This window comes from Pristis pectinata, chromosome 12, assembly GCF_009764475.1.
Source record: "Pristis pectinata isolate sPriPec2 chromosome 12, sPriPec2.1.pri, whole genome shotgun sequence".
NCBI lineage: Eukaryota > Metazoa > Chordata > Chondrichthyes > Rhinopristiformes > Pristidae > Pristis > Pristis pectinata.
The window spans coordinates 6556127-6628215 of NC_067416.1; the positions used below are offsets into that span (position 1 = coordinate 6556127).

Sequence of the window (72089 nt, forward strand, 5' to 3'; positions counted from 1 at the left end):
CCAACCACTTTCTGGGTAAAAAAAACCAGATGGGTCCACAGATGGAGCCCCGTTCTGCTAAGTATTTTCTGTTTTTATTTCCTGCACTCCAAGAGCAGTTATTTCAACCTTTGAGCTCCTTTTACACACACACACACACACACACACACACACACACACACACACACACACACACACACACACACACACACACACACACAAAGATGTATTCCAACCTCAGAAATAGAAGGACAAAAGCAATAGGACTCAACCCAGTCCCCACCCCTGGGTGAAATTACCTCTTCATGAACCATGGTGAAGCATTCACAGGTTGTACAGGTTCACAGCCAGGCTATTTGAATGCATTAATGCTAGGTGTCAAATAAAGAGAAACAAAAGTACGAAAAGGGATGTGGGACGTGCTGGTACCTTGTAAACGTTTCGTTCAGGGTTCATGCTCGGTACACTCATATATCTCAGGACACCTTCTACTGTTAATTGGCTTGACCCGTGTCTGGCAAGGAGTAGCCTACTCCACTAACACAGGGTCAGAAACAAACAGTAACCTGTAGGAGATTAGAGTCATAGAGTTGTACAGCAGAGAAACTTTGGCCCACCATATCCACACTGACCTTTTTGTCCATCTACCCATTTGCCCGTATTAGGTCTGTATCTTTCTATGCCTGTCTAAATGTCTCTTAAACAAAGTGATTGTATCTGACTCCACCACCTCCTCTGGTAGCGAGTTCCAAAGATCAATCACTCTCTGTGGAAAAAACTCAAATCCCCTTTAAAATTCCTTCCTCTTAAATCCTCTTGTATGTGATACCCCTCCCATGGGAAAAAGATTCTAATCTAGCCTACCTGTGCCTCTTATAATTTTATATACCTCTATCCCTCGCTCCAGAGAGAACAAACCCAGCCTATGAATCTCTCCCCATAACTAAAGTCTTCCAATCCAGGTTACTCTCCTGGTGACTCTCCTCTGCACCCTCTCCAGTGTAACCACACCCTTCCTATAGTGTGGTGACCAGAACTGAACGCAATACTCCAAGTGCAGTCTAACCAGTGTTTCGTAAAATTGCAACATCCCAACTTTTATATTCTGTGCTCTGCCTGATGAAGACAAGCATGCTATACGCCTTCTTCACAACACTATCTGGCTGTGTTGCCACTTTCAGGGCACTATGGACTTTAACCCTGAGGTCCCTCTGTTCATCAACATCCCTTGGTGCCCTGCCATTTCCTGTAATATGTCCTATCTCTATTTGACTTCCCAAAATGTATCACCTCCCATTTGTTGGAATTAAATTCCATCTGCCAGCGTTCTGCCCAACTTTCCGTCTGATCTATATCCTGCTGTAGACTCTGACAACCTTCCTCGCTATCCACAACAGCACCAATTTACCTGTCATCTGCAAACATAACTAATCATACCTCCTACATTCACATCCAAACCATTAGTGTATATCACAAACAATAAGGTTCCCACCACGGATCCCTGTGGTACACCACTGGTCACAGACTTCCAATCGAACAAGCATCCTTCCACCACTACCCTCTGGCTCCTATCACCAAGCCAATTTTGGATCTAATTGGCCAGCCTACCATGTGGAACCTTGTTAAGCCCACATATACAGCATCTACTGCCTTCAGCAATCTTCTTAGTTACCTTAGCTGTGTTAGAAAATCTGTTACATTAATATGGTACTTATATTATTGGAATGAGTCAAATTACTTTCTGATTTGCCATTAATGATTGCCGTGAAATTAAAGACAGCAACAAGTGGCGGAACGAACTCGATGGGCTGAATGGTCGACTATGTTCTGTTCTGGGCCAACAGCAATGAACCAAGTCACCAGTTAATTCTGCTTCATCTGGATTTTGGATAAAGGGCCAAGGGCAGCCAGAATCACAACAGAAATTTCCAATGGAAGCAAGATTTGTCTCATTCTGGCTGTGCTGAGCAAACCAAGCTATTGCCACACTGTTGCTTATTCCTCCCTATGTATGTACACATTTATCCATTTTTTTCTCTAAAGATGCAATTGGTAACTGTTTTATTATTGTCACATATACTGGGATACAGTGAAAAACTTTGTTTTGCATGCCATCCATACAGATCATTCCAAAACATAAGTACATCGAGGTAGTACAAGGGAAATGCAGTAACAGAATGCAGAATATAGTGTTACAGTTACAGAGAAAGTGCAGTGCAGGCAGACAATAATGTTCAAAAGCCATGACGAGGTAGATTGTGAGGTCAAGAGTTCATCCTTATCATACAAGAGGTCCATTCAAGTCTTATATCAGCAGGATAGACTCTGGTGGTGTGTGTTTTCAAGCTTTTGTACCTTCTGCCTGATGGAGGGGAGGAGGGGGCAGGAAAGAGATGCAATAGTTTTTCAATTATTCACTGTGGTGAAGGACTTAATGCTCCTCTAACCCCAAGCACTTTCACAATGATAACTTATGATTTACTGACCTTTGAATGCTCTCCAATTAACTCTGCAATGAACAGATATATTTAACTAATATCTGAAGGAACATTGAATTATTGGCGGAGCCATTTTTCAGATGAGCCTTCACATAAGAGACCTGTTTGCCTTCTTAGATGCCGAACTACTTGGTCATTCTGAAATTGCTGTTTGTGAGAGGTCTGGGCAAACTGGTTCACATTTCTACATTAGAGAAGTGATTACATTGTTTTGAAAAAGGGTACTTTATTGGCTATGAAACAGTGAAAAACAACAGATGTCACAAAAGGCATGATGATTTTAATTTATATATATATATATCTCTATATAAAAACACAAAACACTGCGGATACTTGGCAAGTCAGGCAAGATCAGTGTGGAAAAGGGAGTTGACACCTCAGGCAGATTTCCAGCATGTGCAACTTTTCGTTTGCTTTTATTTCTTGTAAAAGCAGAGATGATTGGGTAGTTCACCAATCAAGCTTGGTGACCACTGCTATAAGTAAATGAGACTGATTTTATGCACATAATGTCTCTGCACCCATCCTCCATTTCTTTTTCTGGAGCCACTGCCTTACTTTTATTGGAAGAAATTGTTGAGATTTTGTTTCATTCCACTCTTTGGTTTTCTGACTAAATTGACCCAATTCAACTCAATGGCTGACACCATGTTGTCAATAGAGTAAAGCACGGAAGCAGACCTTTCATCCATCAGGTCTGCACCAACTATCACTCATTCACATGAATCCAATTCTTATATTCTCCCCTCATTGGTTTATTATTGTCACATGTACCAAAATACAGTGAAAGGATTTTGTTCTGTGTATCATCCAGACAGATCCTAGTAAAAAGAAAACAGAACACAGAATATGGTGTTACAGTTACAAAGAAAGCAGTGCAGGTAGACAAAGTGCAAGGGCCACGATGAGGTAGATTGGGAGATCATCTTTTAGCATATGAGAGATCCATTCAAGAGCCTGATAACAGCGGGATAGAAGTGGATTGTGAGGTCAGGAATTCATCTTTATTGTACAAGAGGACTGTTCAATAGTCCTATAACAGTGGGATAGAAGCTTCCCTTGAGTCCAGTGGTTCGTACTCTCAGGCTTTTGTATCTTCTGCTGAATGGGAGAGGGGAGAAGAGAGAATGACCGGCATTGATTATGTTGGCTGCTTTCCCAAGGCAATGGGAAGTGTAGACAGAGTCAATGGAGGGGAGGGTGTGTGATGGACTCACCAACTCTCCCCTACATTCTACCATTCTCACCCATATGCTATAGGGCACTTTACAATGGCAAATTAACCTGCCAACTCACACACACCTTTGAGATGTGGGAGGGAACCAAAGCACCCAGGGGGAATTCACACATTCACAGGGAGAACATGCAAACAACATCAGAGGTCAGGATTGAACCTGGGTCTCCAGTGCTGTGGGAAAATGGCACTACCACTGCGCCACCTACATGTTGGCATACTATTCTGTGACATCACAATATTACATTTAAATGATAGACTAAACAATCTGCAAAAGTGTTCACATTTTTGGTAAAGGTTTCACATAATGGGAACTTGCATTTAAACCCAGCCTCGTCTTTGCCTGATAGCAGCACACATTTCCTTCCCGGCAGGGATAACCAGTTGTTTATCAGGAACAGGAAACCCAATATCTTTACTTTCTGCGATACTGCCATCTGGAGATTGGATGGTGAAATCTACCACCTCAGTCTCTACATGGTTTGGTATTAATAACAAAAACCCTTCTGACAAAGAGTTTTCGATCTGAAATATTAACACTGCTTCTCTTCCCACAGAGGCAGCCTGACCTGCTGAGTATTTACAGCATTTTCTGTTTTAACTTTAGATCGTCAGCAAATGCAGGTCCTCCCCCCTCCTCCCCCCTCCTCCCCCCTCCTCCCCCCTCCTCCCCCCTCCTCCCTCCTCCTCCCTCCTCCCTCCTCCCCCACATTTACTGGTTTGGTACTATAATGAGAACAGCACTTGTGAAATGAACCACTCAGGAATGGGAATAAGAAGTGTTTTTATGTATGATACAATCCATTTTTTAGCTGGTTAAACTCACTGGCAACTTATATACTGGCCATTCAACTACAAATACTTTTCTCGGTGATCAGTGGGGAGCTCTAAGTGTCTCAATAATTCCAAAGGCATTTTTTTTTGATAAAGTTACAGTACATGGGCACTGCAGACAATATTTAAAGCTTATCCCTATTTCCTCTTGGAAGATGGTGACAAATCATTTTCTTGAAATGCTACTAAGTGTAGCAGCTTTTTATTACTGTGCAGATTATTAAACTGGTTCAGTGGGCAGTTAAAAACCATGATGGTATGTATCTGGCGTCTTACATAGCCTATAGTGGATAAGGGAAGCAGATTTCATTCTCTATGGGATATTAATAATCATACAGCACAAAAACAGATCCTTCAGCCCTCCATGTGCATGGCAACCATCAAGTACCCTTCCATACTAACCCCATTCACCAGCACTTGGTCTGTACCTTTGCCTTTGCAATTCAAATGCTCTTCTAGATATTTAAATTTTGAGAAAGTATCTGGCTTCATTACGCACTCAGCCAGTGCATTCCAGATTCCAACTGCCCTCAGGATGAAACAGTTTTTCCTCAGGTCCCCTCTCAATCCCTTACCCTAAATCTATGCCTCTAGTTTAAGATACCACTGCTATGGGAAAAAGGTTTCCTACCCTCTCTGTGCCTCTCAATTTCGTATCCTATTCATTGGGAGACCTGATAGAGGTATAAGACACTAAGTCAAAACCCTGCTCCCTCCTTGTTGCAGTGTTGAAGGTGGATGTTGAAGATCACGTCACATTAAATTATCAGTAGGTAGTTTTAAGTGTCTGGACTAACAATCCCCTTCAACCTATTCCTACTGAAACAGATACTAAACCTTGTGGGATCCTGCTCTGCAATAAGAGGATAAATTCAACGTAGTTGCACAGGAGTAAAATGATAAGCATTTTATCAATACAGATATCTGCTCTGGATTGGTGCTTAGATCACATTGATATTGATCAAAGATGTTTTCAAGTAATCTTAGCACCTCCTTGAAACAAACAAGGTTCAATATTGAAGTGAGGACCCTACACCTACTCCTGCTGCTCTGGATTCCCAAGCAAAAGTTCAGAGGAGACTTGATGGAGAAATACAAGATTATGACAGGTTTAGATGAGGTGTAAAGAGGGAGCCTGTTCCCATTATCAGATGGTTTCAAGACCAGGGGGGACAGATTTAAAATTTTAGGCAAAGATTTTAGGATGTTAGGAAAAACTTATGCAAAGGATAGTTATGATTGGAACATTGCTTGTAAAGGTGTTGGAAACACAAAATTAGATATGCACTAGACAGGAAATATTCTGTTGGGCTATGAGAAAAGAGTTAAGGAATGGGAGTGACTACATGTCGACAAGAGCTTGGCATAGAGTCAAGGAGCTGAGTGGCCCCTGTGTTATAACAGTTCTATAAATGTACAAAGAGTGAGGTACAGACCATGGAATGTACTGAGTATTGGGTATACAGTGCGAATTGATAAGTGGTAACCTTTGTTCCATCAAAGTGTCAGGTAATGACTATTTCTAAAACGAGAGTCTAATCATCTACCCTTGACACTCAATAGCACAACAATTACCATGTCCTCCACTATCAATATCCTAGGATCATCTCTGATCAGAAACTCAACTAAGCCAACCCATAAATACCATAAGAACATAAGAAATAGGAGCAGGAGGCGGCCATCTGGCCCATCGAGCCTGCTCCGCCATTCAATAAAACCATGGCTGATCTGGCTGTGGACTCAGATCCACCTATCTGCCTTTTCCCCATAACCCTTAATTCCCTGACTATGCAAAAATCTAACTGTATCTTAAATATATTTAATGAAGTCGCCTCTACCGCTGCCCTGGGCAGAGAATGCCACAGATTCACTACTCTCTGGGAAAAGCAGTTTCTCCTCATCTCCATCCTAAATCTATTCCCCTGAATCTTGAGGCTATGTCCCTTAGTTCTCGTCTCACCTACCAGTGAAAATGGCTTCAACAATAACAAGATTGGGTATCCTACAAAGATAGACGCACCTCCTGATATCTCAAGGCCTTTTCACCATCTACTAAACACAAATCAGGAACATGACAGAATACCCTCCATTTGTCTGGTTGAATGCAGCACCAGCAGCTCTAAAGAAGCTCAACACCTTCCAGGATAAAGCAGCTGTTTGATTGGCTCCCTGTCAACCGCACCAAATATTCATTCCCTCCACCACCACCACACAGTGGATGCAGCATGTAACATCTACAAAGTGCACTCCACTCACCCAAGCTGCTCTCACAGCACCTTCAAAACCCGTAGCTCCACCACCAAGAAGGGCGAGGGCAGTAGCTGTAGGTTCCCTCCAAGTTGTATTCAGTATTGATTTGAAAATATATGTTGGTCTGTCGCTGTTGCTGGGTCTAAATCACTAAACTCCCTACCCAAGTGGAGTACCTTCACTAGATCTTCAATTCAAGGCGGCAGCTCACCACCACATTCAAGGGCAATTAGAAAGGCAATACATTTTGGCCTTGCTAGCAACACCAAAATCCTGAGAATGAATGAAAAAAGTTATGCTTGCCCCCGCTTCCCCCCCAGACAGCACAAAATGAATCTGGTGCAAATGCTAAGGCCGATGTTGTGCCTGAGAATGCACGTCTTCCTTTCCTTTGTCACTGACTGCAATTCAAGCTGCACAGTGATGAAGGAAAGCAGAAGAATCAAACAGTACAGACAAGATGAAAATGTGTCTCCAACATCCAGTGTCTGCTGCACGTCCAACTCTGCACTGAAGGAGGGCTGTCAGTGCTCAGTAATGAGCAGTATTCATTCCCAGCTTATTTTTCGACTGAGGCCAGAGGTTACACATGCACCTGTACCAGAGACCAAACAACGCCACGCTGTCAATAGAGATCAATCAAACAAGTTGAAAGCGAAGCACTCGACAACAAGGCCAAATGCCCATAAACATGCTTTAAAGTACTTTGCTTGCAGCACCAAGCACAAATATTCCTTTTGAAATCATTCTCTGGCGATCCAGCCAGCTGGCTCTCAACTTCGCCTTTTCTAACACCCAGTCGAGGTTTACTTTCTTCAACAACCTGACAAGCAAGGCGAGACTCCTCTCATTACACCATCCTCGTCACCATTGTAAGGTATCTGCAATGTGTAAGCGCCATCTCCTGTCTGATGGCCTCATGTGCTTTTGAGTCAAATTAGATGAGGCTTGATACCCAGGTAAAGTATGAAACTGGACCAATGAGATCTCCATTTCCCTTTTCCCTCTGTAATATCCAAGGAGCTTGCATAGTAAAGATTTTAAAAGGGGCACAAAAAATGAAGTGATGTTTCCTGGTAACACTTGCTGTGTACGTTGCACCTTCACCTCCCCCCTTCAGACACCAGCAAAATACCTCCCCCCTTCAGAGACCAGCAACATACCTCCCCCCTTCAGAGACCAGCAACATACCTCCCCTACAGATATTAAGGTCTTAAACTCCCAAAGTAAAAGTTCCAATGAAACAATACTGACAGAATTTTTCAAGATGTCCTGCTCAATATTTATACCTTAAAAATTCCTTTTTTTCCTGATATTATTTGTTGTCCTTATTCTGCAAATTGTCTTGCAGTGACATTTTAAAAGATGGCATGAAATGCTTTGTAATGCTTGGAGATTGTTAAAGGAGATATGCCCTTTTTCTTTAAATTTTATTGCACGCCAAATTTGAAACTGGATATAAAGAGCTGGCTGAGGCTCTTCAGAGACAATACAATTGGCACTTGAGGAGGTGTAACAGAGAAATACACGATAAAAAGACACACAGAGGTACAGAGGCATTGGGAAATTTATGCCCATAGATCCTTAAAGGTAGGACAAGTCAAAAAGAAGACACTCGTATATGGGCATATTTTCCTTTACTAGTTGAAATAGAGTATAAGAGCAGGGATCTTGTGCGAGACATACGCAATGCTAGACAGCATGCAGCTTGTGTACTTTATGTAGTTTGGGTCACATTAAAGGAAAAATGTTATTTCACTGGAAAGGGTACAGAGGTGGTTAGGGACAGTGCCGGCAGGACTGGACAATTCCGGCAATGAGGAAACATTTAATTAGCAGGGGTTGCTTTCTGAGGAGAGATTAAATGGAGGTGTACAACGTTATAAGGGGTCCAGAAACAGGAAATAGGAAGGAGCCATTTCCTTTAGCTGAGGGTTCAAAAACCAGGGGGCAAAAGTAGGTTGTAGGATCAGAGGGAAAACGTTTTCATCCGAAGGGCAGTGGTGTTATGGAACTCATTGTCTAACAGGGTAGGAGAAACAAATACATTTTTTTAAACATTTAAGAGATAGTATGATGTACATTTGAACAACTATAACCTGCAGGACTACAGAGTTAGGGCTCCAAGGCAGGGATCTGGCTAGTTAACACCTTTCTTGGCCAGCAAGAGCACAAGCCAAATGGCTTCATTTTGTGTTGTAAATTTTCAATGATTTTTCATGGAGTGCAAGGGGAGGAAGAAGAACTACTTGCCCCAAAATGGAGACACAAGAGATTCTGCAGATGCTGGAATCCAGAGCAATACACACAAAATGCTGGAGGAACTCAGTAAGTCAGGCAACATCTATGAAGAGAACAGTTGATGTTTCGGGTTGAGACCCTTCCTCAGTCCTGATAGAATTTCACGTGGTATTGAACGTTAAGTAACCATGGGTGAACAGTGCTGCCTGGCAAAACTCCTACAAGAATTAACTGGGGCTGAGATAATTGAGCTTCAACAATCACATCAGTCTTCTGTTTCCTGATTATGAATCCAGCTGGATGAGGAATTTCCCTTTAGCAACTTTAATTTTAGTAAGGCTCCTGGATGCTACTTTCAATGAGATGTTGTCTTGACATCAAGGGCAGTCACTTTCACTTCATCTCTGAAACGCAGGTCATTTGACCAGGGACGGACTACAGCTAACAGCGAGAGCAGGATCAAAGTGGCACCAGTAACAATCAACAGCTCTCAATATTTTGTCAATGATCAAGAGCTGACTGATGGAATAGTTTTATTGAACTTGATTTTTGTGGACAGAAAGGGCCTGAAAAACTTGCCATAAATCGCTGTATACAGAGAGTGACTGGCAAGAGAGGTAACATGACAATCTTAAGTACTAGATTCTATTTTCTTGAGTTGCAGTCCATAATTAAGTAATTATGGTAACAAGACAGAATCTGTAGAGTGAAACAACTAAGATTTCAAGTCAAAGACCTTTTATCAGAACTGGAAAGACAAAATTTTTTAAGGTAGAAAGGGTGCAGTGCAAGGAGAGAAAGTCAGGAATGAAGTCATTAAATGATGAAAGGGTTGATGATACATTTCCTTTAGTCAATCAACTCGACTTGTTGCAGCTAGTGGAGCTACAGTCTCATTGCTCCAGTGTCCCAGGTTCAGTGACCTGCAATGGCATGTGTAGAGTTTGCATGTTCTCCCTGTGAATGCATTTCTTCTGAGTGCTCCAATTTTCTTTGAAATTTTAAGTGCATGTTGGTAGGTAGACTGGCCTCCATAAATTACTCGTAGCGTGCAGAGGAGCATTAGATTCTGGGGAGTTGATGAGAATGTGGGGAGAATTTAAAAAAGGGTTAAGTGTAGCGTTAGTGCATGAGCACTTCAATAGTTGGCATGGACAGAGGTTTCTGTACTCTTTGATTAAATTATAACCTAAAGATTTCAAGCTTCCCTAATTATAAACAAGTATAGGCTGTCAATCTGTTACAGCAGTGTGGGATAACCACATTATTCCAGGTGAGATTAAAATCAATAACTCATGCTCAAAAATGGAGTTAAAAGGGGAAAAACCAAATTTTAAAAAGTCAGTTTAACTGAAATACAATGAAACAGACTGCAGAAACGTTTTTGCCATTTGTCAGGATGTGAAATGTCAGGCAGAGAAAATGTATTGTTCATTCTTAAGTTGGAAGAGAAGGACTTTCTATAGGTTTACTTCAACTGAAAAGCTTGTTAGCTCACTTCCATGATAGCAAGTCAACTACACTGTATGGAGTAGGGTGTCACATGTAGGCAAGACCAGAAAGGGGTAGAATGTTACTTTCCCTAAATAGCATTAGTGAGCCAATTGTATTGTCAGTGACCATCCAAAAAATGTTACTTTTTTCTTCCACAATACTCACCAACAAATATTAAGATCAAGTAGAAATTTCATGATGGGATTTTAATTTACAATCACTGCAATGCTTTGGGAAAAAAGTGGGACATAAAATCCCAACTTTGTCCAAATGTTATTAACAGAAATTCCTATTTCATGCATCAAAACAGAAACGGAACAAATTCTTCCTTCAGTCAGGTTTGAGTAGGCTATTTGAGCCACTGCACTCATTCCTGATAAACTAGTCGTGAAGCTATGGACTCAGATGACTAATCAAAAAAAAAACTTACCTTCTTCCACTCCTTTCCAAGAAATCTAAATGCAACGGAGACCTGAATAAGGTGGTGCTTAGGTAAGCCAATTGGAAAGTGGATGGCTTAATCCATTCCAAGAGAATTCATATAACCAGAACCTAGTGGTGGTGTCTTCAGTCCATTCAGTTTTCCTAATCTTTATGTTTCCTCTCATCATAGCCCTTCTACCTTTTTTAAAATATCTACATGGCCAAAAATTATAAATCAAACAAAGCCAATTCCCCCTAATCAGAAATCAGCACTGTGTTATCTGGCCAGAATTTACTGAACATTGTTTCCCAAAACAAAAAAGTATCTAATCAAAGGAACATTTAACTGATGAAGGGTTCCTAGGATTTTGTCATCCTACAAGCATGCAAAATCTAAGCTTAACTTTCATCTTAGCACCACACTTTTTTTTAAATCTCCTGTCACACATTCAGCAGTCACGACCGTGTTATACAATACGAACTGTGGATTTTCTTCTGAACTTCAATTTAACAGCCTAAGTATACTTCACTACTGGCAAAACTCTGGTAACCCTGATGGTGGTGCCAGATCTGCACATTTTCCAGATTATTGGACATTTTTCTCCTGAATATCCCAACGAACTTTTAATTCATGTTGCACTATATCATAATACATTTTCCTGTGAACCCAGTGGGTTTCAGGGTAGTAGGGCAACCAGGCCCTGCTGAGCCAGATGCTGATCAGGATTTCCAAACAGCATATTATCACAATTTACTATATTTAAAAATCACCTTTTGGATCAAATCTTTCAACTGCCTTGATTTATGGAAGAGTTCCAAAAAGTTGAAAAGGAATTCTTGGCACTGTTCCTGCATCATTAAGATGCAGTGCATATTGGTAAATAGAGTCCACAAATCGAGGCACCAAATGGCTGAATGTGCAAGGGGACTTCTTCAATCAAAAATGTGACAACTCCATGATAGACAAATTCACAAAAGGAAACTTAACACTCCAAAACTAATGAGAAATGACAACACTGCAATGTTTGTCTTATTGTTTAATCATCTTCCTTGTGAAAACTCTTCTCTACAACAGCAAAGAACTTTGCTGGTTAAAATAACTCCAGAATAATATTCCAGTGAATATAAAGGGCTCCATTTCAGTTCTTATTTAGGTGTGTTGCTGATGCAAATGTAGGCATGAAAAAGCTTGATGTAGTACAAAGAGTGCAGTGAAATACAGTTTAAAAACAGTATTTGCCTTCTATGCTAAGCATTTTAATGCCTACCTTGACAGTAGTTAAGTACTCTGAACTACTTTGATGATACAGTACACCTATATTGGTGCAACAGTTGACACTTGGCTAAACATGTAAACCTGTATGTGCTTTTTTTTAAAAAACATCTTTTACACCAGCCCAGTAAACTGGAGAAGGGAAAAAAGTACCCAAAAGGAAAAATCTTAAAACAATGGCCAAGACACGCATTTTCTGCCAGCAGCAAATACCTGTGCGTTTTACTTATTGACAACAGCCATGTCTACCTGGCTTTTTAGATGTTACAACAAATACACAAACTTTGGTTTGACATTATTTGTCAGGAGACATGGTAAATATTTTACTCAATTAACGAGTGCAACTTGGATCAGATTTACTGCCAGTTTCCCTCATTAGAAATGATGCAACAGTGGAAAGATAGTAGTATTGCAGTCCAAATAGGTTTTTGTGGCATCAGTGCTGGCTTATTCCACTTCAGTAAGTTGACCTCCTTTCACGGTGATGTTTGCTAATGAAGTACTTGAAGAACTCATACACAGACCAGGCAATAGCTGTAGATGGCATCTGATAGATAACTCTGGCCTGAACTCCCTTAAAGTACGCTGGGATACCACCCAGTCGGTAAACCGTCCTGAAGGCATTTGCCATGCCAGAAAGATGTCCGCTGATGTTGAGGGAGTTTAAAGCCAAGGATTCCTGTGTGTTTAGTAGTGTTTTGCAAACGTCCAGTGGTGTTGTTACTGCTGCTGAAACAGCACCTGCCATAGCGCCAGAGAGAACGTGCGAGGAAGGGTTGTATTGTCTGTGAGGATTCAACTTTTCCTGCAAGAACTCGTAAGTCATGAAATGAACAGCTTGGAAGGGGATGTTCATAGTCAGTTGGGTAGTGTAGCTCCGATAGAATGCTCCAGCCCCTTCGTTTTTCCACACTGTCCTCATACAGTCTAACACGTGCTTGTAGGGAGAGTTGTACATCTGCATCCTTTGCTTCACCACTATGAAGTTCAACAGCAGGTTAACACAGAAGGTTCCAGTCCGAAGAAAAGGGAAGTTGAGACAGGGTTTCCAGACCATCCCAGGTCACAAGCGCAGGTCATGTCAAAGAGAGATGGGTTAGAGCAACAAAAACAAAACATTAAAAGGGAGAGAACAGGAAACAAGTTAGTGAAACAGTTGGCAACTCTTCCCAACCCACATGCCAGCAGAATGAAATGTTTTTGTCTCCAAAGCGCAGAGGCCTAATTTTGTTTTAGCCAAAAGCAATACATTATTACTCTGGCAATCCACAATAGATATTCCAAATAAGCAGTGTAAATTGCTCCAAAAGCTCACAAATTCTGACCAACTACTTTAAAAACTCTACTTAACAGGTACAGGTTTGTATACAATTTCCTAAAAGCTGAGTCGCAACAAAGTTTGATCAAAGAAAATATTTGTCAAGAGTGAAAACCTGCACTGTTCTTAACTACCCTTGTTAAATTTTGCACCAAACTTGTTTCCTAATCTGAAAACACATCTTGCATCCTTCTTTCAAATTAAAACAGAAATTCTTTTCAATCTCTATCTTCCCTGCCATATATAACCACAGGTTTCGATACTAGAGAGAGTGCCATCTATACAGTTGTAGTTAACCCATTATCATTCTTAACTTGAGCCTTTATGCAGGCTTCAGATAACTGCAAGAAATTTTCCAGTTCATAAAATGACAAGCAAAATTTCTACAGCTTTAGTCAGAGTGGAAAAAGTTTCAAAAGGAAAATTGGCCAATCATGCTTGGTTGACAAAAGGATCATTTGTTTACAATTTTAAATAAGGTACAAAGTGACATTGGGCTAGTAAATAGTAGTTATTTACTGAAAAAATTCTCCCACTAGAAAGAGAGATTAAGCATTGAATTCAACCCAATGTCGGGTTGTTTAAAAATGTGACAATGGAAAGATGCTCTGGTCCATTTTAGTCAAAAGTCTGAAAGATTAGCTTATGGATTTAGAGAATGAACACAATCTTAAGGAACTGAACAGATGCTCCTACACATTTCTAAAAAAAACTGGTCAAGTAGTAGAGTTATGATGTGGCTCAAATTGGCAAAAAAAAAGGGCAGCTTGTCATCACTCTCCACCCTATACAGCTGAAATGGATAAAAAGAAACTCTTAAAGACATCTCAAAACATAAAGTTAGCTGAAATACCACAGAAAAAAGTTCTGCAGAATTAAGTGAGAAGATACAGAAGGGCAGCCAGGGCAAAGATCTCAAACCTCTGCAAAAATCCAAATGAAGCTGAACCATTTTCTGAAAAATATTCCAGGAATTGCAGATGGAATTACAGCTCTCCATACAAAGGAGATTACTGCACTTAAAAGGCAATAGTTATTCACTCATAGTTGAGCCTCTAAATTAGTCCTTTCAGCTACTATTGAGAAGCATTTACACAATTACTTTTTTTTTAAACATTAAATGCATAGAACACCAATCAATCTAAAAGTATTGCAAAATTCTAACATTTGCCTCAACACAAGGTTGGCCAAGCGGTATGTTGCCACAGGATTCATAAGCCTAACAGGCAACTTCCAGATGACAGTGTATTTATGAACAATTTCACCTATAGGCTTCCCAGCAAAATCCAAAAGTTGGTCTTACTCATTATTTGACAATTTCAAATGGGCCACTTTAAAAACAAATCAGATCATTCCCACCCCCTCCCCCCCACCTTACACACTTATTTTGTCAAACTGAGGCCACTTACAATGCTCCAATTAAAAACTGAGTTAGCTACATAAATACTTGTATCAAGGCTGGAAAGTATGAGTAGTAATGTGACAAAAAGCAACTAGCCTACTTTATTTCCCCATTGAGCATGTTAGCAATTTCAGTACAATTCTATTTTAAAATGTAAAGTTCTAGTCAAAATTTATTTTAGAAACTATAGCATATCCAAAGCAAAGTTTAAAACATTTTAGAATACTTAAATGCATGTTCTTGTTAAATCTGATTAACATCTGAATGGCTTCCATTTGTTTACATGCTTCAATACCCACCTGGCTGGATTACAAATGTAAAGCTGATTGACAACCTGCCAGGCACCCTTAAGTCTACAAAACAGCATACGGCACCTGCTCCAAAGCCAAATGCAATTATTTGCATGTCATTAGAAAATGCTGGAGTTTTGGGGGGGAAAAATTAATAAGTAATATTTAGCCTTTTATTAAAAGGGTTGATATTTTAAGAAGATGGAAATTCAGTAAGAAAATTACAGCCAAGTTTCTTTGCCCAACCACCCCCCTTCTTACAGCACTCTTCCTTGCAGCCACAGGCGATGCAGCGCATGTCCTTTCACCTCTTCCCATCCCACCATCCAGGGACCCAAACAGTCCTTCCAGGTGAAGCAAATCGTTTACACTTCTTCGAATCTAGTGTATGCCAGTGTTCACAATATGGTCTCTCAAACGCAGACTGGATGATCGCTTTGCGTTCAGTCAACAGGGAAAAGCCTGAGCTTCCTGTCTCTTTAATTCTCCATCCCACTCTGACCTATCGGTCTGTGGCCTCCTGCACTGTTACAATGAGGCCCAATGCAAGCTTCGGGAACAACACCTCGCTCTCCATCTGGGCATATTGCAGCGTTCTGAACTTAATATTGAATTCCACAACTTCAGGTAACTTTATTTCTCTCCATCAGTCATCCATCTCTGATATTAGGTCAGGTTGCTGGGCTTTTCTTTGACCTGAAACTTCAACTATTTCTCTTCCCATCGATGCAGCTTGACCTGCTGAGTACTTCCAGCAGTTTCTGTTTTTAATATTGTATTCTTATAAACAAAGTAAAATCAGTTCATTAAACATGTAATACAGAGTATTAATAATTTACCTCAAATTCCTCAAAGAAAGCTTTACCCTGTTCAACACACTCAGACTCTTTATAAATGCAATGAGAACCACCAATCTTTCAATGGATTTGCTTTTCAAAATAGAAGTGCTTCATTTACAATTTGGGGATATCATTAGCAAAGCCAAACTCAAATATCCTCAAGGTGGTGGTGATCTGCCTTCTTGTTTTGCTTCAGTCGTTCTGGTGAAATTATTCCAGTGCCGTTGGCTGGGATTTTCCAGGATTTAGACCCAATAATGAAGGACTGGTGTGCGACTCCAAGGGGAACCTCCAGTTGGCCTTGTCCACTCTTGTCGTAAAGATTGAGGCGTTTCTTTTTTAAGGTGCTATTGAAGCAGCCTAGGTGACTGCAGTATGCAATACAGCCAGGGCTCCTGTCAAATGTGAGCGTTGAAGGTGCACTCATCCAAACAAGAGCTCCATCATATTCCTGCCTGACTTGTGCCTTATGGATAAGAGCAGAAGCAGGGGCAGGCCATGTTGCCCCTTGTGCCTGCTCTGTCATTCAATACAATCATGTCTGATCTTTTACCCTGCACTAACACCATATCCATTGATCTCCTTATAACTAAAGTCTGCCTTGAATGTGCTCAGCAAATAAGCCTCCACGGCCCTGTTGGGTTGAGAATTCCAAAGATTTATTACCTTCTGGGTGAAGTAATTTCTTTTCCTCAGTTCGGAATGGCCGATCCCTTTGACATTGTGACCTCTGGCTCCAGATTGCTCTGCGAGTCTACATTCTTCTGAAACCTTTCTGTAACCTCTTAACAGCCCATACTGCCACCTGGCTTCATATCATGGCCAAGCATGGATATATTACACTTCAATCCTTCAACCCGATCCCTGGTATAGACTGAACAGATGGGAAGCAGCACAGATACTTACAGCACTTCATTCGTCACTGTCTCCCAACCTGAAAGTGACCCACTCCTACTTCTATACTGTATTGCGTCTGTTAACCAATCCTCATTCCACACCAGTACGTTGAATCCACCCCCATCCACACATTGTATGTTCTAACTTTAATAATTTTTGGCACCTTATGAAAAACTTTCTGAAGTCCAGAAACACCACATCCACTGGTTCACCCTTATTTCTCAAAATTCCAAAGTTGTCAAACATACTTTCCCTTCCATAAATTTACATTGACTCTGCCCAAACCCATGTCTCTTCCCCTGCTTTGCGTCTAATTTCAGGTCTACTCTTATTGTTGTACATGCTTCCTGACAAACTCTGCTCATCATTCCTCAATTTGTCACCCTACACCATGGTCATGTCCTTTTTCAAACTTTCTAAAATTCCCATCACCAAAACTGGTTCCCCTACTATTTAGTTTGAAGCCTTATCCATAGCCCTGGTTATTAGAATCTTATGTTTCTAACAAACAGTGACTCTCAGGACTATGGTAGGGAATGGGGCAATGGTAATGCCAATGAATTTCAAGGTAGGAGATTCTATACCTCCCTCTGATCGCTCTCTGCCTGACCTTTGTGGCACAAATGTTGCTTGCCACTTACATGCCCATGCCCCACTGTCTCATGTTGCTGCATGCAGGCAGAGGCTGCTTCATTGGCTGGGGCATTGGAAATGAATGAGCACTGTGCAATCAGAAATCATCTCCATTTATGATCCTTTGTGCCTAAATATTTTACATGACAAGGACAGGGGCTAAAGAAATAAATGTTTTGGAGCAGCAAAGTTGCTCATCTCCACTGGCAAAAATGCCACTTACATTGCACTTTGCAACTTAATAGCCCAGCAGTTTGCAGTGTCTAGCCTCACACATGAAGATGTGCCTCTTGGATAAGATACCTGAAGACTTCATCTCCTCAACTTATAGTCAACAGGTGAGTAGCTAATGTATGGTTGAGGGCAATGTTTGGGGGGATGGGGGTGGGGGCCTTGAGGGGAGGGGCAAGCAGAAGAAATATGGGAAAAGGTACAGAAGGAAAAAGGTAACAAAAAAGTGGACAGAAACCAAAAGCAATGCATGCAGCCGAGATGTCATTAATGACACTCACCACTTGAAACAGCAGCTGCAACGCATTCTGTTTACATATTGAGAATGTTGCTGGTAAATATGTGGAAAAGCTTGTTATTTTGTGGAAATGAACGCAAAACACTGAATATAAAATATATAGACCTTGGGCAAATTATCAACACTCACTGCACCTGCTGGATACCAAGAACTTGCCTTCCTCATTCTGCAAACCAATGGTTTAAATCCCCTTGTACTCATCACCTTGCTTTCCCCAGCTGTATATTTCCTTCACAAGATGACACTAATTAAGCTATTAAAAACTTGATGTTTTCGTTTTTTTTAGCAAGCTCCAACCTTCTGCTACTTATCAATCAACACGAATTTCACTGTCATTTGCACAGCATATGGTTATTTCCTTGAACTTTTACATTTCAACATTTTGAACCCAAACAAATATATTCATTTAAGAATTTGAAAAACTGAAGTCTGCAATCCAGTGATGATCCAAGATGCTCACACTGAAATTACTGGAGTCAGGTCAAAAGTGCTGGCTGTTAGAATACAACTACTCACATCAGATAATTTATCAGTTTTTATTTCGACTTCAAAATGGACCACTGAATTGCAAAGAAGCAGTGCATCAAGCAGCCAGTCAGACCAACAGCAGTCGTACAAAATCCATTAACTAAACTCTCCTGGCACAGGGTCAGAAACTTAAACCATTTGTCAATTTGCTTGGATCAGCTTAACATTAAAAAAAGTGCAAAGCAAGCACAACTCAGCATACAAACTCCAATGATGTACATGTATCATCTGCCTACCCCACAGGAAATTACCAATTCCCATGCACTTAGTCTCACTTTTAGTTCAAAGACCGACAATCAAGTTGTTGTTAAGCCTTAACACTCACACTTTAAAATCTGCAGTGGCACGCACACAATAACTCCTTTTTTGAATGAGTGTACACGTGATTACGCTATGCTGCACAAAATCTGCTTTCAATTTTTTGGTATCACAACTTACAAGTAGGACACAACCAGATTTAATAAAGTCCATTACTTCAGGAAAAAATCAGAGGCATTAATGTTTTTTTTAAAGAAAGCTCCAACACAATTGGTACAGGAATGCAGGATCTACAAAATACAATTAGTCAATCCTCTTCCTAAAACACTATCCAGATTACAAGGTAAAATTTACCTCAGTCTATTGATTCATCAGGGGAAGAAGAAGAGGAAGAGGGAAGGGGAGGAATAGAACACAGCCTCTTCCAGCTTTGGAAGTCAATATTCCTCACTAAAACACAGGCTTTGCATCCAAATTAGCAAAGGGCAAAACTGAGATAGCCCTATGTTAAGGAACACCATTACATGGAGTAGCCAATAAGCATTAACAAGTACATTTTTACAATACTTACTCTATGTTTGATGATAAAAGCTAAAATACAAATATTTGAACCTCAGGCTGCTGAAACAAAAACTTGGGTTACAGTCGCTGCAAACATCAAGGAGCAATGCAATTCATTGTGTGAAACATTCATCCCTTTTCTACTCTACACCAAGAATGGGCAAAAATTCAAAAAGCCAAGTTATTTCTTTTTTTTTTAAAAAGTGTACAGCAAATTCTTCATATTTCTTAAAAGCTGTACTGAAGAATCCATTAGCATGGTTCATAATGGAAAAACCAGAAGATGTACATAATTTGATTAGCATAGATTAAAATTTCATAAAATGACAGTCTTCACAGAACACAGAAATGATAAAGCACGATACCTAAGAATGATCAAAGGCATGTTTAATTCAATGGGATGCTAACCAAAATTCGCAGTGCTTGGAACTGTAAATTATGTGCCCCCACCATAGGGCAGATTGGGGAGGGTTGTTAGGGAGTCAAAATAAAATACTCTCAGGAAAGAACAATTCAATTCACATACATTATGCAGAGCTTCATTAGTGGAAGTCTAAGAGCAATCATTTTTATATGGCTAGGGAATGGAGGGATGGACAGAATGGAGAACAAAAACAGAAAATGCTGGAAAGAGAAACAGTCAACGTTTCACGTCTGAGACCCTTCACCAGAACTGAAAAGGAGACAAAGTTGCAGGGAGGGATGCCTCAAGGTAAAACCAGGGTGACCATGGGGATAAGCTGTAATCAAAGTTATCTGGTTAATGAATGGGAGCAGTTAGAGGGTGAAAACACAGACAAAAGAACCACGACAAAAAATATAGGAGCTGCAAAATGCAGACCAGGAGGACAAGCCCAGCAACTCAGGCTGGGCATGTCCTCCACTCAGAGGAAAGAACCAGCTTCTCCCCCTGGTTGCCACATTTTTACCCTTTCAGAAACACCCCCTGCCCCAGTCTCATAAGAACATAAGAAATAGGGCAGGAGGCAGCCATCTGGCCCATTGAGCCTGCTCTGCCATTCAATAAAATCATGGCTGATCTGGCTGTGGACTCAGATTCGCCTACCTGCCTTTTCCCCCATAACCCTTAATTCCCCAACTTTGCAAAAATCTAACTATATCTTAAATATATTAAATGAGGTTGCCTCTACTGCTGCCCTGGGCAAAGAATTCCACAGATTCACTAGTCTCTGGGAAAAGCAGTTTCTCCTCATCTCCATCCTAAATCTATTCCCCCAAAACTTGAGGCTATGTCCCCTAGTTCTAGTCTCACCTACCAGTGGAAACAACCTTCCGGCCTCTATCCTATCTACCCCTTTCATAATTTTATACGTTTCTATAAGATCTCCTCTCATTCTTCTGAATTCCAGCGAGTATAGTCCAAGGCAACTCAATCTCTCCTCATAGGCTAACCTCCCCATCTCCAGAATCAACCTGGTGAACCTCCTCTGCACCGCCTCCAAAGCCAGTAAATCCCTCAAGTAAGGAGACCAGAACTGCACGCAGTACTCCAGGTGTGGCCTGTACAGTTGCGGCATAACCTCCCTGCTCTTAAATTCAATTCCTCTAGCAATGGTCAACATTCCATTTGCCTTCTTGCAGCTTTACAAGCTTCTTTTGTCTCTTTCAGTTCTGACAAAGGGTCTCTGACCTGAAATGTTAATTCTTACTCTTCCCACAGATGTAACCTGAGCTGCTATTTCTAGCATTGTCTGTTTTAGATTTCCAGCTTCTGCAGTTTTTTGATTTTCAGGAATAAGGACAAGATTACAAATAGAAACCTAAACCAGCATCTTTAATAAGTGAATAAGTGTGTACTGCACATTATTGATTTTAATGGTTTGCCACAGAAGGGAGTGGAAAGTGAGAGAAATAAAAAGACATGCTTTTTAATCCTGATACCAACCCCAAGAGTTTTTATATGTGTAAATCATTACAGAAGTAGACAGTGCTAAAGCATGCATTCCCAGAGACAACACATCACTCTTTTTGAAAACCCACATAAATTGCAAAAGGGGACATCAATATCTAGATTCCTTTACAATCAGTTACAAATGTGGACAATGTGCTTTGTTTTCCTTCACTTTTTTTAAAAAAATAAACCTATCAGTCCCTTGGATCAGAGTCTTTCACAGAATATATTCAACTGAGGGCAATATCATACACAATTGCTTCAATACGGTCATCATAAAAGCTTAAAGATTAAAATTAGTCCATTTCTGATCAAAAATTCAATTTAGGAAGGAATTACATGTCAATAACAAGTCTTCCATTTATATACCTTTCGTTTATGACATCCCCAGCATTTTTCTGATAATGATTTCAAAGTGCAATCTCTTCTGCAGAGAATGCATTAAACCAATTCTGCTAACATTCTTTAAACCAATTACATGGTCATTGTTATGTCGCTCCCACAAACAATGACCAGGTAATTGGTTTTAAGCATGTTAGCGGAGAGATAAAAATTGCCAGGACACTGGGGTAACCCATTTTCATTGAGGAATGCCAGTTTGGTTTAATGTTTCATCCGGAAACAGCATCCCAGTCAAGTACTACCTCATTAGCAGTGAAGTGTCAACAGATGACAATGGCTTTAAGGAAAATACAGAACGAAAAAAGAGATAGCTGCAATATGGAAACATCAAGAACTTGGTGGAACAAACCCCAATAACATTTCTCCAATTTGGGAAAGGTACAGTCAAGTAAGCCAGAAACCTTTGGGACCACATTATGCTCTTCGAAAGAGCAAAGCAATTGCTCAGACAACTGGTTCCAGATCTGTTTTTACAGATGGAAATGTTTATTAAAATTTTAGTCACCGATTTGCTTGCAACATATTTTCAAACCAAAAGCAATTATAAATAGGGCAACATTTGCAGTTAGATTCTTAACACAGTTAACATTACCTTCAGCAGGGTTCATGGCTGCATCATGAAATAAAGTCGCCACACATCCTGCTGCACCTGCAAAAGAAACTCCACACATGAATATAGGTAACAATTACTCAGAGCTACCAATGCTACTGGGGAAATTGTATCCCCAAAGTCAAGAGTTCAAAAATATCTATAGCATCATCAACTGCAAGGATGCCAATGGCAGAGCAATTTAGTCAATGCAGATAGCCTGAATTGGTATTATTTTGATCACTGACTGGCTGTATTGTTTCATTTTTGGTAACCATCCATACAAGAGGGCCGTGTACAAATGCATTTCTGAGTCGTTCCACACATCCATCTTTGATGGAGGAAAATAGGTGGAATAGAAGGCAAGAAAAAATGGTTAAAAAGTTGCCTTCATTGTTACATCTACTGAACTGCTCAATCACCTTTAGTATTCAACTCACATTTAATAGTTTTTTTCTTCTTGCCTTCCACACAAACTATTGTCAATGCCACTCTGATCAACCACTAGTAATTCAGGCAAGCTGCTGCTAATTTCTTTCTCCTCCTGAAATACTGCACCTAATTTCTGTAGAATGCCCTGCTGAGAGAAAGGGGGAAAAAAGACATTCATCCTGCCAACCAAAGCAACGGGAACTGTGGCTCACCACAGACCTGTGAGATTAGTTGAACACAAGGACTAGGTAGAGCTAAGCCCAAACTGAGTATTTTAAAAAACATGAAGATGTCAAATTTGATCACCAGGCTCAGCTATCAGCTGTTTTCACCCAAGTGCTAACCTGCAATGTTTGAGGGTTGGTGGGTTGGCTTGGATGTACAAAAGAGATGAGAATGGACTCCATCACTACTTAGCCACTTGTTGGGCAGGTGAATTAAGTGTGAACAGGATCAGGCTTACCTTGCACATGAAAAATAGCCACAAATGAGTCAGTCAAGTGTTGACAAAAGAGAGAAAAACAACATCTGTACTCATAGTTTAAAAGATTTAGTATTGTGTTTGGATTTGCAAAATAAATGTTCCAATGCTTTGGTACACTTTATGTTAGAAATTTTTCTTCCAACGTAGATTTCAACCCAGATGATTCACTCTCCCACACTCGTTAGTGGTTCTCAATTGCAGCAAATTCTGCTAACCCGAGTTCCCACCTAACAAATGCATCACAAGAAATTCAAGTCTTGTCAGTAATTCAGCAACCATCGAATGTGCTGAACCAAAAGGATCGGAGTGGTTCATTTATTTTTAAGTTAAAAATTCAACGCATCAAATTAGTAATCTATTTTAACAATACGTAGAGCAAAATCATGACAAGATTGTGTCTAAAATTAAAACACCTTATTTCAATCCTTTCAACCTAACATTTCGGAGAAAATATTGTTGAATTTAATCCACTGGACCACAATTTGAAATCACAGGCAAGGTAAAAACATACCAGTATCTTACTTACCAAGCTTCACAACCTGCAAAATGAAACACGGACTAGGAGTAGGGGTTAGAGGAGAAACAGCAACCAAACTGAAAATGCCAAGACTGCAGTTACCAGCTTTTAAGCAAATAATACTGTGTATTAATGCAAAGCACGATAACACAAGGTCAATTTCAAGATACAAGATTACGAACTTCCTAAATTTTGCAGATTCATCATTAGAATTAATAATTCAAAGTCATATATGCAATGTGGACAGCAAGAATTAAACTGAATCATGATATTTTAAGTGAAAAGTTTGGAAAATAAAGTCAATTAGATTGCACATTAGAAAGCAATGAGAAATATCAGGAGAAAATGTTATCATTTGGATAACATATTCAATAAGTCTTTATCAAGTGACTATTTATCAAGTCACAATTTTCATACACATCTTGCACCTATCCCTCCTCTATATTGTTAACATGTGAAACTCTTGTACTGTACTATGGTATATATACTTGGGTGCTGCAAAACGGGGCCTAGGGAGGGAAAGAATAAACATACCAAAGAGATACAGGGCAAGATCACACTAAACACACAGGGCGAAACAAGCAGAAACAGCCTAGCTGAATGAATAGTGTCAAACAAAAACTCAGAAGCCCACTAAGTGGCAGTCACAAGACAAAAATCTAAACAATAGAAAAGGTCAAATATCACTGGAAGGAAGCGCCACTAGATGGAGCACAGCACACAGGAAAAGAAGATTCAGAGAACTGGCTCCAACTCAGAAAAAATGCCAGTACAATCAGGAAATAAAAGCACAATGAATAAAACATAACAGCAGAAGTGGGAGTGAGAAAGCTTAACAAGTCAAGTATCTGCAGATTGTGATTGAATACTACAAATTAATTTAATTTAATCACGTTTAATTGGAAGTCAAAGTAATATTTGTATTTTTTTAAGTTTATAGTTAAAATATTAGAAAATAATAAAATACTAAGGTAGTAAGAATGAAAGCCAACTCATAGCTAACTATATTTAATGAAATGACAACTGTGGAATTCAACAAACATGGGTTAAAAGGATTGTGAAACAGCTATGGATCATTAAAGCTGAACCATTTACAGACTGGAATGGAAGGAGCACACACCACTTGGATTTTCTAATCCTGTGTTATTTGTTATTAAACTCCCATTCAAAGTTTAGTGCCAATTCTTTTATGTTAAAAAAGTGGTATCAAACTTCGAACTCCAGAAACTAATGTAAAGTCCACAAATTAAGCCTATTAAATTTTTTTTTAATTTTCAGCAAAAATTACCAAGGTAATACTGATTTTCTGAAAATGCACTATGTTGGAAACCATTGAGACATTTAAATTCATTTGACACAAATCCCTGACAAGGCTAGCATTTATTTGGCATTCCCAATTGCTCTACAGAAAGTGGTACATCTGAATAGTATGTTAAGCGACTTCAGAGAGCAGCTAAGAATCAAACACTTCACTGTGAGCCTGGATTCATTAATACAGTCCTTTGGGTTCCTAGTCCAGTAATATAATTGCTATGTTACTACATCCATACATACACCACACATGAACTTGAGATGCAAAGAGACTTTTAAGTACCATGTCAACAATTACAATTAAACCAACTTGCAGGAGATTTTCAACACTTTTTGCTAAACAGGTCTATGCACTGATTATGCTCCACAGAAATTCATCTCACCCAATAAATGTTTTCTGTTCTTTCTCTGGCATGCACTTATCTTTCTTCCCCTTCAATATATCTTTGCTTTATGCCTCAACCACTTTAGTAGCAAGTTCAATATCACTGTGCACATTTTCCAAAAAATATTCTAAAAATTGGATGCCAGTGGGGGAAAAAAATCCATACAAGTTTCTTAAAGCTAATGTAGGGCAATAGGTGTCCAGTGCATCTTCCTACTTAATTAAACTTATTAAGTGTAAATAAGTACTATTTATACCTATGGTGAACAGAAAACAAGCATAAAGATTTAGGCCTTCCAGAGATATGGAGTGAGTGTTGACAACTCAGAGTTTAAATAAAAATCAGCCATTCTTCCCAAGTCTAGCATCCCACCAAACAGCTCATAATTGACCAAGTGCTTTATTTGGTTGAGTTAGGTCCCTATTCATTCCTAGTAGGCGTTCGCTAGTTAAAAACACAAAGCGCAAACTTAAGTTACATCACAGCAACGAATGAAAAAAAAAGTCAAGGCTAGAAAAAGACCAACATGCTTACAGGAAGGCAGATTAGTAGGTTTTAAAACCAGGACAGCACAAGTAGTTTTCAGCATGAGGTGATCATTCCTGTCAAGGTACCTGTACAGAGCATTAAAAGACTACATGAAAGCAACAAATGGGAAGATGAGGTACAAGGGTGAAAACTGAGGAAGAATCACTGAAGAAGGAATTAATACCATTAGCTATGTGACTATTACCACCCGGATGGATGGTATCACTCAATGTCTTTTTAATCTTTTCATAGCACGCAAAATAGAGGGCATGTGCTGGCCCGGCACCAGTGGCAGTCACATTTAATCCCCTCATTGGCCTCCAAAAACCTTCAGTACGGACAATCCTCTTCAGGGCATCCATTACATTCCTGTACCGGGCAGCAGGGTCTGGCTGCAGGCTCTGCATTCGTGTCTGAAATCAAAGAACAGGAAAACCATTTAAAGCAGGTACAAAAAACAAAGGTTTACAGCACACCTCTTCATCGGAATTTGCACAGAATCATAATTGAGCATTAGGTCCATTTACTATCCTTGATGAAGTGAGATACCACCACACTACAGCTAGTGAATGAACAGAATTCAGACTTGGGACAATATATCGTACCAGAATCCACAACCTTTTGGAGAAGGAAACTGGTCATTCTTAAAATACATAACCACCATCTGGATTAAATTTGACCATACACTTCGATACCCAAGCTCATCTGCATAATCAAGTTTCATTTTAAATCTCACCCAGAGATTTTCATTTCATCATTCCCCAATCACTACTACAAAAAATTTAAACTTAAATTTTAACAACTGACATCTTTCACCAACTAACACAATATTTACAGATCTCTTCAAACTACTTTTGCAAGATACTGCCTGCTTCAAACTTCAGTAATTAGTCTAGCTTTTCATTCCTCCTCATGTCCCGAACTTAAGGGTTTGAAATAAGCTTTTCCTGCTCACTGAAAATCATTCAATACAATAACTCAATTCAAATGCAAACATCAAAAAGAAACTTTAAAAAGCTTCCAGTATATTCATTTATGTAATTTTACTAAGCCTGTTAGTCTTTCTAACCACAATATTTCAAATGATAGATTTAACGCTGATAACTGAAGCCCATCTTCCCTGAGATTTCACAATTTACATTGTAACATTTGACCACAAATAAAAACACAGTTGTGGTTTAATCTGTGCAGATCACTTTATTGATGGAGACATATCCTTGTGATACACAGCTGGTAGCTATGCAAGTGGCTAATCATCGCTGCAATATTTAAATACTATGTGAGCATACATCAAATTGAAAATCCAGTATTTTCCATACTAAATGGTTGTTTCATGTCTTCAAAGAGATAGTTAATTGCCCTAAATAGTCTTCCTCAAGCAAGGAAACTGACATCAGCCTGCTACAATGGATTCACAGAGCATAAATTTTCTCAAACCCTGACTGCAATCCTAATCTTTGTCCCACCCTTCTGGGGCACTGTCATTTGTTTCCAGACTTTTAGGAGAGAAATTCGTCACTGATCATCAACACCAGACGAGAGTGTTATTAACTGATAGTTGTATTTACCTCTACATGTTCAGAACCAAATGTGCAGAGGAGACTACAACTGCCAGCTGACACCTCCTTAGAGTTTACAAACAAAGTTGAATTTCTCCTTGTTACCCAAACTGAAAGGCTATTTTTCCATATGTGAACCAGGCAGCCAAGTGCTGGCAAGCTTTTGAGCTGAGAACATTATATCACTGCAGCTCAGCAGGTGAGGAGGTAAGGGAGAAAGAGGAGGAAATCCCAACAGTCAAGCACCTCCCCTTCAAACAGAGATAACCAAATAGCAATCAGAAGTGAACCTGGGACACAGAACAATTACTGTGCTGTAGAAATATGCTTTCCCCAGTACTAATCTGCAAAAACTATCCTTGTAAATATACAGATTTAATTACATTCAAATTACCTGTATTTAATTTTACCAAAAAAATGTATTACACAATAGATTTGTTACCTATTTCACCTTGACAGCAGTTCAGAAAATTGCTGCAGTGAAGCAGAAATTCAAATCTTTCAAACAAATCCACATCTCCCCACTTTCTACTCACACCATGCTCATAATGTTCTTTTAGGCTTCAGTGATTTGTTTTATTTTAATTCCTTTATGGAATGAGGGCATCACTGGTATGGCCAGCATTTCTTGCTTACCCCTGCCTTTTCAAGAAGGTGGCTGTGAAGCACTTTACTGAACTGCTGCAGATCGTACCTGCAGTTCTGATGATAGAATTCAGATCCAGTAACAATGGAGATAGTGAGAGACTTGGAGGAATTTTTAGGTGTTCTCACGCACCTGTTGCACTTTACCTTCCAGATGCAGAGATGGCAGGTTAGTGAAGTGTCAGTGTTGACTTGGTCAGTAACTGCAATGCATGTGTAGATGGTAGGTTCTGCAGCTGTAATGCTTCAATGGTAGGGGAAGAAGGGGAGTGAATGTTTAGGGTAGTGAGTGGGATGCCAGTCAAGCAGGTTTCTATGTCCGGATGGTGTCAAGGACACTTTACCACAAATCCCAACCACCCCATCCTCCTCCTCCTCCCTCTCCAGAAAAAAAAATCATTGATGGGAAGAACTCAGTGATGGAATTGCCATTAAACATCTGAACTGATGGTAGACTCTTGCGGGTCACTGCCTGACACTTGAATGGCACAAATATTGTATTCTCCTGTCAGCCATGCCTGAACATTGTCAAGATCGCCATACAATCCTCAATCTCCTCCACTTCAGATCTTGTGATGGAAGAAAGCTGGACTTAGGAAAATGCCCCACGGAATTTCTTCAGGCACGCTCTTAAAGTTTATTTTAAACAAAAAAGTACTTAAACAGTAACGTAAGCTATCATATGACAATATAGTTTTGAATTAACCCAGCTTCATCTACTGCCAACACTACCTTTTCATTATTCAGCTGATTTTTTTTAAATCCAGTTCAGAGGAAGTAATATATTCCTTTCGCAGAACAGGTTGCAGCTACCCTGTAACATATTTCCCAATTTAGTATTGAAACAAATTACTGCCATGCAAATCAGACAATTATTTAAAAGTTGCAGTTCTGCATTACATAAAGATTCATCATATTGTATTGCTGCTCAAAGTGCCCATGAATTTCATAATTTCTTAAAACAATGTTAGCTTCTGTTTCTACTCACAAGCACACAACATGATATTTTGATCCTCTGAACACAAAGTTTTTTTTTTGAGGAAAAAGGAAAGGTGACATTTGGGGGGGCGGGGGGGGGGGAAGAAGTATTACAAAAAGGGTATGACAGAAAGCATCCACAAAACTGTTTAATTATAGTATATTATTTTTACAGGGGTGATACAGACGTTTTACTACGCCATGTGTGGAAAAAAATAAAGGCAATTTTGCCAGCAAAATAACTTTCATCCAACTACCAAAACTGCACCTTTCTCAGCAGCAGTATTTTGCAGTTAGTCAACTTAAAAACATTTTGATTCTCATTTCACATCATATGGGAAATCCCCTTTTACACAAAAAGGCTTGATTAACAGGAAATGGGTAGAAGAGCACCTAATCTTATTTGGCCAAGTTATGCCCATTAATATTTACTAATGTGACTCTACATTAAGTTTACAAAATCACTTCTGGTTAAGTAACAGTAATCGTCATTTATTCAAGATGAATGCAGTACGGTACCTGGAGGTGCAGCCAATTACAGGTAATATGTCAGGTGAGTATTTCCCAAGTAGTAATGGGATTTTTACTTGCACTAATTAAAATCACCTAAACAAAGTCTGGACATTTATTTCAATACAATCTGCTGAAATTTCCAAACAAATAACTGAAGTAGTTAATTTGTTCAAGAGTCATTATATTTCAAATGCTATTCAAGGGCTGTAAAGTACTTTGGCCTAATTCCGTCTGACAAATACAATAAGCAGGTTGCCTCAGTGTCTCCCAACAGAACCACAATCATACCTTTATGGATACCATCATGGTGCCCAGGCCAAATCTCTGTGCTGGGACAGCTATAGTCACAAGCCATACACAATGGCAGTACCCTGAATTGCCAAAACCACTGGCCAAATCTGTTCAGTTGCCATTCAAACCATCTGTCCTCATGACTCAATGTTATATAAGGATGGCCACTCTTCTTGTGGAATTCTAGGCTCAAGATTTTGATAAGAGATAGTAACCATGAGAAAACAAGTCTGACCATCATAGTGAAGATGGAAGAAAAAGTGTGCAACTTGCACACCTGGGAGAATTCTCTGCCCTGCGAAGTCTGCAATGTCTTTCTGGCATCTGCAGACCAAGAAATCACCATAATATTGGTGCAAGCTAAAGAGATAAACCTTAAAAAGGAAAAAGGTACAAGAAAACTTCCATGTAGATATCATACAATTAGCTGGAGATGGGATACAACTGAGCACTCTTCCACAAAAGAGATTGGAACAACAGCAAAAATATGTTAGCTTTAACTGAAACAGCACAAAGAAATGGGAACAAGGCCAACTTTGAGAAACTGAATTGAAGTGGAATCAGATTAAGCATTTTACACATTGTGCTGAAATCAACATTAACTGTGCAGTCTCTTAATCTAAATAAGCCTATTCTCACCCTAAAACTCAAAACTGGAATTCCTTACATCTATGTTCTGATTCAAACACAAAATGTCTTTTCTCGAAAAGGTCTTCAACTCCTTTTTATTCATCACCTCTTCTCCAAACTGCCTTTTATTTCAATATCAAAGTCCAGCAGGTCCCATCTTTAGAGGTCTCTCAAAATACTAAATACAAGTTCACTCCATGCTTCATTCTGTAACTACCATCAAGAACCAATCTTCTTTTACAAGGAGTAAAATACAGAAAGTTTTGTTTGCTTCAGAACTTCTTTCAGCCTTAGCAGCAAATAGCTACAAGTCTTGGACTTTTATTTTTAATTATTAAATTATGTTTGCACACATTTCAAATCCAAATTCTAGAAAACTGTAGCTGTCACAGTAATACTACAAAAATTTCAAACAATGAAAGCTTTCCTGTCACTGTACTACCAGCATATTATTATGCAAGTGCAACTGCCAGAAAGGTACAAAACCAAGATTGATTATAGCTTTTTTGTCCAGCAACATCCACGTTCCCCTGCACTTTGCAACCTTCTCTGCATCTCAAATGAACTGCTCTACAACACTGATGGAATACAGAACAATAATACTATTCTGACTCAGCATAGATGCTGCTGTTCTAACCAAAAGTTCAGTGGACTAGGCTTGCAAATTTAAAGCAATCAATTATTAAAAAATTAAGCAAGTCCCACGCAAACTTGAATCTTAAAGTGATCACTAGCTAAAAGAATGGCACTCAGAGGGGAGCAAAATAAAAATTATTCATATTTTTAAATTCCTTTGTCATTTAAAGTAACTTGACCTAAACTACACAAGTTGATGCATAATAGGTGTACAGGATGCAAATTTCAGGCTCAAGTAAATATTTAACCTTTATGCCAAAGTAGCAATTACTTCACAATCCAGTAACCACAGTAAACACCAAATTTCACGGTTCTAAAGAGGATTGAAAGCTACACCACACTATTTTCATATCCACACTATTTTCATATCCACACTATTTCTGAACCGCTTCTACATTACTCCTTGTCTGGATCTTCCAAAAGGCAAAAAAAAGACAATAAATTATCCATAAGCTTAAGTGATGCCCCAAGTGATGTTCAATCCAGGTAGTTTTTTTTCAAAAAAAAGAGATGCAGAACACCAATCAGTCCTCAAGGGCACCCTTCAATTTCCAGTTGTTAGTCTCTTGAATTCTCCATCTTACTCCCATTCTAACGTATCTGCCTGCAGCCTCATGCACTGTGGCAATACAAACACAAAGCAAATTTGTGGACCACCACCTCATCTTCCAACTAAGTACATTACAGCCTTCAGGACTCATTGATTTCAGTTAATTCACTTTTTCCTGATTGAATTAGAAATATCCAGTTCTGCTGTAAACTATCCATCTGTAATATTATGTTAATTTCTCCCTCCACAGACCATGCACGCTTTACTGGGCACTCGCTAGCAGTCTCTTTCTGGTTTCAGACTTCAAAGTTCTGACCCGAATTTCACAGCTTTCACATGTTCCTTTGTCTTCTCTCTCTCCCCCACAGCCCTTATTAATCTATTAACCAGATGGCTTTGTAAACAATGGAATGACCTCAATAATCATGGCCTTACTCTTCAGAGTATTCCCTTTGATCTGCTAAGTGTTTCCAGCATTTTCCATTTTTAATTTTATATTGGTGAGTCAGTCTTCAACCTGGATGCAAACCATAAAAATCAAGAACAAAGTTTTAAACTGCTGGCTACCCAACTGTTTAGATATATTAATTGCATGGAGTCTGGCATCTCAAACTGTATAACCAGTCGTTTTTGCAACTGGTACACTCTGTTCCAGGTTTCAGAACTACAAAGCTGAATAACTATACTGCATCTAATTTTCATTAAGCTGTAGAGAAGAATTATTTTTTCTTAATTTTTAATTAAGTCTTGAATTTTCCAGTAGTGAAAATATCAGCTTTGCTTAGCTGACAGCATGGACACCAGAGTCAAGTGGTGAGGTTCCATTTCACAGTTTGAACACATCATCCAGGCTAACATTTCACTGCAAAATCCAGAGTATGCTTCACTGTCATGGGTGGGGTCTTTGTTCAAACCAGATCCAAAAGCTCTGATACCAGCTGAGGAGCAGGAAGTTCTTCCAGGATTGCTTCCTTAGCCATCAGGAACAATAAATTAAAGCAAACAGAACAAACATTCAAAATCCATCTACTGACAAAGGTTAATAGTTCAAAATAGTTCTGATGAAAAGTCATTGTTAAGAAAAGTCATTGTTAAGAAACATCAGGTTGATATTAACAGCAAAAATGGAGAAATCAGGGCAACTACAGCATTCACACAACAGTACACCATTTCAACAGGTAAAAATCACAGTTAATGTGAAATCCTTATGTTTTCTCATTTAAAATGCACATATTTTGGATCATGACCTCTTGGTAGCACTGTAATGGCGCCGGATTACCAGGCAGAATACAATCATCTCTAAATAGTCCATTTACACAGGCTACAATCCAAAATCCTTACAAAAACATGAATAAAGTTTTAATATTTTTGTTTACAATGACTGTGGAAATCCACCATAAACAAAAGAGTCTGAAAGGTCATATCCTCCCACTGGAAGGGAAATTACACTGAAAGTCTCTGATAAGCCTTTGGAATTAGTCCACCCTAAATTTAGTGGTTTCTAAAAAAAAATTAGGGCTCACATGAATGCAATTTTATCCAAACTAAGTTGTCAATAAATCCTTTCATAATTAGAGCTTTAAACAAAGCTTTTCTGATTTTACTTCCCTGATAAGAAAATGCTAAAAGATTCTGTAATTACCAAATGATTACATCACCCACCAGGCTCTCTAATTAATTACAACTTCATCTTGCACTACTAACTGCTACTTGATTTTCATGGCAACTTTTTAAAACTACTCCTTGTTTTGCCTGTTAGAAGTCAAAATACAGTCAATGGACTAATGAGTCACTATTTTGACTAAAGGAAAAATGAAAACTTACACTGGTCACGCACATTAAAGACTTGAGAAATCAGAATTTCACTACATGAATTTACTACAGTATACAAATCCAATCAAGTTTTAGTTTAAATCATTGTCAAATGCCACAATATATAACTACAGTCACAGTAGTGATTCACAAACGGTTATATCAACTCTTTCGAAAGCAAACTAATCACCAATTGTACAGAATCTGGATTGATTAAATAGAGAGAAGCCATTTCTATTATCAGGTAGTTTAAGGACCAAGGGACACTAATTTAGTGAAAGATACAAAGCAATATGAATAAAAACTGTAAAATGCAGAGTGCATTATCTGGAATTCAATGCCCATTAAAAAAAGGTGGAAACCGCCAATCAAGACCAAAGGAATTGGAAAGGCAATCAAGGGGAAAAAACTCAAAAGAGGGCCATGGGGAAAGATACTAATGGCATTGCTCTGGAAAGAACAGCATGAATTTGAAGGGCCAAGAGATCTCTCTCTTGATTCCCAGAAAACATTTTATAATTGAACAGTCAACAAGTCTGAAGAAGAGCAAAAATTACAATAGATCAATGTCAAAACGTTCATAACCCATTTATTGAAAAGGTACTTAGTTTTAAAAAAGAGCAAAGATGTGTGCCATGTGCAGCAGTAATTATATTAAGTGTAAATATATTATTTCTCCACTACCTCCACACCAAAACAAAAACACTACATGAATTTATCCTTGGGAAACACAAAAGCTTTCAGGAAGTTGAAGTTTTGAAACTCTATGTAACAATGAATGCTTTTGACCTAATATTAGACTACCAATAAACTCAATTCTTCCACTGGCATCCTAATTGTACCAGCAGTAGTTTTCACACACACGTGTGTTTGTTTTGTAACTGATAAGATATAATTTTGAGCAATGTAAACAAGATAAGAGCTTGTTAGTTTGAAAAATGAACTCCCAGCAAGTCAGGCACACAGAACTTGCAGACTTGAAGGCTGAGATTAAGAGCCACCCCAGTAAGCATTTTATTGTTGCCTACATTTCAATCTAATCATATTAATGATTACCATATCTGCAGATAGTTACATCTAGGTGTTAATGAATAGCTCTAATCTTTACCACATTTACCAATTCGCTACAAGGAGGCGAGCAACAATCAGTTAACTCCCGATTTAAAACCTTTGGTTATACGCAGCTGCCAAATGAAATTCATATCATGCCTATCAAAATGGAGGGAAAAGGTCTACAGCATTAATTAGAGACTGTTTTCTTTTAAAATTGTGCCTCAGCTGGCGAGAGTACGTTCAACCATACAATTCCAAGATAAAAAGTGTTTATGGCATTGGTATGAAGTAGTGAACTGGCACGATATCAATATGCATACAGTAGATTTGAAGTGTTCTCAATACATGAAGTGTCATTAAGTTACATGACTAAAACAACGACTGCTTTAATAAGTGGTCTGTAAGTTCATCCAAAAGTAGAGATCTCCTTTTGTGTGAGGTTTGTAAACCACTGTTGCACTTGCCAGACCCATTTCTTTCCAAATTTGAGTTCCAGCTTGAAAAGCAAGAGGAAAAGCAGGGCCAGGTCAATATAGGTTCAATCAAAAGCAGATTAGCAATTTAAGATGACAACACTTTTACCATTGATCAACAAATCTAACAACAAAGTTGCTTTATCCACCCATTAAAGAGACTCTCCCCCCCCCCCCCCCCCACCCCTCAGTTGCAAGCTGATTCTCAGCCGCACAAGGAAAATATAAAAATCTACTGTATCAACAAAAGGGCACTGGCTACTAAACCAGCTGTCTCAGGCAAACCCTGATGAAAGTTGCCAGCAGCAACGGAGATGAAACTCAGCACTGGCAGGAAGGCAAGCTAGAATTCCAAATGCCACTAGAATTTGAAAATGAATGGTCATCATGGGCCAGATTGTTCCACAACCATTGACTACTTCCTGTTTACATGCCCACTCATCTTCAACTTCCACGGTCACACTTTGCAACCTGGAAGTTAAAAATGGTGAACTTGCACTGAATCCAGCAACAAAACACAAATAGCCCAAACTGGGCGTCGAAGTGGATTTCTCATTAAGCTCCTCAGCTTTACATATACATTTAACCATTTAATCAAGGTGAGCAGTCAGACTTATTTGGATGAGCTTGCTGTTCTTCATTAAATAGGTAATTGTATGTAAGCGATTAATTTACTTTACCTCCAAATTTTATTTCCAGTATTATACTCTTACTTTTAAAATAAAATTGAATTATTAACTGTACAGTATTAAAACTTTAACATCAGATTATCAGAAACATTTAAAAGGAGTTCAGAAGGTCTTCAGGGTGCTCTGCGCGCAGGGCCTCGGGATCTACTCCTGCAGCCAAATTGCCGCTTGCAGGACACTTAATGCAACCAGATCAATTGCTACGGCAGTGCCAGAAAAACAGATGCAAAGAAAGAAAAAGAAAGAAGAAAAAAGAAGAAAAAACAAGAGAAAAGCATAGTCTGGCCCAGTAAATTATATTTGAAAACACCAAAGCAACAGCAATAGAAAATTAGCAAAACAGATGGCACAGGAAAAGTAAAAAAAAAGTTTATTCGCACAAATTTAGCCTCTTAGGAAAAATATTGCACGATTGTTTGAGGAGAGAGGAAAAAAAAGAGAACCTTTTCAATTTCCCAGAATCAAGCTAGTTTCAGTTTTTTTTCAGTGAGGCTTGGATAAATCTCTTTGGAATTTAACATTAGTGCCAAGATGGCAGATTTCACAGCAAATCAAAAGCTAACTAATTGTCATTTTCAAAAACAGTCATCTTGTGCAATACAGTGGAATGACCAGGAAAACAGAACTTGAATCTATTCTTCTGAGCAATCATTGCATTTTGAGAAGCTGACCAAGTCTGGCATCTAACCACACTGTTTACTGGCATATTAAATGAAATCACATGACCAGCCAGCAGCTGCATGTTTTTTTTCTCTCAGCCAGAAACCTATAAGCTTTGGTGGAGACGATTTACAATCCTGCTAACAGTTCACCCAAAAGAAGAGAACCAAAGCAGATGGACAAGGGATCACCTACTTAGTAGAGTAGAGTAGAGATGAGTAGGTATTTCTTCTTAGGAACTCAAATCTTGAGCTGAGGAGGCTGAATTATTGAGTATCTTCAGTTATTTCTAGTTCATACAGCATCCAAACACTATGGAAAACACAGGAAAAGAGCTGAAGCCAAGATCACCTGATCTTAATGATTGGCAGAGCAGGCTCAAGGGATCATAACGTCAAACAGGCAGTCCCCAGGTTACGAACCAGTTTCACTTTTGGATGTCCAGAAATCAATTTTGTCATTGTCGGAAAATACACAAAAAGAAATCACTCAATATGGTAACTATACCTCCAAAATATTGTAATAGCATCAAAAGCACACAAGACAAGACGAGAGAGAGAACTAGTTCTGTCATTTGTAGGAATGAACATCTGAATGCATATTGGACTTCTGAATTTATTATGGGAGCTCCCTACACCCATAAGTCAGCTGTTCGTAAACTAGGGATGGCCTGTAACGCAGTTATGTGTAATCAGCATTCAAAAGGAGTTTGGCACACCATATAATCATAGATTACAAAAGTTAAGAGAAAACAGTGAGAAATGGAGAACAAGTGCTTATAATCCTCAGGCTGCAAACACAGATGTACACCCAGGGCCACAATTCGCCTTGACAGATATTATCTGACATTGGAGTTAACATTTCCAAGCTTTAATGGCCAGGTTTTGTGCCATTAAAGCTTGGAAACGTTAAGGAAGACGATAGAAGAATGGAGGAGGCCACAGAGTGTTGAAGTGGACAAACCCATGACAAATGCTGAGTATCTATTCACAATAAACTGGATGCAGAGCAGGGCATGGTCTGGGCTCACAGCAGACAGTATGATAGATAACACTTACTCAGTAAATCAAGGAAATTGAACTTGCAAAATGAAACTACAACAACTTTTCCAAATAAGCAGAATAATTTGCCCAGAAATGCAAAGAGAAAGATTATTCAATTCAATCTCAGTGATTTTTAGAAATGTGGATGGCATGCTTGTTTAAAATCATAACCATTCCGATTCAGAACTGTATTATTAGTCATCTATATGGGCAATGCATTTAAATGACAGTTTTAAAAGGGAAAGCAAGTATGGGGACCTCAACAGCAGATAGGATAAAATGATAAAGCAGATTTTTTCTCCCCCCATTTTGAAAAAGACCTTCAGTTTTCTGGACATTGTAATTTCAAGGCAAAGTGTAGGCTTAGCTTTTGTAAATCCTTGGTTAGACCTCAGTGGCAGTATTATCTGGCTCCAGGATCGAATCTTCCCCCTTTCCAAAGGGTTCTATAAACCTACAAACTTTGATTTGCCAAGCCATTTTTCCCATTTCCCTTAAATTGCTTTTAAATCTGCTTCCTTCATCCATGCAGGCACTACATTCCAGATTACAATGACCTGTTGAGCTTGAATATAAAAACATCCCCCTTCAATTGGTACTTCAGCTAATTATTAACGTAGTTTAATCTGTTTTGGATGCAGTTTCAGGGGTGGACATTCAGGGTACTAGAGGAAACTTTTCTCTTTTGCATGGAGCTCTGCACCCTCTTACTAAAAGCTAAAGCGTCAGAGGGACATCTTGTTTAGTGAAAGACCACCCACACCATTCCCCTAGTCCTGCAGTGAAGAGCCTTTTTGTCATGAGGCCTGGACTCATGACCATCCTGCAGAAGGCAAAGGACAACCACTGAATTAAGCTTGTCAAATTTATAATGAAAAATTTTAAGTGCAGTGCTCTTTAAAAGAGGCGAGGAAGTGAGAGATAAGTTGTGGGAGTGTAAGTTAAATTCTTTTGACAGACATGAGTCTTTTAAGCTTTGAACTGTCTCACCAAAAATAAAGTGTATATTTGTAACCATTTAGAACTTTCACAAAATTAGCTGGGTCCAGCCAGAGGGCCCATTACAATTGATGGTGTGCCCTTGGCTTTAATCAATTATTTTCCAGCAGCTGAAAATATATTAGTGGAATCAAGTGAATTATTACAGCTCCTGGATTAATCTTCCTTAATTTTGGGTCAAATTGTATTCTCAACCACTACACTGGGTTGTTTTTGTCTGCATTTTTATTTACTTAAGGAAAGGTTCATTGGTTTATTTAATCATGACTGCTACAATTTTGTTTCTTCTGTATCACACAGACTCTACTGCACAGATTTGGTATAGACTGAATGGCAGTGGTGCAGAAGGTAGTGCTGCTGCCTTGCAACTCTGACAACCTGGGCTTGATCCCACTCTTGGATGTTATTTGTGTGGAGTTTGCATGTTGTCTGTGATCAGGTAAATTTTCCCCCGGCTGCTCAGTTTTCCTCCCACAGCCCAAAGATGTGTTGGTAAATAGTTTAATTAGCTATTGTAAATTATCCCTACTGGAGGGTGGTGGGGGCAGTATGAGAATCAGGGGAAAGTTGATGGACATGTGAAAGAGAACACATTACAGAGCAGCAAGTAGGGAAATGGGGAATTCCGATTCTTCCTTCTCAAACCCCTCCACTTTTTCCCTACCAGTCACTCATCAATGCCACTCATTCTCTTTAAGGCAACTACCAACCCTTACCCACCCCCAAAAAAACCCCTATACTTCCCCCAAAAATCCAGAGAATCTTCAGACACCCATGTGGAGCAGCCAAATGCCAGCAGTGTAATCTTGTAGTGCATTGTGGGTGGGTTGCTTGGTCTCCACCCTTATGTGCAAGCATAATTATTTGTACAGCTGGCAGCCTAGGCTGGCCTGACCCAACCCTAGTTTTTATTTTTCCAAATTTAAACTGAAATTTGCATATAAATTGGGTCCCACCAGACTCTGCTATGCGTTTCCTTTCTGACAAGAGACACTAATCCAGAGGCACTGTTGTAGTTCCATTTCTGCATACCATATTCTTCCAGTGAGTTACGATCAGCTAATTCACAGACTGGGAAGTATCATTTTAACTAATGTGTCTTGCTATCCAAGTTTTGAGCACTTTAAATCTTTGTTACTCAGAAGAGTGTGGGTTAGTGGATCTCTTAGCAGAAGATGGACAAATCACAATTTGATCTCCTCCAGGTTTATTCAGCCAAAACATTTGTTCAGGTTGGGATTGTGATTCAAAAGCCAAAGTCCTGAGTTATCAGACTTTTTCTAATCCAATATGCATTATTGTCAGGAGCCAAGGTATTTCCTAAGGGCAGCTTCCAGAACATACTGGCTGTTGATTCAATGAATATTCATTGAAACTAATTTCTGTTTAAAACATAGGACCAATTTTGAGATTTCATACAATCAGTGTGCATAATGATAAATAACCATTTGAATAGAAATTCCAGTCAGAGCTTTTTGATGTAGTTGGAATTGAAAGTGGTTATCATTCAGTAGCTATGTTTGATTAGTAGCAAGAAGCCACTGAGTAAAGGTTTAGGGCACTTTCTATTTAAGTCCAGGTCACAAGATTCTATGGGAAAATATTGTTTTGCTTACTGAATTGATTAGTGGCTGCCATCAAATATGGCTTAAAAGGCCCATAACGGAATGTTATTATCAAGACTGAATATCCAAGCCAGGCAAGACAATAGATTGCAGATGAAGTGAGTATTGTGCAAGTCTCTTATCTGTAACTGAGCAGAGGAAATCTAAAACTTAAACACTTTTTGCTCACCCAAATTTTAAAAAGATATTCACACACAGGCCATGAACATGCTGGCAATGTCAGCATTTACTGGCCATCCTGAAGAATCAGATAAGAGTCAATCACGTTTGAGATGGAATGGAACAGAACAACATGTTTATTCATTTTCTGTCACAAGTTTGTGAATCTGTGATAAAACTGAACTTTGGTTTTGCAATTGTTTAATATTTTCCAGGCCTAAATTTGCATTGGTCCATAATACATTTAAAATGCATCATGGAAACGAGAGAATGTGCAGTTCATATTCAGTTCATTTCACTATACTGCACCTGCCTGATTTCAGACTTTTAATGCATATGTTGAGTTCTTCTAGCTGTACCTGCAAACTGGATACAAATCAAATGATCCTCTAGGCATGTCCACTTAAAGATGATTGTTCTAAATATTTAAACACTGTAAATGGACAACTGGTCCAGTCCATGTTTAACAATCCCAAACTGTGTAGCAAAGTATTTAAAAACTGTTGATCTGGAGATGCAAGAATCTGGACAACATACAAGTGCAGCTAGAGCTGCTTGTGTCTCAACTCTAGTTTCAATCATGATCAGTGCTATTTAACGGGAATTTGCACATTCACCCTATGACTGCCTAGCTTTTCCTTTGTTACTCCAGGGAATGCAAAGAGAATACATCACAGCGAATATCAGTGGGTAATCGACTTGCTCTGCAAGCTGGTATACACTCAATAGGCCAAAATATTGTGGAATTTGGAATGAAAAGATAACTGTTAAGCTTCTAGAAGCCAACAAAAAACCTGCAGAATTCACTAATGCCCTTTAAGAAAATGCACTTATTTGATTTGCCGTGTCTTCAGATCAGCCAAATAATTGACTCTACTGTTCTTAATGCAAGGGCAGTTAAGGTGACAGAAATAGTGTTGCCAGTAACACCTTCATTTTGATAATGCAACATTTAAAAGGATGATAGGGTGCAATATATAAAATGGGGTCAGTATGTGGAGACCACTCTCATGAAGCACAAGCCAGAGCTTGGGTTTCAGTTTAAAATTTCTTTTGTTGCCAAGAGATGAGTCTCTCCTTTGCTGCCATTTTGCTACTGATGTCAAGGAGGCCTGTTTTGAGATTGCATTTTCAAATCATGTTCATATTTTGTACTGAACCTTACCAGCAGAAAAGGATTTAAATTCACATGTGTGGGAGAGTAATCCCTAATCTCCCACCACTTGAACTGAATGCAAGGTCCCTTTGGTCATTTGGTAAAGGGCAGCTGCCACTTGTTGGTTATGCTGGGTCTACTTTTGATTCTAGTACAATTACTGTTTCTTACAATCTTGGAATTTTTTTTCTTCCTCCATTTTTCTCTCTCTCCAACAGGTTCTTAAGTGGTTTTCCTTTTCCACTTCATTGAACTTGGCAAGAACGAGATAACAGACTGTGTTGCAAGTTGGCAGTCCAAAAAGTTGACCAAATTGAGGGACTGGAATGATAATTAAAAAATCTTGGTTGGCACGATTTTTATTTTAGATTAAACATGACAATTTAGGCCTTATTCAATGTATCATTCATTTCCCATTACTCTTCCTTCACATTCCCAATAAACCTTGGCTGGGGAAAGAGGGACAGGAAGTGTAAGCAGGACAAATTACTTCATCTCAATCTTAAATGGTCTCCCCTTATTATGGAATTATGTCCCCTAGTTATAAAATCCCACACAAAAAACATCCTCTCAGCATCCAACTTTGAGCTCTTCAATCTCATTTTCTGACAAGATCCCTGCTTATTCTAAACTCCAAGCATAGGCCCAACCTATTCAACCTCTGCTCAAGTCAATCCATTCAGCTCAGAGTCCTTGCAAACTTCCTCTGAACTGAATCCAAAGTGGATCTCTTCTCAGACAAGGCCAAGACTATGCAGTTCTCAGGTGTAGTCTCACCAATGTCCTGTACAGCTGCAACACATCTTCCCTACCCATACAAATCATCCCCTTTGCAATCCAAGTTCTGTCATTAATTTGGAAAAATAGAGGTTTATCCCCATTGCACTGGCCAATAGTAATCATAAATAAACATACCCAAAATATGTCAGGTCATATTGCACAAGCATTTCTTAGACTTTACTGCTGCATTTCAACAGTGACCATGCTTCCACATAGTTTATCAGCATGTAAGTTGCATAGCACCTGTCATGCAAATGCAATTTTAAGAAATCACAGCTGTTAGGACAAGTGACTAAGCACAATAGGATTGCAGTTCAACAAGTCTACAACTAAAAGTCACATGAAAGGGCAGCTAGAATTTAAAAAACTGCAGATGCCAGAAGTCTGAAATAAAACCCAAAATAGCTGCTTGAGTATTTTCAGCATTTGTGGAGAGCAAAACAGTTAATTTCGAGGTTGATGAATCTTTGTTATATTTAATTTAGAAAACAAATCATTTAAAATTAGGAGGGGAGACGGGAGGGGGGGGGGGGGGGGGGGAAAACAAACAGAACATGTTTGGGTGGAGACCAAGATAAAATGGAAGAAAGATTGGTGCCTGCTGAGAGAGACTGGAGATGGCATGTTAAACGTCAGCTTATCTGTTTGAAGTGGAACAGAAAAACAAAGAACAGTACAGCAAGTGAGGCACTGAACACAGCAGTTGCTGAAAAACTAAAATAAAAAGACTACAGAAATCACTGGAAATACTCAGCAGTGCAGGCAGAACCTGCAGTGAAAAAGAAAAAACATGAAGTGGCTAACTAATAGCAGGGAAAGAATCTCGAGTTGATCAGCAAATGAGAATACTTAGCTATCCCAATATTAAAAAAACCACAGAAAATGTGCAAAAAACTCAGGTCAGGTAGCATCTGGATCTGAAGTATGTTAACTGTTTTTCCTCTCAAACTTTCATCAAAACTAGGAAATGAAAAAAGGCATGTTTTAATTTGCAAAAGGGGAAAAGGGGTGAGGAGAACAAGGGATTGTCTGCACAGAGTGAAGACCAAGAAAAAGTGAATGACAGAGACGGTGGTGAAGGCTTGTTAATGGCATTTAATTTGTTTGGAGATGGTTTACATAGGAGGAAAAAAAAATGAAAATACAAAGCTTCAACTTTAACACACAGCAGTTACTGAAATTCCATGAAGGAGAATGCTGGAAAGTCCAGCAGGACAGGTAGCATCAGTAGCAAGGGGGAAAACCCTATGCAAGGCAAATGCTGGAAATACACAGTAGACCAGGAAACAATTGGAGAACTGGCCAGTTCTGTTACAAACTGGAAAGGCTAGATATCTGAAATTGAATTCATTGTGGAGTCCCGAGGCCTCAACCAGACTGTTTGTCAGACCCACTCAGTTTTGATGCAAGAGCCAGGAATACTACAGGCATAGATTAGGTTGGATGAAATATTGGGAGGAGAGTGAAGGGGGCAGGGGGAGGGGGGGGGGGGGGGGGAGGGATGTGGTGTACATCAGCTATTTATATTCTTTCCATAGATATTCTTGGGCTGCTGAGTGCTTCCAGTAATTTGTTTTTGTTTCAGGAATTTACACCTCTGCAGTTAGTTGCTTTATAATCTCTGGGCCAACCTACCCAAGATTCAACTTCTATACATACCAGAGGGAAACATGATTATATGGAATTTCAGGAATGTGATCCAGGAGGGAGATAGAAGACTACTTAAAAGAAAATTCTCAATCTGAATCCTCATTGTAGGCATCAATTTGTTATGGAACTAAGGATGGGGCTCTTCAAATAAAGACAATGGAGTGGTACAAAACAAAATCTGGAACTGTTCCAAGATAGAAAGATATATCCCAGGTTTCCATCTGTTGAGGCATCCTAGAAAATACAACTATGGATGACAAATCCTTTGAGCAAGTTATACCTCCAATTACATGATTATTAAAATGGGAAAATTACCATTCCAATGTTTTTTTTCCCCCCAACTTCCAATCCTGACCTGTCAGATTTTTTTTGGAAAGATGCAACCTCCAAACTGATGAAAATCACCATGGTTTGCTTCAGAAAGGCATCCTTAAACAAAAAGCAATTAAAATAGTAAAATGCTCCATCCTTCATAGCAGTCAATTGTTTGGCAAGCAAACTCCATTTCAGTAACAAGCAAAATATGCATCACATGCAAATCATAATCACCATTGAAAAGTGCAGCCATCTAAAGAGGACTTTTCCAGCTTATTCAAGGAAGATTCTTGCCCATCATATTCATGCAAGCATCAGCAGCAAGTTGCAAATCACACCACTGAGTTGCCCACAGGGGAGATGGCAGCAACAGACCACACAAATTTGGTTTGTCCCCTTTGACTCACCAACTTTTACTGATGCACCATAGAAAGCATCCCATCTGGATGCATCACAGCTTGGTACAGCAACTGCTCTGCCCAGGAGCACAAGAAGCTGCAGAGAGTTGTGGACACAGCCCAGCACGTCACGGACACCAGCCTCCCCTCCTTGGACTGTCTTTACCTCTTGTTGTCTTGGTGTAGCAGCCAGCATAATCAAAGACCCCACCCACCCAGGACATTCTTCTTCCATCAGGTAGAAGATACAGGTGCCTGAGGGCACATACCACCAGACTTAAGGACAGCTTCTACCCCACTGTGTGTGAAGACTATTGAACAGTTCCCTTATACAATGAGATGGACTATGACCTCATGATCTACCTTGCTGTGACCTTGCACCTTATTGCACTGCACTCTGTAGCTGTGACCCCTTCTACTGTTACTGTTTTTACCTGTACTACACTTTTTACTAACTCAATGTAACTGCACTGTGTAATGAATTGACCTGTACGATCAGTTTGTAAGACAAGCTTTTCACTGTACCTTGGTATAAGTGACTATAATAAACCAATACCAAAATGGGACCAAGTCTTCTCCTTTTGAAGAAAATTCATATACTCAAACCTTACCAGTTTCAGCATGCTGCAGCTTCCTGCTGTCTTCAGAGCACTGCTTACTTACTGAACTGGTGCACAGCACTCATGCAATGCATAATGACATCACTGGATGCCACAGTCACAAAGAAAAGCATAGGCCACACTGGCCTACTTTGCATGACTGCAGCTGGTCAGCTTTCTGCTCAGTAGCCACGAACATGGTGGGAAAAAAGTTAAAAAATGCATTAATTCTTGGTGCTTGAAAGTCTGCAAATAAGCTACAACTCTGACATGGGTATTTGCAAGTTTGACTAAAAATTGATAGTAAAAATGCCAGAAATAAACTAAACTGAATTCTATCAAACCTATTAGGATAGTGGATGCAGATTTAAAGGAACTGGATAAATCAGGTCTTAGAAAAAAACTGCAAATCTACAGAGGGCAATGGAGAGTATGGCTAACTGGATTACTGCCTGAAAGAGCTAGTTGGCTGCCTGTCCTGAATGGTCACCTATTCTGGGATTCTGATTCCCAGATAAGAATCAGAGAAATAGGTCACACCTACCTTAACTTTTTAAACACTTTACAGGAAGTGAAATAAAAATTGGGACATACAGAAGGTTAAAAAGGTAGAATCTGAAATAACAATTGAATTTTAAAAATCCAAGTTACAAAATAGAGGAAATGGCAAGAAAAAAGCTTAAGGCCAAGAAAGATCAGTAGTAATTATACCTTGCACCCTGTGCATTTCCTTCATGTTCAAGAGATCCACTGGAGTATAGTTAATCCAAGGAATAAAAGGTAAACGGCTGAACATTTGTTGCCTCTAGTTCAGAAATATCAATGTAAACTCAGTCAGAGCTGCAGTATGAAGATGCTTGCATGTGCACATGTAGGCCTTGTCCAAACCATCATTGAAACCTACAAGACAATGGACCCTGAACAAAAGACCTATAATGACAGGCACTCTACCAACATGCCCCCACGGCACAACCACTCTCATACTGCTGAAGAGCCATGATGAGAATGTGCACCTAGAAAACATGGACCTCTTCATCCCATGATTTGAAGCTGGTTAAGTATTTATGGTCAAGCTGTCAACCCCAGCAGCAAGCTCAAAATCTGTCAGTCAAGAGCAAACCCAAAATCCTTCATTGGTAGTATAAACAAACCAGCATCATCTCAGGTCAATATCTCTAGCAATGTTTTAATTATGCTCAGTCAGCTCTAGTGGGCAGTCCATATTGCCCACAAGTTTGATATCAGAGTCCCAAGTACGCTACACCAAATCCCATCAAGGTAAAAGGATTTCCAGGAGGGTAGAAAACAAATACTTTGTGCAGTAGCACTACCCAAAATCTAGAATGGGATACATCAAGGCCACACAAAGTTAAACAGCAATATGGAAGCTCTCAGACAACCTCCTCATAGCATTCCTGCCTCAGCTGTATCAGTCAGTAGATCCTAGGCAGAACTTCAAGGGATTGTTACACATAGGACATCAATTCAGGAATTACATGGATAGCAGGCAATTATAAAAGAACCATCTTCAAAATAAGACTTGTTCAAATGTAAACCACAAGCAGTATTCTGTTTTGAAATTAAAAGGACAGCTTTGTAAACAAACAGTACTGTCTGAAGAGCACAGGCTACTGACCTACAGGAGGCCACTCAACAGATATGGTTTGTAACTGACATGACATGAAATATTCTGCTATGCATCAGCCAAATGCAAAACATTGGGGGCTATTTTATATCAAACACCTTCAGCCAAGTTATTTTTGCATCCTTGTGCCAGAGATCAATGGGGTGTCCCCAAACTGGACTGATTTTGTCACTTAGCATTTCAAATGTGGTCATAGGCATCTTTATGGTTTATCAATAATTAGGATATTTGTACACCAAGTGCCAGCTTTCACCATGCCATCTACTCACAGCTACCATCTAGCGGGAGGTACAGAAGCCTGAGAAGTCCCACACCACCAGGTTCAAGAACAGCTATTCTCCTTCAACCATTCTGTTCTTGTTCCAGCCTGTATAACCCTAATCACTACTATATCAACACTGACTACTTTGCACTACAATGGAATTTGTTTATGTTCCGATTGTGTTCTTTCTATAGTTTGTTTTTCTTGTGAACGTTGTCTCTGATGCTATGTGCTTATGATGCTGCTGCAAGTAAGTTTTTCCATTGTATCTGTGCACATGACAAACTCAACTTTGACTAAAATATTGAACTATGCCATTTTAACTATTAAAATATTCAATTACCTGCTGTAAACTTTGATCTTGAGAATAAAAACACGATGTATTTCAAGTTCAGGAAGATTCTACCAAATTGTCTACATGAGAATACCTGCTTGTCATGATGAATAAAAACCTTCTACATCTACCAGTTTCAGTCTCTGTATGGCTCAGTCACAACAGACTAGTTAGCCACCTCCGAATTACAGTGGAAGAAAACCATGCTCAACCCCAAAGGGACTGTTTGAAAAGTTTCAAGATGCTATGCAGCACATTGTTCTCATTCAACTAGACTAATATTTTCACTAAATTATGAATGCTGCATTGAACACTTTACATCAAAAAGGGGAAGATCAAACATCCAAAAGTTATAATAAACTCTTCTCTCAAAACCAAGGACAACTCATTTCCACTCCAGTTCTGCTGGCTCTGAGACTAAAGCTTCCCATATGAGAACCACAGACTGTGCCACAAATGGGGCAGGTGATACTTGAGAGGGTGGTGGTTTGTCGGAGATATCACTTACTCCTTTCACTGAATGCAAGTGCTTCTGTGCTCCCACTGTAGTGATAGCACTGAGCATCTCTACTGGCCTTTCTCCATAGGGTGGAGATGGGCCAGTGATTCCCACAAGTCAAACAGGGCATTTCATTTTTGCAAAGGAAACTGAGACAAAATATGGGAACAGGCCCTTGGTCCAAGTCAGTACTGACCAATCACCCATTTACACTGCTCCAATGTTATTCAATTTGCCATAACCATGCTATACTGTTTTCTACCAGACACATGCAAACTCCAGACAGGTCCCAAAGTCAAGACTGAACTCAGGTCTCTGGTGTTGAGGAAGCAACTCTTACTAGCAACACCACTGAGTTATCTCTGGAGCTTTTTCTCTATCCTCCTAAAAGAATCTCCTGCTGTTTCAGGCTTAAAGACATTATGACCTATCCACCACAGCTGACGGGACGCAATACAAATCTTGATGCTGGAGATGTTGACCAGGGAGAAAGCAAGAAAATTGAAACTTCTCAATCTACTGAAGGACAAAGACATTGTGAAATTCCTCCAATGCTTTTAAAAAAAAGATGCTGAATGCAGGTGGCCTGTGAAGCCAAAGCATATAGGAAAAGTGGGAAACACTTGCTCAGCACAGCATGATCTTGGAACAATCAACTGAAGGTTGTGTTGGTGCAATAAATTTCAATATTGATGATTGCCATGAATGATGGTTCCCAAAAAAAAGAGCATTTTCCAGTGATCTCAATTGTTTTTTGTTAAGATGAGGCAGAGGGAGAAGTGCTGTGCAGTAGTGCAAGTTTGTCAAGGACCTGTCCTTTCCACATTAAGCACAAGCGCTATTGTTTCTTATGCTTCAGTGAAGAAATCAAGAACCACTTGGAGCATGGCCTCTGAAAAGGTGCACATACATATCTGCCTACTGTAAATCAAATGACTAAGCTTGGGAAATTCCAATCCCCAATATCTATTTTACTTGGTCCTGTGCGATCTGAACTTTTTACTACCATTTTACTACCACTGGTGTGCATAGACTGTTATAGCCATTAGTTTCGCACCAAGGAATTATATAACTTGATAAACCTCAGATGATTCTCCTGCTGTTTGCTATCAATTTCAAACTAGGCACAAGACACTGCTCTCTTGTCCCAAGAATCTTTCAAAGTCTGGCAATTATGCCCTTAGGTCTGGACATTTTACATCACTATCCTTATTTTAATAAACTTATGGTTTCCCCAGGAATAACAAGTTCATGCAAGCTAACTATCCTACATAGGATATTTTGCTATTCAAGAAAGACAACACCCTTGGATATTAGAAAACTGCAAGTCATGATGAATCTCCAGGCCAAGTCACCGTGTCAATTGATCACACTACTTCTACACTAGAGAAAATAAATGCACAAATGTTTTCTAAAGATCTCTCTCGCCTCCTCCCACTTTGCCATCCACACCCTTCCCCCCCCCCCCACAAGATTTTCCTTCCATATAGTTACCTACAGCAAAGTCTTTACATGGCCGAGGACAACACTAAATTTCTTCCCAGCCATATGCCCATTGTCTCTTTTCTTTGTTTAAGATTTTGCATCATAGGGGTCAGCTGTTCTGCAGTACCTATAGCAAAAAGCATAATGCAAACTCAGCTATCAACTTGAAAAGGCTTTCATTTATTGCACCTCATACAACAGGAGGTCCCAAACCACTTCATAGCTACTCAAGTACCTTTCACATGCAGTCATTGTAACTTGAGAAACTTGGAAACCAATTTATATTCCCACAAATAACTATGTCATAACTGGATAATCTATTTTAAAAATGTTGGTTAAGGGATAAATATTGACCAGTACACTGGGTTGCAGCACTAATTGGCATGTTTGTGTATAGCTCAAACTCAAAACTCAACTATAGACTTAAACTGCTGTAATAGAGCCCAGCACGGACATCAATAATTCCTCATTCACATTTGTTCAAAAAAGTTATACCTTTTGCTTCTGGATTGAACCAGGCCCTTAGCTATCATTCAAGGAGATCCACAAGGTCATTATAAACCAAAGTTGTAATCCTGCCACGTAAAGCACTTGTTGATTCATTTGATTTACTGCAATCTTTTTCTGCACAATAGCAGTTTTCCTTTGGCTAGCCTACTGGCACAAGGAATAAAACACCACACACATACATATACCCTTGCCCCAAGATTACGGAAAACGTCTGTTTTCTGGTAGCAACTTGGCACCAGAATAATGCAGATCATCCGGTACATTAAAAGCTCTAACACTGTGCCCTTAACTCAGACAACCAATATGCAGACAAGGTCAATTTTAACTATGAAGAGACCATGAGATTTCATTGAAGAAACAGCTTCTTCCAGCATGGAATTGTTTCCATGGCTGCTTGTTTTACATGCCACACAAAGGAGGGTATTCACTCCTCCTTCACTGCACCCCCCCCCCCAATTACCCCCACTCAAATGGGAGAATGCTGCTTCAGATACACACAGCAGGATAATTACTTAAAATCATCGTAATTTCTGTCACAGGATTGTATTTTCTTTAAACACATTCATTATGCACATTCTTTCTTTGGTCCAAAAAGATTTTAGTGTTTCTGGGTCAGGTACTTCATGTATTTACACCGCTGCTCCAAACTTGTGCTTAACACATTGAGCATTACTGTAATTACAAAGTGAAATGCAGGCAGAGTTAGACCAAGTTTAAACAGGCTTCTGCCTTCAATACATTTCAACTGGAGGGGATGGAATGAATTGAGATTTGGAATACTCTAGAAATCATAACAATGAATGATCCAGGTCCAGCCAAATAGCTAACTTTCTCTTTATATAGTTGAATTTTGAAGTATAAGGGCACAGAATGAACAGGCCTCCCTCAGCTGCTTAGCACAAATATACTACAGGTTTTGTACATTAAAACAGTATTACAAGAAATATGCTCATACAAGTCCTAAAATTGAAAACACTGACCTTGATTACAGAATCTAGACTTAAAAAGTAGTTCACTGTCTATAAACTGATACCCCAGGTATGCCTCAATCCAAACAACACTACATAAATGCAAGATCTCTCATCTCAAATTAAGATCATCTCATGTGACCAATACAGTTTGAACTCCATGACACAATGTGGACAGATTGTCCTCAAGGTATCTTGTCACATCACTTAATAAAAGTTATCATTCAGCCAAAAAGTATTCATATACCTTCAACATACCTTCCCTAACTCAAAGGGTATATTAGCTGTTAAAATAGAGATGCACATCAGCAATAATCTGCTTTAGAAGGATTATCCTCAAAATGGCTGCCAATGTCTACCTTCACAGGAAAGGCCTTTGTGAAAGCTTCTGGAAGCAATACAAAAAATTTAAACAGGTTATTTTAATAATCACTAAAAAGGCAGCTCACCAAACAAGTATCAAATCCAGTTCATCTTATTACAAATTAGAAAAGCTAAGTCAGCCTCTTTGGCTACAAGTAACAAGTTGCGCTGTAAACCAATGGGAGACGCATTCAATACTGAAACTCTAATGTGTTGCTACCTCCATTCCCCAAATAAAGATAAAACAGGATCAATTTAAGCAAGCTAGACTTCCAAATGGTAAGTTATTGCATGCCTTCAAGTTTTTTTATTGGTAGAGTGAGAACAAGTTTCAAACAGATCCCCTGTATAAAAAAATAACTGAAGCCACAGGTACCTGATACACCTATCCATAAGAACCAGTCCAAACCACCAGTGAAATGCATGGGTTGAAAAGGAACAGTTTTAACCCACTGATCTTCTCAGCAAAGTCACACTGAAGAAATCTGCAAACATACCTGAAATTTGAGTTCCAATACACAATTTTCTGAAGATGCAGGTTTACAGTTGTTGCCTATTTTAGCCAAACACATTTACAAACTTTCACCAGATGCAAGTTGCGTGTTAATTTAATGGCTTTAAAGGTGCAGTTCTTGCTCCTCTAAAATAGAGGATTTGCTTTGGGGGGGGGGGGAGTCACTTGGATCTTTTGTCTCATACTTTCAAAGATTACTCAAATGCCAGCTTCAGCTTTTTCCACCACAGCCACCCAAATAGTTCCCAACATACTCCAAGTCTCAGTTTTCCAGCTAATATGCATTTTCTATTTGGTTCTCCTTCCCTAATCTACAAAATTTTAAATGAAATTTCTAAATTTATTATATCTCTGATCTTTACAAAAATATTAACAGCAGTGTAGATTTATATAGAATCTTAACTTTGAGACCATTTCAGTCAGCTTTCCTCACTAAATTCTCCAAAACAATGATAGGCAAAATAGATCCACAAGGATAAATTTATATGACATTTTATGCCCACTTCAATTAATAGACTAATAGGATTGCACTACCAACAGTTGTCACAGACTTAATGGGTAAAATGACCTCTTCCTCTGCTGTAACAATTCCAGAAACAACCATTGTTTTCAAAAATAACTCAAATACAATAAAAACTAATGATCTAATGCCAGTACTTAGCCGCAATTTAACCAGAAGTGCTTTTGGGAGGACTTAATATTTTTCCAAAAAATCTCCTTCAAGCTCAGAAGAATGTTAATTTTAATTATTTCTTCTTAATTGGGAGGGGGAATGGGGTAGTCAAATGCATGAGCCTGATTGGAATTATTGCCCCTCCACCTCTCAACCTGGCAATATAATTAAACACTACCAAAACATTCAATGCAGAACTTAATCAAAAATAATTAAAATCCTCCTGAACTGTAACTACTACATTCTTTGATGTGCACCTTAACGAAGGAAACACTCCCAAAAAGAGAGACCAACACTAATCATACCGGAGAAACAGAACTGAAATGCTAGGACACTGAAGCCATGACTTCAAGAAAGTAAACTAATCCCCTCCCCACCCCCCTTTGAAATTTAAAAGGTGAAACGCGCCAACATTTATAGACCTCTTGACCTTTCCCCGAAGACTCGTCCAGCCACAGAAAATTCTCGCCTATCGTATCCTTTTACTTCCCACCTTTCTAAAGATAACTTTTCAAAACCAGATTTTTCTTTTTGACAGTAGTGCCTCCACAATACACCAGGCAATCCCTGCCTTACTCAACCCCCCCGAAAATAATCAGGAGTATTACAACTCAAGCGCTTGTGCTAAGGAATAAACTATTCCCCATATCCTTCTGCAAGATGAAACTTGCTCAGCACGCATACGATTCTTGGATGTTTCAATTTCCAGTAGACTGGCTGCCAATGCAGGATGGACTGTAGCATTAAATTTCTTTCCTCTGCTTTGCCCCCCCCCCTCCCCCCTGACAGGCGGCGGAGGGCAGGGCTCGGCGATACCTTGACGCAGTCGATGGGGTACATCACGCAATGCTCCATGACCCCGGCCACGGCTCCGGCGATCATGTGCGTGGAGGTGGAAGCGGTCTCGGGCAGGCTCTCGTACTCTGGCTCGCTGCTGCTGTTGTTGTTCTCATCCGAGAAATTGTCCATAATACTCAGGAAGCGGCTGGCTGGGGACGGCGGGCTCACCAAGATGTCGAAGAAAGGAGGCGGCGGCGGCGTGGCGAGGGCTGGCGACTTGCGGGCGATGGCCACCGAGCCGCCCGCGATACCCGACCCGCTGCTGCTGTTGCTGCTGCTGCTGCTGCTGGCACTGCCGTTCCCGCTGCTGATCGCTTCGGCCCGCTCCGGTACTTTGATCCTCACCCCTTCATGTTCAAATTCCATCGGGGAAAAACTTGGTGGCGAAGCCTCGGCTGGTTTTCTCCCCCCTCCTCCTCCTTCTCCTCCCCCCCCCTCACTGATCTTTTCCACAAGCCTTCGCGCTAAATAACGTCCTTTTCCCTCTCTCGTGTTCGGCTCACTCGACGCGCCGGCTTTTATAAAGAGCCGCCCTCCCCTCCTGCCCCACCATCACCATCCTCCTCCTGGCCTAACTTGCGGCGGGCAAGGGGGGCAAAATGGGGGCCGCTCGCCGTGACGTACCTCGATTTCCCAACCCCTCCGCGCCCGCCCAACCGAACTTCCGCTGGCCGAGGGCGGGAACGCGATCCAAGCGCCCGCCCTTCTGGTTTTGGCAGGTATTGATTGGTACAGCGGTATGATTGACATCTAGTCTACCACACCCCTCCCCTTCCGATTGGCCGAGCCCTCCGTCTATCAAATGTAGATCCCAGCATGCGACCCCGCCCTCCCTCCCCGGTCCGCTCGCACGCCTTGGAGGGCCATGTTTTGACTTGCAACCTAACTTAACGGATTGATGCCCCGCCCCCCTCCCGCATGGTGATTGGTTGCAATGCAGAGGCTGGCCCGCCTCCTCCTGTCCTTTGCCTTCTGGTTGACTGCTTGCTATGTCACTCAGGTAATCAGGTTGGGTTGTGAGGGAGGCATGGTCGGCCGTAGAGGTTCACGAGGAACGTATTCCAATCAGTGGCGGGAAACCGTGTCACATGATTAATGGGACTTGCTGCGCCTGGGAGAGGTTTAAGCGGTCCCAGCAAGGACATGGAGAGGAAGGTTATCCGCCCCACTCTCTTAAAGTGCAAGTGCACGTGGAAGCAGGGTTGTTAATGCAAAAAGTACAGAAATGTGCAACACTTTACTATTACGTGGTTACCAGCCAAGTCAGACTAAAAGCGGATTTCTTTTCAAGCTTTCAATAGCATCAGACAAATTACGTAATCATTTGGGGATGTTGAAATCGGGGAATCATGTCACAATTCTAAAGCATTAATCATCTTTTTACGAGCAAATTGCATATGATTTATGAATTAAACATTTGTGCAATGTAAGCCAGACTAAGGCAGTTTAAAAAACAATAAGGTACACTTATAACACGGATGAAGGCCATTTGGACTTTTCAGTCCTATGTAAAAGCAAACTGCAAGCCTCATTCCCTCACTCTTCCTCCAAAGCATTGCAAGTTCTTTCTGATATTTGCCCAGTTTCCTTTTGAATACTACAATTCAATCTGCCTTCTCTACTGCCCCTGGCATTGCATTCCAACCCCAAACCATTGCGTAAAAGATAATTTCCTCATCTTTTGCCAGTCATTCTATGTCACCCGTTTCATTATGCCTTTGCCAATGTTTCACTTTCTGTTGTGCCTTGTGATGCTGATTTACAATAACTCCTACATTACAACATTGAACACTTTTTGAAAACAGTTCATTGCCTGCAAAGAAATTGTACTCAATACCTTGTGGTGCCCTCTGGGTGCAGAAGGCCACATGCATGTTGACAGACGTTGGCATGGAACAGACCATATCAGGGAGGCTAACTGTCAAAATGATTCCCTCTCCAGGCAAACCCATCCCAGACCTGTGAGATGGACATTGCTGCCTTCAACCTAACTAGCACCAGTGCTAGTAACTACAGTTAAGAGTCCATCTCATCGTATAAGGGAACCGTTCAATAGTCTTATCACAGTGGGATAGAAACTGTCCTTGAGCCTGGTGGTATGTGCCCTCAGGCTCCTGTATCTTCTGCTGGGTGGGAGAGGAGAGGAGAGAGAATGACCCGGGTGGGTGGGGTTTTTGATTATGCTGGCTTCTTCACCAAGGCAACAAGAGGTATAGACAGAGTCCATGGAGGGGATGCTAGTCTCCGTGATGTGCTGGGCTGTGTCCACAACTCTCTGCAGTTTCTTGCGGTCTTACAATCTACCTTGTTATGACCTTACTACCTGCACTGCACTTCCTCTGTAGCTGTGACACTTTAGTCTGCATTCTGTTATTGTTTTTACCCTGTACTACCTCAATGCACTGTGCAATGAATTGATCTGTACGAATGGTATGCAAGACAAGTTTTTCACTGTACCTCGGTACAAATGACAATAATAAACCAATACCAATGCGACCACTGCTATTGAACCAGCATTTCTGTGCTGTGCTGGTCCATATGGCATTGAACCATACCAAGCCGTGATGCATCCAGATAGGATGCTTTCTATGGTGCTGGTGCATCGATAAAAGTTGGTGAGTGTCATAGGGGACGTGCCAAATTTCTTTAGCCTCTTGAGGAAGTAGAGGCGCTGGTGAGCTTCCTTGGCTGTGACGTCTACGTGGTTGGACCAGGACAGGCTATTGGTGATGTTCACTCCTAGGAACTTGATGCTCTCAACCCTCTCGACCTCAGCACCATTGATGTAGACAGCTGCATGTGCACCGCCCCCTTTCCTGAAGTCAATGGGTTTAGACTCAGTGGCACTTCCCAGACCTGGAGTTATTCCCTCTTTTTAAAAGTGACTCACTCTTTTAAAAACCTCAACCAAATAAACAACCTGTATAATTTTCTGTGACAGTGTTTTGAAAAGGTTCAGGCAATAAGATTTGCTTTCCCACTAATCCAGTCGGTTTAATCATTCCTGTCCCGCAGACTTGTTTTTCGGTCCAGTGGTTGGCTGACTTCTCTCGCCATTCCATTTGCTATCGTCACCTCAGCTCCTCCACCACCTAGCAGAGAGACAACTGTGTCAATCTCCAGTGTTTTGGGATCTGATTGGCCGAAAATGAGCCCAGCAACCTTTTTCTCTGGCTAATTAAATATTAAATCGATGCCTCACCATCGGGACATGCCCTCTTCTCATTACTACCATCGGGGAGGAGGTACAGGAGCCCGAAGACCCACACTCAACAATTCAAAACGGTCCATGAATCCAAGAACACTACCTCATTATTCCTTTTATTGCACTATTTATTTATTTTTGTAATTTATAGTAATTTAATGTCTTTGCACTGTACTGCTGCCGCAAAGCAACAAATGTCATATCATATAAATCAGTGATAATAAATCTGATTGTATCTTTCCTCATGTTCAGTTTTGGTCACCCTGCTATAGGAAGGATGCCATTAAGCTGGAAAATGTACAGAGGAGACCTACAAGGTCATTGCTGGGACTTGAGGGACTGAGTTATGGAGAGAGGTTGAGCAGGCTGGGACTTTTTTCATTGGAGCGTAGGAGAATGAGGTGTGTTCTTATAGAGGTGTATAAAATCATGAAGGGCATTGACAGGGTCAATGAGCACAGTCTTTTTCCCAGGGTTGGGGAATCAAGATCTAGAGGGCACAGGTTTAAGGTGAGAGGGGAAAGATTTATTAGGAACCTGAGGGGCAACTTTTTCACCCAGAGAGTCGTCAGTATATGGAATGAGCTGCCAGGGGAAGTGGTTGAGGCAGGTACATTAACAACATTTAAAAGGTACGTGGACAGGTACATGGGTAGGAAAGGTTTAGAGGGATATGGGGGCAAATGGGACTAGCTTAGATGGGCATCTTGGTCAGCATAGACCAGTTGGGCTGAAGGGCCTGTTTCTGTTCTGTACAACTCTATGACTCTAATAAGTAATGCCAACACAGTTGGTCTCTTTTGTTATTGTAGGATTAGTCCAGGACCATCAAAGAAAAAAGAAATGGCCAAGAGAGGATGGTAGACACCTTTTAAGTGGTACAGAAAATGCCTGGAAATCTAACATTCTGATGAAGGGTCCCAGACCTGAAACACTAACTTTTTCTCTTTCCGCAGATACTGTCTGAGTTTTTTCCACCTTTATTGCTTTTATTTCAGAAAGTGCCCAAAGGTGTCATCAGCTTCATGATGGCACGACAGGTAGCCAGCACTACCCCCGTGACCACCCATGAGGGGTTGCAGCAGCTTTGACAGCGGGGTCAGTGGGGGCATTGGGGAGACTGAGCAGCCCCCTGCAGTTGCAGAAGTGGGTGGAATGGAACCTGTGGGAGATACAGACACACCTCTGTGGTTGAGAGGTCAAGAGCCTACAGAATGAAATAGGGCATTGCTCCTGAAAACTTGAGACCTGCAACTGTGTCTGCTCATCAGTCAAGGATGAACCCCTCGCTGGGATCTTGCTGCGGCCAACACTTGAACTTGGTGATGTGGCTTTGGTGGACAGATAAAAGATAAAAGTTTTTCTCATAGCTAAAATTCCCCAGTCCTGGTGACGTATGTGTACTGTCTCACACCTGTTGAGGAAAAGACGGACCTAGGAGTACAAGTACATGGTTCACTGAATGTGGCGTCACAGGTAGATAGGGTTGTGAAGAAGGTATTTGGCAACTGGCCTTCATCAGTCAGGGCACTGAGTATAGGAGTTGGGACATTATGTTACAATTGTGCATGACGTTGGTGAGACCACGCTTGGAGTATTGTGTACAGTTTTGGTCATCGTATTATAGGAAAGACATCATTAAACTGGAAAGAGTGCAGAGAAGCTTCACAAGGATGCTGCCAGGAATTGAGGGCCTGAGTTATAGGGAGAGGTTGGGCAGGCTGGGAATTTATTCCTTGGAATGGAGGAGATTGAGGGATGACCTTATAGAGGTGTATCAAATCATGAGGGGTACAGATAGGCTGAATGCACACAGTTTTTATCCCAGGGAAAGGGAACTAAAAACTAGAGGGCATAAGTTTAAGGTGAGAGGGGAAAGATTTAAAAGGGACCTGAGGGGCAACTTCTTCATGCAGTGGGTGGTGCGTGTTGTGACTGTGATCTTAGTCATCAGACAGACACTGAAGCTGGTGATATAAAAGTCTGTATTCATCACAACAAGGAGACATTCTCCTGGAGACCCTCTCAGTAGAGTCTCCCAAACTCAAAGTACATCACATTTTTATACCCTTAAGGTCAAAGGTAACAGCAGGTGACATTGGCACAGTGTTGTGGGCCGAAGAGCCTGTACTGTGATGTAGTCTTCTATGTCTATGTCTAATACAATTTCAATAGTTACAATGACATTGTTGACTTCAATATTTTGAGTTTGACAATGCTTCCTTTGAGTTACATACTCTATCTCCAATGGGAGACACCTCTGAATGTTCAAACACCTTTGTTGGGACAAACTAATTCACGCAGATGGTCTAAAACCTCTGAGGACAGAGAACTCAGACACCCAAAATTAATGCTGTAAGGGCTGACTCTCTGAGTACACAAGTATCCCAACTATTGATAGACCAAATATGCTTGTGACCATGTTTGATGTGCTAAGTGGCAATATCTGTTTGTCTTGCAAACTTCCTTGAACTCAGTCACAATGGTGCAAAATAACTTAGGCATAGTTGCCTGGTTTGATACAGGTCAATTAACATAACCCCCCCCCCATTGTCTTACATTTGGCTGATGCATACGAGAACGCCTCATGGTCACCTCACTTTGCAAACCATATCTCTTGAGCAGCCAGCTCCTTGCTGTGGGCCAGCGGTCTGTGCTCTTTAGACAGTGCTGTTTGTTTGCAACACTGTCCTTTTAACTGCTTGCAATTTACATTAAGAACTGAAGACTGGTTCTTGTTTGAATTAATATCTGCTATATTCACCTAATTCCATAACTCCTGAATCCCTAACGTAGTGTGTATATGAAACAAGCTGCCAGAGCAAGTAGTTGAGGCAGGTAAAATAATAACATTTAAAAGACATTTGGATAAGTACATGGATAGAGGGTTTTAGAAGGATATGGGCCAAATGTGGGCAAATGGTACCAGCTAGGTGGGCACCATGGTCGGCATGGATGAGTTGGGCTGAAGGGCCTGTTTCTGTACTGTACTACTCTATGACCCAGGAGTCTTTGGGTTTTGCTGCTGCTGAGATCTGCACACACAGTGACTCCAAAGGCATAGTCCCTCCAACTCCCAGCACGCAACATGCCAATGGTGGCCGGTGGAGGCTGCAGAGATCCCACTGTGAATGTTGATTGGACGATTGGCAGCTAAGGTCTTGGGAACGTATGATTAATTTACAGTGGTCCCAAATGGAAAAGGTACGAAAAGCAACAGCTCATATAGTTGGTCCAAGTGTATTAACACCATCCTGCTACCAGCAATTCACATACAACTTTTGTTGAACAAAGAACACACCTCTCCCTGAGGAAGCAGTTGGGATTGGTGGTCACCCACTCTAATAAAGCAGCCCTGGCACTCTGCTAGCCCCACTGTCTTGTCACAAGTGCCACAACCTCTCTAGGAGCCAATCAGAAGCAGTAGAGTGGAAGCTCCCATCTTCTATTGAGGCATGGTGCAATGTGATATGTTGCAGTAACCTGGAGTTCACACTAAATTCACAGAGCCCCGGTAATCTTAATAAATTATTGTACGTTCTGTGGACAGCTTGTAGTTATTTATTCACCAACGTAATCAATAGTGTCGATACTTGTTGTTCCTCCCTTGGAATCTCACCGGTAAAAAAATCTGCTCAAAGAAAATGAGAAACACATTTTTAAAGGCCCTGTCATTTCTCAACTGTAGCTGGCTCAAATGAATAACCTTTGATTCCTGGAAATTCCAGGACAATCCAGGAGAATTGGCAAACATTCCTGCTTCAGAAAAAGGAAGTCATGCAGAATCAGAGCGAAAACATGAAGCTCTGATTGGCAGAGGTGGAAACATTTTCATGCTGATAATCTAATAATAAATCTCCACATGGAAAAAAGAAGTTTTATAAGATGAGTTAAACAATTTCTTTCTGAAATCCAATACCTTGTTTTTCTAATCATTTTCCCTGGATTTCTAGAGCATTAACACAACAACGTTATTCAACAGGATCACTCATCATCAACATCCTGGGATTATCAGTGACCAGAAACTCAACAAGGCCACCAACATAAATATTGTGCGTGAGATATCTAAAGTTAGATATTCTGCAGTGAATGACTCAATTCCTGACTCCCTTTACATCATCAACAAGACACAAGTCAGGAAAGTAAAGGAATGCATTCCACTAGCTCCTTGATAGGGCAGCGCCAACACTCAACAGGTTCGTTACCATCCAGGAACAGGCAACTGCCTTTATTGGCGTCCCATTCACCACATGGCTGCTGTATGTACCATCTTACTCCTCAAAGTTTCTTCAACAGAAAACCCAAAGCCTGCAACTTCATTCTCGAGAAGGACAAGACCAATAACATGAGAACACCATCAGCTTAATATCTCTGTAATAACTTGGAAATATAACATTACAGGGTCAAATTCATGGGACTCCATACACAACAGCACTGGAGGTGTCTGCACTACACAGACTTCAGTGGTTTATGAAGGGCTTGCCAATGACACCCACATCCCATCAAAGCATGTCTGAAGCATGGTGACGGTCGCCTCCCGATGTCGTACAAATGAGAGAAGGTGGGCCTTGCTTCTCGACAGTGCTGTGCCCATGGTGTGACAGATGCACATCTGTGTGTATCCACAGGGTTGGAAATTTGTTCACACACCAGTGTAAAAAGCTGTTGAAAGTGCTGTTGAAACTGGCTTAACCTGGAGCGGAGAAACCTTGTGCACTTTTCTGGGACTTGAGGAATTCATTGCCTCATTTTACAGTGGGATTTTTGCTCTCCCTCGTACTCTTTTCCCCAGTGTTAAAGTCCCAAAATGAAGCCAACAGTAGTGCAGCTGCCAAAACTCAGCTGGTATGAATGTTCAACCTCATTCATCTGAATTATGACAGATCTTATTTATTCCATTCTGACAAGGGGTCTTCAACCTGAAACATTAACTATATTTCTCTTTCCATAGATTCTGCCTGACTCACTGAGCATATTGGTATTGGTTTATTATTGTCACTTGTACCGAGGTACAGTGAAAAACTTGTCTTGCATACCGATCGTACAGGTCAATTCATTACACAGTGCAGTTACATTGAGTTAGTACAGAGTGCATCGAGGTAGTACAGGTAAAAACAATAACAGTACAGAGTAAAGTGTCACAGCTACAGAGAAAGTGCAGTGCAATAAGGTGGAAGGTCACAACAAGGTAGATTGTGAGGTCAGAATCCATCTCATCGTATAAGGGAACCATTTAATAGTCTTCACACAGTGGGGTAGGAGCTGTCCTTAAGTCTGGTGGTACGTACCCTCAGGCTCCTGTATCTTCTACCCAATGGAAGAGAGAAGAGAGAATGTCCCGGGTGGGTGGTGTCTTTGATTATGCTGGCTGCTTCACCAAGACAGCAAGAGGTAAAGACAGAGTCCAAGGAGGGGAGGCTGGTGTCCGTGATGTGCTGGGCTGTGTCCACAATTCTCTGCAGTTCCTTGCAGTCCTGGGCAGAGCAGTTGCCATACCAAGCCGTGATACATCCAGCTAGGATGCTTTCTATGGTGCATCAATAAAAGTTGGTGAGAGTCAAAGGGGACAAACCGAATTTAGTTTCATTGATTTTCTGTTCTTATTTATTTGTAGGTTATTAAAGGAGCGACTCCAAACTGCATTCTTTATCTTCCTTGTGATCTGAGATCTCCCATGATGACAGTATGTGCCTGGTCTGCTTTCCCTCTGGAGGTCAGTGTGATGGTTAGCTTCTTAGCCTCAGTATCATTCTAGGCTCTTTGCACTTCCTACAGTTTGCTACAACAGGAAGATCAGAGCTTTCAGTTCAATTGAATGACAAGATTGTCAAAAAGAGCAGCAACCGCATTTGTAAGGCATCACTCACATGGGAAAACATCTCAAACCGCTTGCCATTATACTTATCGAACTAAATTTGACTCAGAGTGACAAAAGGTGACCTAAAGCTTAGTTACTGAGAGATGTTTTAAGGGTTGTCCTAAAGAAAGTAAAGAAGCAAAGGGGCTTACAGACGGATTACAAATTTTTGTACATTCACCATAGAAAGCATTCTATCTGGATGCATCATGGCTTGGTATGACAACTGCTCTGCCCAGGACCGCAAGGAATTGCGGGGGGTTGTGGGCACAGCCCAGCGCATCACAGAAATCAGCCTTTCCTCCATGGACTCTGGAAAGTCTACACTTCTCGCTGCCTTGGAAAAGCAGCCAATGTAATCAAAGACCCCACCCACCCCGGACATTCTCTCTTCTCCCCACTCCCATCAGGCAGAAGATACTAAAGCTTGACAACATACATCACCAGGCTCAAGGAGAGCTTCTATCCAGATGTTATTAGACTCTTGAACGGACCTATTGTACATCAAAGATGAACTCTTGTCTTCACAATCTGCCTTGTCAAGGTTCTTGCTCCTTACTGTCTACCTGCACTGCACTTTCTCTGTAACTAACTGTAACACTATATTCTGCCTTCTGTTACTACTTTTCCCTTGTACTACCTCGACATACTTATGTTTTGAACCGACCTTTATGGATGACATGCAAAACTAAGTTTTTTTTACTGTATCTCAGTAGATATGATAATAACAAACGAATTCAAATTCCAATTCCTGAGTTTAGAGCCTGGGCAGCTGAAAGCTGCTTTATTTATTTAAGGATTTAAGGATTTTTTTGATATATTTAAGGATGAAATTGGAAGAGTTCAGATATCCCAGGCTGTTATATAGAGTTGGAGGAGTTTATAATGTTAGTAAGGTCGAGACAGGGCAGGGAGTGGAAAACAGGAGTCAAAATTTTAAAACTGAGGTATTGGTTCACTGGAAGTCAATGGGAGAAGACAGCTTAATTTGATGAAGCAAAAAATATTTAGAATTCTATTGTCTCAGTGAAGATTTGAAAACAGGCCTTAGGCTGTCCACTTCATTTGAATGGTGTAGCTTAATCCATTGGAGAGAAAGAACTAAAACAGAGGTGCAGAAACCCCACATGAGTCTGGGATCATCTTTAATTCAGGCTCCAACTCCCACTGAAGATTAGCAGTTATTTTTTGCCTTCTGCACCGAGATAAATAATCTTGGAATTGTTGTGAATCTACCGAATGTCAGCGGTGACGTCGTCACCTCACTTACTGCTAAATGAGTGGTTTGTAATTTGCGTTATCCTCCTTCCTTCCTGACTCTGTAACCTCCTCCAGCCTACAACCTTCCAAGATCTGCCTTTCTCAAACTCTAGCCTCTTGTGCATGCCCAACTTCCTTTATCACCAATCTATCATCAGTCCTCTGGTGCCTACACTTTGGAATGCCTCCTTAAGCCATCTGACCCTCCCTCTTTCAGGATCTCTTCAAAACTCATGACTTTTGAAGCTTTTGGTCACCTGTTCTTTTCTTTGCGCTGTCAAATTTTGTATTGGTATTGGTATTGGTGCTGGTTTTGGTTTATTATTGTCACTTGTACCAAGGTACAGTGAAAAACTTGTCTTGCATACCGATCGTACAGGTCAATTCATTACACAGTACAGTTACATTGAGTTAGTACAGAATGCATTGATGTAGTACAGGTAAAAACAATAACTGTACGGAGTAAAGTGTCACAGCTACAGAGGAAGTGCAGTGCAGGTAGACAATGGTCATAACAAGGTAGATTGTGAGGTCAAGAGTCCATCTCATCGTATAAGGGAACCATTCAATAGTCATCACAGTGGGATAGAAACTGTCCTTGAGCCTGGTGGTACGTGTCCTCAGGCTCCTGTATCCTCTGCCTGATGGGAGAGGAGAGAAGAGAGAATGAGCCGGGTGGTTGGGGTCTTTGAATATGCTAGATGCTTCACCAAGGCAGCGAGAGGTAAAGAGAGTCCATGGAGGGGAGGTTGGTTTCTATGACGCGCTGGGCTGTGTCCACAACTCTCTACAGTTTCTTGCAGTTTCTTGTTTGATGATTCCATGGGTGATGCACCTTGAGATGTCTTCCTAGTTTAAAAATGTTTTATAAATATGGTTCAACTCAAGTTTATTGTCATGTGCACAAGTACAGTGAGGTACAGGTACAATGAAAAGCTTGCTTGTAGCAGCATCACAGGCACATAGGTACAGACAGCACACAGAATGTAAATTATACAAGACAGTGAAGGGAGAGAAAAAGAAAACTGTGCAAAAACAAGACCTTAGTGCAAAAAACAAAGACACAATCAGAGACAAGTCTGTGGTAGTGCAAGAGGTCTGCAGTGTTCTGTTGCTGAGGGAGGGTTAGGGTTGTGCAGGTCACTTCATGAACCTGATGGTTGTAGGAAAGTAGCTGTTCCTGAACCTGGTGGTGTGGGACTTCAGGCTTCTGTACCTCCTGCCCGATGATGGCAGCGAGAAAAGGGCATGACCCGGATGGTGGGGATCCTTGATGATAGATGCCACCTTCTTGAGGCAGCACCTCTTGTAGATGCTGTCAGTGGTGGGGAGGGCTGTGCCCGTGATGGACCAGGCTGCATCCACTGCTCTCTGCAGCCTCTTGCCTTCCTGTGTGTTGGAATTGCCAAAAGGCCATGATGCAGCCAGTTGTTGTCCTATCTCATTTTGTTGAGGGAGAATATGCGACAATCTGGGATATAACCCACAATGAAATTCAGTGACAACTATTTTCCTAGTTAATACAAGTTGTCAAAGCAGCAAGCAGATAATGATTTATGGAAGTGAAGATGTTGAACCCTAGCTAACTGTGAAAAAAATCCCATGGGTTTTGTAATACAATCCCCTTGAGGGTTAAATAGTCTCTTACAATGACTGCATTGATAGGAAGGGAAACAAAATGTTTGTTGTGAAGTATGGCAATGCGTCTGTGGAAATTTCAGCAAAGCTAGTGACTTAATTCTTGGCTTCCTTGAACCATATGCTGTGTCATAGCCTCAGGTTAGACACTGAGAAACGTGACTGCAAACAGTAAGCTAGCTACAGGAGGGAACTAGATGCTTCCCACTCCCTGAAATGTAGGAGAGCTGTACAATTCTTCATACTTTGTACATTCACTAAACTGAAGGGATCTGATTGCAGGAGACAAGTCTCCCTCACTGAGACGAAACTGCTTGGGCTAACCCTGGTTTTGTTCATTCAATGTTACAAAGTTTCCAAAGAGGCTTCAGCACTGCTAATGCCAACAACAAAAGCTTGCAAATATATTATCAACTTTAACACTGTAAAACATTCAAAGATGCTTCACAGCAGAGTTATCAAACAAAATTTGACACTGAGTGTCCTGGGGAGATATTAGAGAAGATGTCTTGATCGGAGAGGTCAGTTCCAAAGGGATGAGAGACAGCCAAAGATTTACAGAGGGAATTCCTGAGCTCAGGGTTGGGTAGATGAAAGCAAGGCGCCGACAGTGGTCAAAGCTGCCAGTAGTGGTATGCAAGTGATATGGGGGAAAACAGAGGGGAAGAATTAATATGGGGGCTAGTCAAGGTGACATTCGGCCCTGTTGCAAGGGTAGATTTTGGAGGAATATTTATAAGGTTAGTTAAGTAATTATCGAAAGAAATAAATGTCCCAAAGCATGATTAGGATACAGAGAGAGAGAGAAAGACAGAGAGAGGGGAGGAAAGAATGATTTCATGTTATATCCAAATGTCTTATCTTTGCAATTTCCCTGTAGGTAACTACAGGTAAGCACTGCTACCTGGTTCTAATTCCTGGCAGGCAACTACAGGTAAGTTCTGCTGTGGTTCTAACTCCCGGCAGGTAACTACAGGTAAGCTCTGCTGCCTGGTTCTAATTCTCGGCAGGTAACTACAGGTAAGTTCTTCTGTGGTTCTAACTCCCGGCAGGTAACTACAGGTAAGTTCTGCTGTGGTTCTAACTCCCAGCAGGTAACTACAGGTAAGCTCTGCTGTGGTTCTAACTCCTGGCAGGTAACTACGGGTAAGCTCTGCTGCGGTTCTAACTCCCGGCAGGTAATTACAGGTAAGCTCTGCTGCCTGGTTCTAACTCATGTGTGTCCCACTCACCAATGGCCTTATTAAGTAAGGCCTTCATTTTAAAATTCTCTTCACTTTTCAGATCCCTCCTGGATCTCACCATTCCCTGTCTGCATAACTCCCCCACCTCTATATTTCTCTGGGATCTCTAAGCTCCTCTAGTTCTGCTGCATCTCCGGCAGGCCATACATTCATCTGAGACACCGTCATTGGCTGAGAATTGATTCTTATTTGGTAGCCCTCGGTTGTTTTGTTGCACTAAGCTGTTATATAAATGGAGTTGTTGTGGATTGTGAAAGTGGCATTTTGCTGATAGATAGCCCTTCCCTCCACAAACACCTCTCCCCTTTCCCTCATCTGGACACCCAGTCTTTCTGCTTCCATCCCACTGTTACCAGACTCTTGAACGGACCTCTTATATGCTAAAGATGAACTCTTGATCTCACAATCTACCTCGGCATGGCCTTTGCACCTTATTTATCTTGCTGCACTGCACTTTCCCTGTAACTGTAATACTATATTCTGCATTCTGTGCGCCTCTTTCCTCTTGTACTACTTTGACGTACTCATGTACGGAATGATCTGTCTGGATGGCACACAAACAAAAGCTTTTCACTGTATCTCGGTACATGTGACAATAATAAACCAATTAAATTAAACAGGTGAATCAGGAGTTCTTCCAGTCTATTGTACTACATTCTGTGTTGACAATGTGGTGTCGTCTAGGTTGGGTGATTGTTTTGCAAGGCACCTTTGTTCAATCAGTAGGAGTGACCCTGAGCCTCTGGATGCCTGTGACTCTACTTCCCCATCCCACACCCACTCTGACCCATCTGTCACCTCCTGCACTGTTGCAATGATGCCCAATGCAAGCTCGAGAAGCAGCACCTCGTTGTTCATCTGCACATGTAGCGGTCATCCGGACTCGATATGGAACACTCTAACTCTGGGTAATTCACCCTTCTTTTCTGTCTGCATCAGAACCGGCTGTTTCTGCCTGTCATCATTTTGGCCCAGTTCTTCTCTTTCTATTCATACAATCTAGCTAAAAAAAAATCAACAGCAGATGCTAGAAAACTGGAATAAAAACTGAAAATGCACTGAAGAATGGACTTGCACCTGAAACATTAATTGTTTCTATTTCCACAGATGCTGCCTGACCTGCTGAGTATTTCCAGCATTTATTTTAGAGTCATTGAGAGTAACAGGCCCTCTGACCCACCAACCACCACCCATTCACACCAATATTACATTAATCCTATTTTTTAGATTTTACTCTCCCCACCTTCTCACAGTGTGTGGTCTGTGACATTCACGGGCTAAGCATATGCAATTCAATTTCCTGAAAGTGATTTTCAAAATTGCATTACACAGCATTAGAGATCACGGCACTTGTCGGCTCAGCTCTGTGCACTGCCGTGTCATATGCACAGAGGAGACTGAAGCAAAATCACAAACCATTGTAGACTTAGTTGGATTGTGATCACAGTTGAATTCCTGGGATTCTCCATCTCTGAGAGAGACCCAGTGTTGATTCCATTCTTGTTCCCACACTTGCCAGCACTATGCTGTCACCTCCCACAGAGGAACCATGATCCAGGATGTGAACGTAGAACAGTACACCACAGGACAGGCCCTTCAGCCCACCATGTTGTGCCCAACTGATTAACCTAATGATGTCGAATTAAACTAATCCCTTCTGCCTGCACATGGTCCATATCCCTCCATTCTATGCATATTCATGTACTTATCTATTGGTATTGGTATTAGCATTTGTTTATTATTGTCACTGGTACCGAGGTACAGTGAAAAGCTTGTCTTACAAACCGATTGTACAGGTCAATTCATTACACAGTGCAGTTACATTGGGTTAGTTCAGAGTGCATTGATGTAGTACAGGTAAAAACAATAACAGTACAGGGTAAAGTGTCACAGCTACAGAGAAAGTGCAGTGCAATAAGGTGCGAGGTCACAACAAGGTAGATCGTGAGGTCATAGTCCATCTCATTGTATAAAGGAACTGTTCAAAAGTCTTATCACAGTGGGGTAGAAGCTGTCCTTAAGTCTGGTGGTACGTGCCCTCAGGGTCCTGTATCTTCTACCCGATGGAAGAGGGGCTCTATCTTCTATCCTGTATCTTCAGGCTCCTGTATCTAACAGCCTCTTAAACACTTTATCATATCTAACTCCCACCACCACCCCTGGCAGTGCACCAGGCACCCACCACTCTCTGTGTAAAAAAAAACTTACTCCACACAACTCCTTTGAACTTTCCCCTTCCTACCTTATCCCCCTAGTGTTAGACATTCTGACCCTGGGAAAAAGGTACCCACTGTCTACTCTATCTATGCCTCTCATAATTTTATAAACTTCTATCAGGTCTTCCCTCAGCCTCCACCACTCTAGAGAAAACAACCCAAGTTTATCCAACCTCTCGTTACAGCAATGCCCTTTAATCCAGGCAGCATCCTGGTGAACCTCTTCTACACCCTCTCCACAGCCTCCATGTCCTTCTTATAATGGGGTGACCAGAACTGAATGCAATACTCCAGGTGCGGCCTAACCAGAGTTTTATAAAGCTGCTGTGTAACTTCCTGAATCTTGAACTAAATGCCTCAACTAATAAAGGCAAGCATGCATGGTGTAAAAGTGCTGCCTTGTCCACTCATGTGCGGGAGTTGGGGGGGGGGGCAGTAATTTTGATTCTATATAAGATAAGATAGACATCTTTATGTACATCAAAACACACAGTGAAATGCATGTTTTGCTTAGAATGTTCCGGGGGCAGCCCACAAGTGTCGCCACGCTTCCGGCTCCAACATAGCACGCCCACAACTTCCTAACCTGTACGTCTTTGGAATGTGGGAGGAAACCTGAGCAACCGGAGAAAACCCACGCAGACATGGGGAGAACGTACAAACTCCTTACAGACAGTGGCCGGAATTGAACCCGGGTCACTGGCGCTGTAATAGCGTCACACTAAAGTACAACCCAGGTGACACCAATTTAGCAGCCCATTTTGTATTTCATACAGCATGGAAACAGGCCATTCAACCCAACACGTACACACCAACCATCCGTGTTAATCCCACCTTCCGGCACTTAGCCTGCAACCTTCTATGTCTGGGCAATTCAAGTGCTTGCCCAGACACTTCTTAAATGCTGTCGGTTACTCTGCTTCTGCCAGTCTCAGGCAGTGCACCCCAGGTACTCACCACTCTCTGGGAGAAAAAGGGTCCCCCTCAGATCCCCTCTAAATCTTTTACCACTTATCCTAAATCTATGTCCTCTGGTTTTATCTGCCTCTAATATGGGGATAGGTCTACCCTATCTATACACCTCATCATCTTATATACCTCAGTCATGTCCCCTCCTAACCTCCTCTGCTCCAGAGAAAACAGACTAATCTCTCCAGTCTCTCCTCATAACTGATACAATCCATCCCAGCCATTGTCCTGGTGATTCACCACTGCTCCCTCTCCAGCACTATCACATCCTTCCCATAGTGTGTGCAGTACTCCAGCTGTGGTCTGCCCAAGGTTTTATAAAATTGGAGCATAATCTCCGTGCCCCGACTGATGTCCCATATCCCACACGTTATCTACCTGTGTTGCCACCTTCAAGGATCTTTGGACTTGTATGCCGAGGTCCCTCTGTTCCTCACTAGTTCCTGGGACCTTACCATTCATGGTGAGGCCTCATTAGTACTCCCAAAATTCATCACCTCACATTTATCAGGATTAAACTCCAGCTGCCATTACTCAGACCATTTCACCAACACATTGATATCGCCCTGTAGCCTAAGACCACCCTCCACATTATCAACAACTGCACCAATCTTCGTGTCACCTGTGAACTTACTGATCATGTCACATCCAGATCATTCACATATTTAGTATAGTCTGGGTATATCCCATCATCTGGATATTAGCAACACGTAATATAGATAAAGAAGCATAATCTGCCTCTAACTGCTACATCAACGCACTTGGTCTCACCCTATCAGAGATATTCCTTTTTCCCTACACTTCTCTCCCCCACATTTTCTGCTAACTTTTCCCTCTTTCCCAGTTCTGACAAAGATCCTGACCTGAAACGTTAACCGTTTCTCTTTCCATGGATGCTGCCTGACCTAATGAATGTTTCCAGCATTTTCTATTTTAGGTTACCCCCACATTACTGTAGTAAAAGCCCCGTGCCCCGATTTTCTATAACACAAAGCCGAGTCAAGAAATGTGAGCCAAAAGAAAATAAATCGTGTGTTGACTTATTTACTTTTTTCCCACATACGTTCTGTGACAGCGAATTTTATTCTATATCTCAAATCTTTTGGGTAGTGATTTGTGAATCCCGTAAGGGCAAATTTCTGGAACCCAATCAGTCATAATGCAGGGATCGCCTGTATGGAAGAGAAATTAACATTGTGGGCCGAATGGCCTGTTTCTGCACTGTACTAACCTGCACAATCAAGCACATAGTTGTATCAAGAACTTAGATGAAGTTGCTTTGACTGTGTTTTTCCTCATTTATTTAAAACTCAGTGTTTGTTGACTAAAGCTGCACGGCATCGTTCCAAAACCTGTTGTATATAAAGCTGTTGAATTATTCACATCTTGTTCCTGAAGGGAAACAGTTGACCAATCCTTCAGCTAGTTGTATGTGGCACTCTTGCCTCTGAGGCAGAAAGTTGTGGACTCAAATCCACCCCAGACTCCTGTGCTGGCATTCCAGTACTGAGAGACACCCATATTGAGTGCATTTTCAGATCTCCCTAGTACTTCATGTGAGGAAGTGCTTCCCGGTAATTCTCCTTGAAAGGCCTGGCCCTATTTTAAGGTTATGCCTGCTTCAACTCACCAGAGGAAATCTCTCTTTCTGATCTGTCAATCATTTCACCCCTAAATCTTATAAACTCAATCTAATAGTATCCCCGCCTATGCTGCCAGTACTTAGAAGGTGACCTTTTTTGTCCCACTATCATTCGGATGAATCTACGCCGTAATCCTTGAAGAGTATTTTAATTTTCTGAAATGCATTGCCCATTACTCTAACTGGAGTCTAAGCAGAGCTTCATGAAACTCGAATGTAACTTCCTTATGGATAACAAGTCAGTCTGATTGTGCTTTGATTTACTGACCCCCACCTCATGGGTGAACCGCTGAGCAATGTTATGGGCTTTTATATCAGAGGAGTGCAGTGAAGGGTGACGTGTGGTCTCCCCATCTTCTGCCCTCAGTATGAACTTGCCAATGATTGGGAGGGGGTGTGGCAAAAGTTGATATGTTACACTGTGTTGTCCCCAGAGTTCTGTTTCTTAATTACACCTTACAACTCAAAACCATGGCTTACACCATATTTATTTTCAGACCACTGACTATGTGCAGTTGGGAGATCCTGTGTCTCTTTTCCACAGAGAATATAATGCACTTGTGAGTAATGCAATGCAACAGGTGCAGGTAGTATATACTACTATTCTTATCATAAGGCGGTTGTAGTAAGTTACATGTTGATGTCCCTCGACTGAAAACACTGTCCAAACAAGGAACTTGATGAAGAGCCAATGGCAAGGCTCCCTGGAT

The 72089-nt window shown here is 40.7% G+C and overlaps 1 protein-coding gene across 1 annotated transcript; it reads right to left on the reverse strand.

The window, feature by feature from the left end:
• Window positions 1–11975: 11975 nt before the first annotated feature.
• slc25a28 (solute carrier family 25 member 28) lies at window positions 11976–53978 on the reverse strand. Its single transcript, XM_052027239.1, has 4 exons — window positions 53325–53978; window positions 26227–26455; window positions 22388–22444; window positions 11976–13204 (listed from the first exon to the last, which is right to left on the reverse strand). Exons 1-4 carry the CDS (start codon window positions 53712–53714, stop codon window positions 12684–12686), a joined length of 1197 nt encoding a protein of 398 aa, XP_051883199.1. The 5' UTR covers window positions 53715–53978; the 3' UTR covers window positions 11976–12683.
• Window positions 53979–72089: the final 18111 nt, after the last annotated feature.

What these genes read in the sequence shown, in the direction of transcription:
- slc25a28 (XM_052027239.1), bottom strand. Translation starts at nt 53,714, where the DNA reads ATGGAATTTGAACATGAAGGGGTGAGGATCAAAGTACCGGAGCGGGCC. An exon ending in ACCCCATCGACTGCGTCAAG is followed by an intron (nt 26,456 to 53,324) that starts GTATCGCCGAGC and finishes CTTTGATTTCAG; the next exon opens with ACACGAATGCAGAGCCTGCA. An exon ending in TAATAGTCACATAGCTAATG is followed by an intron (nt 22,445 to 26,226) that starts GTATTAATTCCT and finishes TTTCTTTTGCAG; the next exon opens with GTGCAGCAGGATGTGTGGCG.